The sequence below is a fragment of the Mustela nivalis genome (assembly GCF_964662115.1).
Source record: "Mustela nivalis genome assembly, chromosome: 7".
In the NCBI taxonomy this organism is placed as follows: Eukaryota; Metazoa; Chordata; class Mammalia; order Carnivora; family Mustelidae; genus Mustela; species Mustela nivalis.
This window is the reverse complement of record NC_139026.1, coordinates 52,821,135-52,893,223: the sequence shown is the minus strand read 5'-3', so window position 1 is coordinate 52,893,223 and position 72,089 is coordinate 52,821,135. Positions and strand designations below refer to the sequence as shown.

The 72,089-nt window shown below is 35.3% G+C and overlaps 2 protein-coding genes across 2 annotated transcripts; one reads left to right on the top strand and one right to left on the bottom strand.

The window, feature by feature from the left end:
- The first annotated feature begins 16,306 nt into the window (after positions 1–16,306).
- LOC309868466 (C-type lectin domain family 2 member B-like) lies at positions 16,307–38,043 on the top strand. Its single transcript, XM_082738368.1, has 5 exons — positions 16,307–16,548; positions 23,242–23,328; positions 32,766–32,929; positions 36,380–36,483; positions 37,561–38,043. The coding sequence occupies exons 1-5, from the start codon at positions 16,479–16,481 to the stop codon at positions 37,667–37,669; spliced, it is 534 nt and encodes a 177-aa protein (XP_082594494.1). The 5' UTR covers positions 16,307–16,478; the 3' UTR covers positions 37,670–38,043.
- Positions 38,044–38,505: 462 nt separating this feature from the next.
- On the bottom strand, positions 38,506–53,369 carry KLRF1 (killer cell lectin like receptor F1). Its single transcript, XM_082738359.1, has 6 exons — positions 53,147–53,369; positions 46,488–46,586; positions 45,218–45,364; positions 41,892–42,031; positions 40,776–40,888; positions 38,506–40,281 (listed from the first exon to the last, which is right to left on the bottom strand). The coding sequence occupies exons 1-6, from the start codon at positions 53,229–53,231 to the stop codon at positions 40,161–40,163; spliced, it is 705 nt and encodes a 234-aa protein (XP_082594485.1). The 5' UTR covers positions 53,232–53,369; the 3' UTR covers positions 38,506–40,160.
- Between the last annotated feature and the right edge of the window lie 18,720 nt (positions 53,370–72,089).

Genomic DNA, 72,089 nt, shown 5'->3' with positions numbered 1-72,089 from the left:
TAGTTATTTTTATGTATTGACTTGCCTGAGTTACAGGGTGCCCAAATATTTGGTCAAATATTTTGACCATTTTTGTGATGATGGTTTTGGATGAAGTTCATATTTAAACCAGTAGACTTTGAGGAAAACAAATCACTCCATGATATTAGTGGAACTCACGCAATCAGTCGAAGCACTGACTAGAACAAAGACTGGCCTCCTAAGAGACTCTTAACTCTAGGAAACAAACAGGGTTGCTGAAGAGGAAGGAGGATGGGGGATGGGGTAACTGGGTGATGGACATTAAGGAGGGCACATGACATAACGAGGCACATGACATAACGAGCACTGGGTGTTGTATGCAACTAACTGATGAAGCACTGAACTCTGTCTCTGAAATGAATAACACATTACATGTTAATTAATTGAATTTAAATTAAAAAAAAAAAACTGGCCTCCTCTGAGCAAGAAATTCTCCATTAGTCCATTGTGTTTTCCCTGCTTCATCTGCAATATTGGCTTTTCCTGGTTCTACAGCAGATGGCTTAAAAAACTGTTGGGGGCACCTGGGTGGCTCAGTCTGTTAAGCGTCTTCCTTCAGGTCAGTTCATGATCCCAGGGTCCTGCTCAGCAGGGACTCTGCTTCTCTCTCTCTCCACCCACTTGTGCTTTCTCTCTCTCGCTCACTCTTTCCCTCAAATAAATAAAATTAAAATAAAATAAACTCAAACTGAAATATCAGCTTTCCAGGGTATCAAAAGTGCCAGTCCATCCTGCAGATTTTTTGATTTGCTAGACTCTATAATCGCATAAGCCAATTCCTTATAATGAATCTATCATCTATCTACCTATTTATCATCATCTTACTAGTTCTGTTTTTCTAGAGAACTCTGACTTACATAGTCAGGTTTGGAGTATGGTCCAGTAATCTTCACTTTAAGAATCATTACCAAATGATAAATATACAAATACTTGCACCATACACTTAAAAAACAGAGTTTAGTGAATAGTTTTAAATATACTTGATGTATGCTCAATTAATATGTTTTAACAATGAATCCCACATTAAATTAAAATCTTTTATATAGTTGTGGCCAAAATTAATAGCCTATATTTCGACTTCCTCTAATCTTGCCTAAGATCATCTGATCTGCTGATTTACTCTCCTGTTTTTCCTCTGTACAAGTTTGACATGTAGTTACCCTTGTTTCAGGGGCCTTATAATAAAGCAAATTTCATCTTCCTCCAGTCTTAGCCTGCACTAATCTGCTAGGGTCATTTTGAAGAAAAATAACTCATTTAAATCATCCTTGACTTCCCAGATGTTAATTGCAGTACATATATTTCAGCCTGTAGCTTATAAGATACTCAGAATTATTAAACTTTTGAGAAAAAATTTCCCTTCTTTTTGAAAGTCTTCACCTCAATTTTGTAATACCACATTCCTCTGATATTTCTTTATCTTCTCTGATAGCTTTTTTAAAGCAGATTTATCTTCCTTTCACTACCTATTTAATGTTAGATTTCCTATAATCCTAAATAATTTCCTCTCTTCATTTCACTTTCTTCTCAGTAAAACTCTTATTCATAACCACGACCTAAATTAGTATCTATTTTTCAACTACCTCTAAAGCTCGTCACTGAAATGTCATTTGAGCTCCAAACAATACACCCAACTGATTTCATAGTATCACAATGGCTCAAACAAAGTATTCTAAAATTGAATGCATGATTTTCTTCCTATTCAGTGTTTCCTACTGCACTGTATTTCACCACTATCCAACCAATTGTGAAAACAGTTTTGTTCCTGTCCTTTGCCCCTTCTTCAAGTAAGCACCAAGTCCCATAGATTTTGCTCCTGAAATGTCTGTCCAATCCATTTACTTCTCTCCACCTCAGTAGCCTTATCCATTAATTATCAATTAACAAGGTACTCCCATCTCAAGCTTCTAATATTTCAATGACCTCCATATGAGTCTTCAGGGGTCCCCCTTATCTATTTTCCTTTCTTCATCCAGACAAATCTTTGGTAAACTTATTCAGCTTCTTATGGCCTTTTATCAGTTCTTTTAATGAATACAAACTGCGTAGCATAACTTATAAGCACTAGTCTTCATCTGTGTTTTCTTGTTAAGATCCTGCTCTCTCCTCCACTTTATAAGGACCATCCTCTATCCTATTCATGTGATTCACCTTCTAAGATTGGCTGCCCCGATCAGATCCAAGGACAGCCATTTCAAGACATTTAATACTAAACATGCAAGTAATTATGTCCATTGTTTTCAGATTTTTGACACCAAACTTTTCATTAAATTCATGAAGGTCTGAAAAATGCAGACAAACTTAATATTTATTCACTACTATATTTTTATTTTAATATTATTTTTTAAAAGGTTTATTTATTTTAGAAACCAAGAGCAAGGGAGCACAGGGTGTGGGGTGGGGGGCGGGCATGGGGGAGGCAGAGAGAGAGGGAGAATGAAACCTAAGCAAACTCTGCACTGAGTATGGAGCCAGATGTGGGGCTCGATCTCATAACACTGAAATCAAACTGGAGCTGAAACCAAGAGTTAGAGGCTTAACCAACTCTACCACCCAGGTTGACCCACACTACTATATTCTTAAAATGCTGTTAAACTATAACATAGTTTTACCTTCACTAGCAATTTTTCCAATTTTTTCCTCTAATGAAAACTTCACCTATTTTATATTACTTTTAACCATGATTTTTCCCAAATATTATTAAATTAGAAATGTTTGCCATCAGTCCCAATTACCTGTCTTTTCTTACTGTATCTTTTTTCCTTTATCTCTTCAAATCAGTAATTTTTGACAGTGCTATTAATTACTAGCAACAAAATCAAAAGTTGCCACTTATAGAAGTTATACAAATCTCCCTTGAGAAAACAGAACCAAGATCCAGACCCAAGTCTCTCTTGTTTCCATTAACACCACTCTGAGTTACAACAGATGTTAGCTATCTCAAGACTGCATCATTTATGGCCTGGACTTTTCTAGTGGTCACTTGGTGGAGTCAAAGTCTACCCAGATCCTTTGTGCTCATCCTCCATGAACACACCCACAAAAACAGAAAAATTAGCTTAAAATTAAATATATATATATATATATGAGGACGTTTGGCTAGTGAGTTATAGAATAAGTAGATCTTATTTCTTTGAGAAAATATAGTGTGTTAAGAAAAGATGCATAGTCCCAGGCTCAATAACTACTGGACCATGGGATGCCCAGATATTTGGTTAAACTTTATTTCTGGGTGTATCTGTGAGGGTGTTTCTGTAAGAAATTAGCATTTGAATTGAAATGAACCCCCAAAATAGATGAGCTTAATCAAATCTGTTGACAGATTAAAAAGTTTAAAAAGTCTGAGGATGTTGGAACTTACTCTCTCCACATTTGTTTTCGAGCTGTTGATGAAGTCTTAGAATATGGATAAGGTTTAATGATGTAGAGTTCCAAGCAGATGGACAAGAAATTCTTAAGATGTCTTTGGTGGAAAATCGTGGTTTATTAAAGCACAGGGACAGGGCCCGTGCTGCTGCCCTGGGGTTGTGAGAAGTGGTCCATTATATGCTTGTAAGTTGGGAGGGGGTCAGGGATGGCATAAGTCTCTAAAGAATTTTGGAAGCAAAGTTTCCAGGACCTTGAGGAGCTAGCTATTGTTGGGAAAAAGGTTATTCATTACCAGTAATAAAACCTTTTCTTGAGACCCTTTAAATGTATATCAGTGGGCCATATGCAAGGGAATGATTGTTGACACTATCTTGGAGGGTTTACAGATAAAGTTTCTGAAGGAATTGTTAAAGTAGACTTACAGGATCCTGGTTAGAGGTAGGGTGGTCAAACTAGGATTGCCCTTTGCCCTTAGTAAAGCTTAAGGTGGGGGTAGTTGAGTCCCTAGAGGAATGTCACTTTGCCTGTTTTCAGGACTTATCAGTGGGTAAGGAAATTTAATTTTCTTCTGCCTCTGTGTCCCACATCACTGTGATATCAGTTTTCTCCTTCTCTTGGGCCAGAACTTTTATCAACAGCTCTCCTGGTTCTTGGGCTGGAGCCACACCCTCACCTCCCTTGAGTCTTCAGGTTGCCAACTGCAGATTGTGGGACTTCTCAGCTTCCATAATTTCGTGAGCCAATGGAGTTTCTGGAATCCGTTCTTTTATATGATTAGAATGAGACACTAATGACTCTATTTTCTGTAGTGGTAAACAGAGCAGAGTACTGATAATCTAGGGAGTAATCTGTCAATAGACATATGCAAAATATCCCCATGGATACTCCTACTCAACTGTACACAAGAAAGAAGGAATTCAGTGTTTGTATATATGATACAAACATTGATGCTATGATATAAACATTTTCAGAAAAGTCACACATATAATGAGATTTCCTGGTTGCTACTAATGTTGCTAGACAAAGTGGTGAAAGAAAAAGATGAGCTCAGGGATTCAAGTTCTCAGCTCAAATTCCACATGAATGACCCACATCTTCTGGAGCCCCAGAGCTGAAATTGCTGAAAATCAAATGCAAAATCTACTGCTGTGACTGGCTGAGTTACAGCATTAGCTGATCTTCCAGACTTGCAGTGTCTACTGCTAAAATAAGGGCGTTGACAGGGAAAAAAATGAGATCCTATCAGCTGAAATGGGGACATGTGGGAAGACCTTGTCAAATCTAGGCACATAGAGCCCCCAAATTCTGTTGAGTCTTCCTTGCCAGTTGAGTTTTCCCTACCCCCCATTAAAGTGGCCTCTACGGCACAGAGGAAGTAGTTTCCTTACTCACCAGGGTATGAGCCTTACCACTAACAAAGATGTAGGCCTTTCTACCCCTATCTGAGGGGATTAAACTTGCATTACCTGAGGAAGTGGTAATATCCTTTTATGGGGAACCAGCATGCACAACAATGATGATGATTATCCTGAAGACCCACCCCCATCACCTTTTTTTGTTTCTAGACCTCTAACTAGACACAAGTCACAGCAGTGTCCTAAAGCTGATAGCCCATGAGGAAATGCATTTCACTCCAAAAGAATTACTTGAGTTTCCTAATTTACACAGCAGAAATCTTGGGAACATGTGTGGGAAAATAAGGATACAGGGTAATGGTAAAAGGAACACAAAATTAGATCAGGCCAAAGGGGTATTAAGCAGAGGTTATTTGTTAAATGCTTCAGCTTGAGTAGTTAGAAAAGACCCTTTAACAATTTGGTAGGTTGACTAAAACATGGACCAAAAGGTGGGCCTTGGTGTTGAGTGGAAATGATGAACCTGCCTTGGATTATGTAGAAAGAGGGATGCAAAGACTTAGGGAGACTGGAATGTCAACTTGGCTTTGTCTTTTTTTTTTTTTTTTTTTTTGAGTGGAGATGTATATTTTATTAGTATTAGCCGCTCACCTTTTCCAGAGTCTCTATTTCTTTTTTTTTTTAAATTAAATTAATTTATTTATTTTTAGAAAAACAGTATTCATTATTTTTTCACCACACCCAGTGCTCCATGCAATCCGTGCCCTCTATAATACCCACTACCTGGTACCCCAACCTCCCACCCCCCTTGCCACTTCAAACCCCTCAGATTGTTTTTCAGAGTTCATAGTCTCTCATGATTCACCTCCCCTTCCAATTCACCCCAACTCCCTTCTCCTCTCTAACACCCCTTGTCCTCCATATTTGTTATGCTCCACAAATAAGTGAAACCATATGATAATTGACTCTCTCTGCTTGACTTATTTCACTCAGCATAATCTCTTCCAGTACCATCCATGTTGCTACAAAAGTTGGGTATTCATCCTTTCTGATGGAGGCATAATACCCCATAGTGTATATGGACCACATCTTCCTTATCCATTCATCCATTGAAGGGCATCTTGGTTCTTTCCATAGTTTGGCAACCGTGGCCAATGTTGCTATAAACATTGGGGTACAGATGGCCCTTCTTTTCACGACATCTGTATCTTTGGGGTAAATACCCAGGAGTGCAATGGCAGGGTCATAGGGAAGCTCTATTTTTAATTTCTTGAGGAATATGCACACTGTTCTCCAAAGAGGCTGCACCAACTTGCATTCCCACCAACAGTGGAAGAGGGTTCCCCTTTCTCCACATCCTCTCCAACACATGTTGTTTCCTGTTTTGTTAATTTTGGCCATTGGCTTTGTCTTTTAAGATCTACTACCTTCTCTGTGAAGGTCCAGAAGAAATATCTTTCAGCAACACTGTAAAAAAGTTCACGAAATGAAATTGGTGAACAATCCTCATCAACCGTAAAGAGATCTGTAATTGACCTTTTCTGTAGGCAAGACAACTGATGTCTCTGAATTGAGAAACTTAAATGCAAAGAGAATACTCTGATCCCTGGGTGTCAAGGGCCAAGTAGCAGCAATCACAAAAGGCAAGGTGGGTGTGGTTACTGTAACAGACAGTGCAGTCAAAACAGCAACCAGAATAGTCTGACCCTCACAGACCCATGGTGATGACTAGTTGATTATTGTTTTCCTAGAAATGAAATAGATAGGAAGTTTATTAAATTCTTGTATGTTTGGTAAAATTATCCCTATGAGAACATAAATTTTAAGTTATGAGTAAGGCCCCCATATCATTATAAATTACATATCTCTTGTCAGTCTTATGTTCCATCTATCCTTACACCACATAACTCCATCGATGATATTCCAGTTACTGCTAAGCCCCATAGTTTTGTTTTGTTTTACCACGTAAGCTATTACCTCTCAAAACAAATGCTATTCTTCTCTATTTAGATTATGCTTTTGTCATGTGGAAGTCATCATCTGGACACAAAGACAGTAAGGGGAAGATTCGTTCTGTGAGGTACCTGCTGAAGGTAAGATCATTAAATGGTATTTAGTTGTAGGAAGATTATTATTCTCTGGCAAAGGATAAAGAACCATTATAGTTCTGAGGGCAGAGAGGAATTTTGGAATCCAAGATTTGCAGACTCATCTGAACAAATATTCCTATGTCAGGTCTCTGGAACATATTTATTTGTTTTTAGTAAAGGTTGATTTTTACTTACAGATGCACATGACTTTTATAATTGGATTTTGGGACAGATTCTTATCACAGTCTACCCTGAAGATCCAGAATATGCAAATTTTCACAAGCTGCCTTAGAAACATTCCAAATTTCATGTAATTCATTCAATTTTCAGCCAGTGAGCAAACTTTCATTTTCTTTTACTAAGTTTTTTTTTTTTAATGATTTTATTTATTTATCAGGGGGTGGGGAGAGAGCAAGCACAGGCAGACAGAATGTCAGGCAGAGGCAGAGGGAGAAGCAGGCTCCCTGCCAAGCAAGGAGCCCGATGTGGGACTCGATCCCAAGATGCTGGGATCATGACCTGAGCCGAAGGCAGCTGCTTAACCAACTGAGCCACCCAGGCGTCCCACCTAAGTTTGTTTTATTAGCCAGCCCTTACCACAATGCCTATTATTACCTCCATACCAACAAAGGACCACACCATCATATATTCTGTACCTTCCCTACACTCAGAGATATTGATCACAAGTAAGTATTCTAATATTTTGTTAATCCATGTACCAAGGGTCATTACTGTTTTATCTGCTTCTAGTGATGGAGTGCCCACTGTCCTCAGCTTAACTGACAAAATCCCATTCAGAAAATCTACTTCTTGAAGCCACTCAGTTACCAGTTTTTCTAGGAAGTGTGGTTCTTAGAAAATAAAGCCTGGGTGAAAGGCGTTGAATGCTTTTTGCAGAAGTGCAACACAGGGAAACAGGAATGAGTGAAAGAGGAATGAGATAGGAAAAAAGAAAGAGTAAATGTAAGTTGAGCATTACTCAATATCAAGGATGATTTTTTATCTCACAGAATCATCTTTAGAAAAGTCATTTAGATTACTTTGTCTCAGGAGCAAAGAGCAGAACAAGGGAGAAAAAACTTATCCATTGCTCTAGTCCTTACATTGGTAAAAAGCTTACTCTACATGGCACTACTTTCACATTTGTGCATTGTGCACAAGTGTATACACATGAAAATGACTCTTTCAGTGGCAACTGGTGATAGGCTGTAAGGTGAGAAGCACATAATAAAGTCATGAGAAAAGGTTATATCAGCCTTCCTTTGAATTGGTTGTCTTAACAATTAGCTTAAATAATTGTCCAAAATCCTTTAAAGAGGTATAGCCACAATGGTCTGAGGTGGTTCTCAAGGGATGATCATTAACAAAACAATGGTACAGTGAATGTACTATAATTCTTTGCATCTCTAGATGATGGCACTGCAGAAGCTGTGGGTACCAAGGCAAATTCATTGTATTGGAGTATGAGTCTACCTTATAAAACATAGTATTGCCTCATTCAGTATGATAAAGAGTCAATGTAATTAATCTCCCACCAGGCTAGTCAGCTGTCCCTCCCTGATTTGTTGTTTTTTCTGAGACTTATATTCAGCCTCTGTATTTGGCAGGCTAGGCATTCATTAATTCCATTTATCCTTGGGTAGTAGAACCAGCATATCAAGCAACTACTTAGTCTTCTCCACCCCATTTCTAGGAATCAAGTCCAAAATCAAGTACCCATTGTCACAGATTGCTGTGAATCAAAACTCTGATTACCAGTAAGTTCCTTTGACTTATCACAGAAATTGAATTCACTTGACCTTTAAAACCAGATAATTACCAGTGATATCAGAAATCTGATTCCACTGTAGCAACTTCCACTACATCTCTACAGAGAACAGTCCTCAAAATAAGCCATCACCAATTGATTTTGATGTTGCATTCTTAAGGTTTTATTGTAAAGCATGCCCTCTGGGCTCTCTGGGGAAATATGGTTCAAATGTGGTTGAGTAGTTCCCACAGATTAGATCATTTCAGCATAACCATTTCTCTGAGCCTTAAGAGTCTACCCATACCTTGTGCTATAGAATTTTCAATGTTTAGGTGAATCTGTGTGGCTCAGTGGGTTAAAGCCTCTGCGTTTGGCTCAGGTCATGATCCCAGGGTCCTGGGATTGAGACCCACATCGGGCTCTTTGCTCAGCAGGGAGCCTGCTTCCCTTCCTCTCTCTGCCTGTCTCTCTGCCTACTTGTGATCTCTGTCTGTCAAATAAATAAAATCTTAAAAAAAAAAAAAGAATTTTCAATGTTTAAGCATCATTAACTATATCCAGTGAATTAGATATCAACATAGCCTGGATAGAGAGGATAAAAGAATTATTTGTTTAAGAAATAGGATCACATGATTAGCTAATCTGTATTGGTAAGAACATGAGACCATATATTAGGGTGAGTTCCAAGAATGCCATTGCAATGGGATAAAATAGGTGAATTGAAAAAGATTAATTTTTTGACATTGAATTAGGACTAATGTCTGCTTCTTCATCTAGGAGGTGAGTTAATGATTATCTAGCTTGGCTACCAAAAACCTGGATATAGTTAATGATGCTTAAACATTGAAAATTTTTTTTAAAGATTTTATTTATTTATTTGACACTAACTATGAGTCTGATTGTAGTAGGAGTTGATGGATTTGAATGTTGAGATAGCTCAGAGATATCCAGTTGAGAGATTACTTGATTTGAACATGTCTACAACTTATACCTTAGTTTTTACCCCAAATTTAAGCTGTATCCAGTGTTTTCTACTCAATTAATCTTAACATCCTGTCAATTTAGCCCCTTGCACGTTTCCCTAGTCAATTCACAACTGCCCATCTTAAGAGCCCTCATTTTAGTGCAACCTCCATTTTGGTCAATGTATAATTTATTTCATCATGGCATTTGGTCTACTTTTGTCCTGTCCTCTAGCTGACCCATGCAAGACAAAAGACAGTAACTTTCTACTAAATGTTATGTGAAATCAATGTGATGACAAAGAAAAGAGAATAAAAAATAAATTATTAAAAATTTACACCTTTTACAAAATTCATATCATCACCTATAAATAAATTAATAGAAGAAAGCCTTTATTCTCTCAAGAAATGTTATAAATATACTCCCACGGAAATTGAAGTTTTACTCACATCCATGCCAAATTATCACTTTAATTTTACAGGCCCATTTTCAGTCTTATTGATAAGCTGTTTTATTATACACTTTACATTTCTTGGATTTCCTTTGACATCTTTGGATACATTTATTGACTATATTTCTTTCATTATTTGGGTAAACTATAGATTCCTTTATATTTTTCCCCAAAGTTTATTGAGTGATAGTAAAGTTTATTGAGCAATAGTAAAAGCCCCAAAGAGGGAGGGGACCTGAGAGGTTGCTCTATTTTTTGTTGTTGTTGTTGTTGTTGTTGTTGTTCATTTTTTACTAACTTCTTAATGATCATTTTGCTATATATGTTCATCATATATTAATTCACTCAATAAGACTTTTTGAATACACATACATGCAAACACACACAGATTGTTAGGCACTGAGGATAGAGTAGTAAATAAAACAGATACAAACTTTTGATTTCATGGTTTCATGGAACTTCCATTTTAGTGTAGGAGATGCACAATCAGCAAAATAAGTAAATATATATTCACACCATATATATGTGTATATGTTCTTGGAATTAAGGTTTTGTGAGTAGCAGGTGGGGGTGGTTTTCAACTTAAATAGATCTATCATGAACTTCACTGAGAAGATGACAGTAAGAAAACTTGAAAAAAATGATGTAATAAATCTTTTGGGTATTTGAGGAAAGACATTTCTAGGCAGAAGGAGCAGGAAGCTCAAAGTTCATGAGACCATGAAGCCACTGTGACTGGTGTAGAATGAGTAAAAGTAGAATAGTAGAATCAGTGAGCGCATAAATATAAAACTAAAATATGATTAAGTACTTTGAAGGAGAAGTGTTTGGTCACTAAGGAAGAAATTATTAAGCAAAAAGGATCTAGAACTTGAATATTTGAGTAGTTCTCAGGCTATAAATATAGAAGAAAAATGAGAATGTGTTTTCTGGAAAAAACATTAAATGTGTGACTGGACAATCAGTCCATAGAGAAATTACCCATAATTTTCATCAGCCATATCATCAGAAGCCGTAGAGATAGGAATGAACCAGAAAAGATGCAAATTTGAACTAAAGATGGATGAGGCAGGATGAAATAAAAGGTTTTCAGATTGTCCGGGTTATCCTTCAAGAAAAGGGAAAGAAAACCCTAAAGACTGTTAGGGATCATCTGGTCTGCCACTCCCACTACAAGCCCAGAACATAGGGCAAGAGGAGGAAGTAGGGAATGGGGAGGGATGAAGTTATTTTCTCCTCAATTTCAGAGTGTGGGACAACTTCCTCAGTTTCAGAGAGTCTTTACTTAGGGTCTCAAGGGCAAGGCTGCCACTCAGAGCTGAGAAACCTAGGGTCCTGTGGTAACATTCATCAGTCGGCCCACAGAGCAGAGCATTCTGCCAAAGGGGATTACTCTTGAGCCCTAAGAGTAGTGAAATTTTCTTAAGTTTTGGACCAGCTTGGAGGCTGTTACCCATCCCTTTATTCTTTCTGATTTCTCCCTTTTGGAATAAGAATGTCTACCTGAGCTGATCTCACCATTGTAACTTGTAAGGACATAACTTGTCTGATTCAGTTTCACAGCTAGAGAGGAATTTTGCCTCAAGGTGAATCATGCTTGAATCATACTTGAATCATACTTGTCTGGTTCATCAGACATAATTAAATAAGACTTTGGACTTGGAATTAATGCTGGTTAGGTAAGACTTAGGCTACTGGGTGGGGTGGGTTGAATATATTTAACATGCATGAAGGATATGCTATTTGAAGGGCCAGAGGATGGCATATTATGAACTAAATTTTGTCTCTCTAGATTCATATATTGAAGCTCTAACCCCCATTGTACTATATTTAGAGTTAGGATCTTTAAGGAGATAATGAGGACATAAGGGTTGAGGCTGAATCTGATACGACTGGTGTCCTCATACGAAAGGATGAGACGGCAATGTGCTGTCAGTCCATGCATGCCAACAAAAAAATAATATGAGGAAACAGTGAAAAGATAGCCATCAGCAAGCAAGGAAGAGTGATTTCATCAAATTATCAATTCTCTGGTGCTTTGATCTTAGACCTCCAGACTCTAAAACTGTAAGAAAATTGATTTCTCTTATTTAAATCACCCAGCCAGTGGTATTTTGAAACAGTACCCTGAGACAACTAATGGAAGTCTCTTTGGAATTGGATTGAGGGAATCATTTTGACTTATGCTAGCCATGTGATCTTCTTTCTGAAGACTTGCCTTTTCTTTTAATAATTGGGTCAAAAAACAGGCTCAAGCAGAAGTAGGATGAGGTAATAATTTATAACTTTGGGGAAGTGGTTTCCCATAGTCTGCTGATCATCCATTTTTGGTTTATTTTTATTGTAGGTGTTGAGCAGAACCCGGTGGCATGTTTGCAAGATTTGACTATTAAATTTTCAGGACTTTGTGAGCCAATCATTGAACATAGTTATTGTTTAAAATTACATTATCTAAACCTAAAATTAAATAAATTATATTAAAAACAAAGGTAATAAATACTTGGCATAATTCAGTTTCTGGTTATTTTTTACTATAATTTGCTATTATCTACACATGAAGTTTTTTACATCTACTATATCCATATGATAGAAATACTATATAATCATCCACTATTGCTCATCTCTTTTCAACTCTGGCATTTAGTGATGTCACATTGGTAACTTGAAATCATCTATGGTGAAAGTGATTACATCACAGGAATCAGCAATTATATAAACTAGGATTTTGGTGGTTGTTCTCTTTTTCTCTGTTGCACGAGGTTAAAGACTAGCACATAAGTAAAAATATCCTTTTCAGCTATCTATCTGTCTTACCTCAGAGACATTAACATCTCTGTAACCTTCTAATGGTCAGGAATCTAGATGCTACTCCAAATTCAACCCTCATTACAGGATTTATTAACCTGTTTCGGAGTTGAGTGGTGCTGCGGTTTAACCTCTGCTACTCCAAGATCCTATCAGCCTCAATGCTATCTGTAAATCCAATTCTGTGAAGGCATCTCCATTTGTAAACCTTGGTCTAGAGAGTAAATCTGCTGTAAGCTTCTCAGTGATGCTTATGTTCTCCTGTCACTGCATACTTTATTTCTTTCTTCATAGGGTGACCATCATACCATCCCACTACCATATCATGCTCCTGTCCGTAAGAGTATACCCACTACAGAATGCCAAGTGCTGTGAGTACTTTTGTATTTTTATCTTCTCTTTATCTTCCACAGCAATTCTGGTATTTTACTCTGCTTAGCATAGGCTATTACATTCTTCAATCTTCTGGGAGTTATTTTAACAGTTTATCAGCACCGCTCACAACATTTTCCCAAGTTATCAATTCTTAGGCCTTAAGAGAATACTCCAATGTTGATAAAATCTCTCTTATCCAGCTCTGTGTTTCTCTCTTGATCTAATGCCCCTGGAATCTGATCACACTGTATACTCTGTAGGTTGCCATTACATGTTGGTCAGATCAGAATTGCTCCTGAGTATTAAGATTAATAGCTAATCTTAGTTACTGGCTTTATGATCAGGAGGGGAAGGTAGGGATAATCATAAGGAGGGTGTGTAGTTTCTTTGATGGCAGAGGATTCAGCATCATCTTTAAGCAGGGGTAAATGTTAGACTTTAACAATGGAGAATATGCCACTTTCAAAAGTCTAGAGAGCTCAACATTTAGAGGATTCTAGATTTCTGAGAGTTTTGAGAAAGCTTTTAGGAAAGGACACTCTACAAATGGTGGAAAATATTTGTAATACATATATCTGACAAAGGAATTGTTTCCATATTGTTTATATATTAGTTTACAACTCATTATATATATTTTATAGAATGATTTTCCTTCTTTTCAATGAGTTATAAGACATATACATAAACATAACCACATATAACAAATATAAGATACATATCTTACAACCCATTAAAAAGAAAACCAATCATCCTATAAAAATTGGCAAAATATCTGAATAGAGAGTTCACCAAGAAGGATATATTGGGATGCCTGGGTGGCTCAGTCTGTTAAGCATATACCTTCACCTCAGGTCATGATCCCAGGATCCTGGGATCTAACCCCACATTGGGCTCTCTGCTCAGCAGGGAGCCTGCTTCTCCCTCTGCCTGCTGTTCCCACTGCTAATGTGCTCTCCCCTAACAAATAAATAGAATCTTTAGAGAAAAAGATATATTAATTGCCATCAGCATATGAGAAAAGGCTCAACAGATTCTCAGAGATTAAAATTACATTTAGATACCTCCACATACCTACTAGAATGGTGAAAATAAAAAAGATTGACCCTATCAGATGCTGTTATTGATATGAAGGAAATGCAACTTTTCTACTTGGAAGAACAACCTCCTTGGAAGATATATTATGTTTATAAAATTAAACATCTATTTTTTTAAAAAACAGCTTTATTGAGGTATAATTGATATACAAAAAAACTGCACATATTTAATGTGTACAATCTGATGTGTTTCGACATATGCAAACACCTACGATACCATTACCACAATTGAGATAATAGACATAGTCATCATCTCCCAGATCACATGTTGAGTTTCTTATCACAAAAAATACAAACATATTTTCTATTTGACCTAGAAATTCCCCTACTATGTATTTTCTCAAAAGATTAGAAAATAAATGTCCACAGAAAGACTAACAGAAATATTGATGCTGATTTTATGATAGTCAAAAAGTGGAAACAACCAAATGCCATAATGGATAAGCAAATTATTATATAGTTACACAAAGAGATTCTACTCAACAATGAAAAGGAATGAACTACTGGTCTATGTCACAATCTGGATGAAACTCCAAAACATTTTACTGTGCAAAAGATACCAGATCCACAAGGGTGCATGACTCCATTTAAATAAAATTATAAACCCAGCAAAACTCATCTCTATTGATATTAGATGAGTGGCTGCCTGGTTCCTGGGATTAACTGCAAAAGTTCATCAGAAAACACTTTGAGTTGATAGAAATGTTTTATATTTTGCATGAAATTTCATATCTTAATTGCTTCTCCTTAGAAACAAAATTAAATTTCATTCAACTATGATAGTGGAATCCCTAGAATATTTTGCTGATGACATAGAAGGAAAGGTTCATTTCTGCCCAAACTTTTAGTCTTCTTTATATTCCAAAATGGAACAATTTTGTTATCAGTATTTTATCTCACGTAATTTTGTTTTGCGTGATGATAGAAGTGACCAGAGCTGTATATTCAAGGCTGTCTGGAAGAGATTAATCCTGTATTAAGTGGGATTATTCTCTTTTATTTTTATAGTCTCTATTTTTTTTTTCTTTTCAATTCTTTGCCTTCTACTTTCCTCTCCATTCTCATTTCCTTTTCCCTTTACAGAATCCCAGTTAGAACAGATATTGTGTTAATCCTGAAGGAACTTGTAGGACATCAGCTGCATCTCTGTGGAATTTGAATATATTTACTGAAAGAGAATATGAAATCATTTGAAAATTCTGATGAGGAGAAATTTGAGAAGGAATTTTTTTTCCTGATAATCTAGTATCTTGAATATTGATAATATTTTGAGTATATTTTAACTTTAGTTTCCTTTTTCTCTTTGTTTTCTTTTTGTGTAGGACTGTGTGGGTGTGTGTGCCCCTGTGATAGCATTCCTTTTTCTCTTTCTGCTTTCTGTTTGTGTAGGAGTGTGAGGGTGTGCACATTGCTGTGATACATCTGAGAAAGAGAGAAAATTGTTTATATTCTTGTTTCAGTAGCCAGTTTGAAACATAGCTTTCTCATTATTGATTTCATCACTTTTAAGATTATCTTTCTAGGGGTGCCTGGGTGGCTCAGTGGGTTAAAGCCTCTGCCTTCAGCCCAGGTCATGATCCCAGGATCCTGGGATCGAGCCCCGCATAGGGCTCTCTGCTCAGCAGGGAGCCTGCTTCCTCCTCTCTCTCTCTCTCTCTCTCTCTCTCTGCCTGCCTCTCTGCCTACTTGTGATCTCTATCTGTCAAAATAAATAAATAAAATCTTAAAAAAAAAAAAGATTGTCTTTCTAAACATGATTGTTGTGTCTGAGCACATGTCTAAACTCACGTCTTAAATCATGACTTTTAATTAATTAATTTTCTTATCTCCTATGGCCCTGGAAGGACACTAGTTAGATACTACTCTTGAAACAATCGAAAAAACAGCCTCTTGAATATATATATATATATTTTTTTTTCTGACGGGGATCCCCCATAAAGAAAATAAGAATCTGCAGGCTTGTTATTTCTTATAATTTAGGGAACTTCCTCTTTCTGTACATTTTTTTGTTTTTTTCTATAAGAGGAAATTGTGTTTAGGCAATAGTTTCACTCAATCAGATGCAGTTACTTTCATTTTGAGAAAGACTGCTTAAAATTATTCTGTTTTTCTAAGGTAGAATAACTCTAGTTTGAAGCTGCTTCTAAAGAGACTAATAACATTTTTACATTTAATTTGCAAATTTGAAGAGAAGTTTTGGAAAAGATGACACAAAGCCCCTTGATACTTACCCAGACTGATCACAGGAATCAAGGAACCAATGAAAAAAAACAAGGTAAGGACATTTACATTGTTAAGAATGAAAGTTATTGTTGGAAATTATGACATTATGTTAAAAGCCTTCCAAGGTATGGGACAGGTTTTGTTGTTTGTTTGTTTGTTTCATCAAACAGAAAAATCCTTTTTTGAATTAACATCTCCATAAAATGAAAATTGTGGCAATAAAATTCAGATTTGGAATTGGCTATTTTGTCTTATGAATGGAGATTATCTTAACTGATAGTGGAGGGGGGTTAATCACAGCTTAAAACTGTTCAAGATTTAATTTCATTTTTACTAAGTATTTAATAAAACAAATACTGGAGAAGATGTTAAATTTGCTCCACATACTCATTCAAGGCCCAGAATGAAGACAAAGTATGAAAAATTTGGCCAATATTTCTAATGTCTTAAAAGGTTGTTTATGGACAGTGAGTGGAATCAAAATAAGCCAGAGTTTGGGGATACTTAATAGCAGAAAGATTATCTCCCTATCTTCGTCTTATCTAAAGAATCATTAGTACTCTGATGTCTTAAAGATGTTTCTGTCAACCTCAAGAAGGATAAGAAAAGAAAATGCACTTTAAAATTAAAACTAGAAACTAGACGAGGCGCCTGGGCGGCTCAGTGGGTTAAATCCTCTGCCTTCAGCTCCAGTCATGCAGGGTTCTGGGATGGAGATCCGCATCAGGCTCTCTGCTCAGCCTGGAGCCTGCTTCCCTTCCTCTCTCTCTGCCTGCCTCTCTGCCTGTGATCTCTGTCTGTCAAATAAATAAATAAAATCTTAAAAAAAACCCAAAAAACTAGAAAACAGCTTAGTAGCTTTAGACCTACCAACTAGCAAGTTCAGAATATGTAAGATCCAAATTCTAAATCAAGGAGAAAAATCTTTCAAAGTTATTTCAACAAGGGTCTTAAACAAAATATAGTGAAGAAGAGAGGTTAAAATGCATTAAATACAATGATTGATTTCGGGACTCTGGTGAATTCTAGACACTTGCCATTTAATTCTTTTCAATATATTAGCGCATGCAACAGTTAAAGGTTTTTGTTACTACAGTTCATATTAGAATGCATAGATACTTATTCCTCATTTTTTGACAATTTAATAATTCTGTTAAGGTTAGATCAAAAGGTTTTGGGACAGTGGGATCAAATATTAGATAATAACATGAAAATATCAGAACCAAAGTTTTAAGAATGTTTTCTAGCCACTCATAAAATCAATGTTAATTTCTACCCTAAAGATTGATCAACAATATGAATTTATGTATTTTATGTATAAATAAATGATATATATTACATAAATGTAGTCTTTAATTTACTAAGTAATATTATGTATATGTAAATATTATATGTTGCATATATGGATATATAATTTGAACTTATAAACACCATTGCAATAGTTAATTTAGTGCATGATAAAATTTATTTTTTAATATTTTATTTTATATTCTTTTTTCATATTAGTAATTTGTGATTTTTCCCCATAGCTGTCAGGTAGGGAAAAGTGTATTTTATTTAGTTTTAAATTCATTAGTCACCCTGGGTTTTTCCTCTTATCTCTCCTTGGAGATGATTGTCAATTTTAGTATATGTGCTGCAGAATCGAGCACGGAGATCAGAGCCAGAAACGGAGAGAAATTACTTGAGTCAGCTTTTCTACGGGGAAAGTAATTGGAATCCTTAGCTGTCTAGATTATCACAGGGATGACTTTAGAACCATTTTAGTTACATTATTAATTAAATAGACTTTTATTGAGCTACCCAGGGATGTTATCTGTTTTTACATTCCTTTGTTGAACACATTATGAGGGTTGAGCAACTTCTTTGAAATTCATCTCTCACTACTAAATTCACAGTGGGAAAACAACAGGTTCTGTTCTTTTTGGTTTTTGGATAATTTTGCAGTGTACAAGTGTTGACCGTTGAGTATAGGGGTAAAGAGAAGGAACTTATAAAGTGGAAGCTATTTATATTGAATGTAGAAAAGTAGATTTTAGGTTTAGATTAGATTTAGATTTTAGGTTTAGATTTAGATTAGAAAATGAACATGTCGCATGCTTAAATGTGTACCTGTATATGAGAAATGCAGCAAATGTCCAATTCATTAGTGTCCTGTATCACACTAAATGTCACTCCAAGTCTGCATCTCACTGAGCTGACAGGACACTTAATCTTTGCTGTTTGGTGATATTGTGGGGGAGACGGTTCTTCGGGGTTGTACGACATTTCCTAGCTTTATTGTGCCATCGAAACATTGAGAGAGTCTTAGTCATCTCTTTTCTCTGATTATTTGTGAAAACATACATCCCAACATCAGTTAGCCTTTTGGGTCTAGTCCCACTGTTTCTGTGCTACAGTTATAACAGCCCCACTGTTTCTTCACCCCATCAATGGTAGATGAATCTTTTTGAGTCTGGTGTTGTATATGTACAGGATCTAGCATTCTCAACTGCACCACGGAATTAAATGATCTAATATCTTGTCCACTTTGCTATGGAAAGGACTCTCTGTTTCTGTAATGCAAATGAGCATTTCTCACATTGTCAGGAGGTAGGCATCTTTCTTCTTGTTGATTTTGGAGGCATTTCCTCTTTTTAAAACACCTCCACGATTCTTAGAATCATCCCTTTAATAAGCTTTTTTTTTTTTTTTTTTTTTTTTTTTTTTTTTTTAAAGAAGGGTCATTGATTCTAAGCAGTTTTGGGTTTTCTTTCAACAATCATCCTGGAGGAAAGGATTACAAATAGGCTCACTACCTACTTAAAATAATAAATAGAAATATTACATTTAAAAAATTCCACTTAATATTGCAGTAAATGATCTTCATGTTCCCTCCCCCCCTCACACAATAATTAAAATATGGAAAGATGGGAGAGCTATAACACAAGAAAAAACAATAGCATAAGCTTTCTTTTATTTAATTACTATTATATGCCAGAACTTCTGAAAACATAGCACACATATATTCTCTAATTTAAAAAAAAAAAAGAGAGAGAGATAGGGGAGGGGGCCTGGGGATTCAGCCCTTTAAGTGTCTGACATCCTCCCGTCCTGATCTCAAGGTCCTGGGATGAGCCTTGAGTCAGGCTCCATGTTGAGCAATGAGTCTACCTGAGGTTCTCTCCCTGTCCCTCTTGTCACTTGCATGCTCCCTCTCTCTCAAAATAATTAAATTAAAAAAATATAAAAGAGAGAGAGAATGTTATTTAGTGGATGAAGAGATTAACAGGGTCAAAAGAGGTAAGAAAATAGTTATACACTATAAAATTTCTATCAAGATTTTGACCTGTAATATTTGTAACAATAACGTTCTTTTGTTCACACTGCCAATTCACAGACAAATAGAATGTCATAATGACACATTGACTTAAATGCTTGATGCTATAGAAAAAGGAGGAATGTGCTTGTTTTCTTGATACCTGATATTTGAAGAAAACTAGTAGGGAATTAGAGAAATTAATATGGTGACACTTGAAAAGTGATTAAAACCACACTAGAGGGGCGCCTTGGTGGCTCAGTGGATTAAAGCCTCTGCCTTCGGCTCAGGTCATGATCCCAGCGTCATGGGATTGAGCCCCCGCATCCGGCTCTCTGCTCAGCAGGGAGCCTGTTTCCCTTCCTCTCTCTCTGCCTGCCTCTCTGCCTACTTGAGATCTCTGTCTGTCAAATAAATAAATAAAATCTTTAAAACAACAACATCAACACTAGAAAGAGCATGAACTGAAGCTTGGAACCAAGGCATAAACAAAATCAAAAGGCTGAAAAGACAGGTGTATGTTTTGCTTCTCCTCTTTTTGACTTTTGCTGCGTTGGAGGAAGTGTCATTTCTCTTACATAGGAATACCCCTTCCTTTTGTATTTCAGACCACATCCCCCATAGCCAGTGCAAGAATTCTTCTTAATTTTTCTCTCCCTCTTTTGCCTGTATTGGCAGTCTATACCTTCCATATTAAATCACCTCCAAATGAAGAAAAGAAAAATTATGTGTTAAATGTTTAAAAAAGAACCTCGTGATAACCACTCCTCTCATTTTAACTACCTCTTTGCTTGCTTCAATACATACAGCACAAGTTTCTCTGAAATGCTGATTTTAGTTCCTTATTCCAACAGTGTACCCTTATTCTGTGTGACTGAAGGCACTCTATCAAGGATACCAGTGCCCTCCAAGTGCTCCACTTGATTTTTATATCTCCAGCCCTACCACCCTTGTTTATGAGATCCCCATAATTAGATATAATTAGGGTTATAGCTCCCTAAATGACCTCTTTACTCACTAGTCACAAGGAACTTTTAAAAGCATAAATTTGGCAGTGCCAAACACCCACCTAAAACAATTCAGTGGCTTCCCATTATACTTTGAAGAAAGTCAAGTTCTTTTCCAAAGTTTAATGTTTAGCATCATTTTGTTCCTAACTAGTCAGTATTCCCTGCTACTTTTGACCAAATCAAACTCCTACTTCGCCATGTTCTTTTCCATTCTTTCCTGATTTAAGGCACTTGAACTTGCTCTTCTCTTTGCTTAAAATTCTTTCTCTGGTTTATTTCACATAAATGGCCATTGGTCATGTTTTAGGTCTGGTTTTAATGTCAGTTCCACAGAATTCCACCTCCTGCCCACCATCTTTTCTGGTTATTTGCCTTTATCAATCACCCAGCTTATCGCCTTCCAACTCTTGTTGCAATCTGTAATTTTTAATTTTTTTTTTCAAGTGACTGTGTCTTCTCCACCAAATATAAATACCAGGAGAGCTTTTGTTTATTATTATATTTATGGAAACTAGCACATAGTAGGTGATTAGTAAATATTTGTCAAAGAATGAACAAATAAACATGATGCTGGCTCACAAGTGAAGCACTGTATTTCATGTTTATTATGTAGCTTTGAAATCCCAGATGGTTAGAAGAAACGTACAACTAATGACAGGACTTTTCAGAAATTTGGCAGAAACACGCAGGTTAGACATGACTTCTAATTATATTTATAACATAACTGAAATAACCGTCTGGTGGCTCAAAAACAATGCTAGTTTTCTCTAGCTGCATTCCCTCTCCCTCTTTATGGTACTTTTAAACAATTATTATGAATTTTTATAAGTACGAATGTTTTCATATGTTGTGCATGATAGTGTATATGCTACCATACTTTTGGAAGAATATCTATTCGATATATGCCAATTTATTTATTTTTGAGATTTTTGTCTTGAGAAGATAATTAGACAAATATGCAAGACATTTAAACTATAATTCTAATTATGGTTAACTCAAAAGGGTGGGACAGCCTAAATACCCATTAGAAGAGGACTTATTTTAAATCCATCGTTCAAATTCTTATGTCAAATTATTCTTCTACATGATGTGTAAATTTACCTGTTTCTCTGAATGAACAACCACCTCCAAATTTTAGTGGCTATTGCTTATGGTTCTAAGGTTTAGGGATAAATACAGATTCAATAGGAATGGCTTATGTCTCTTCTGTTACGTGGGGCTCAAAAACAGTGAAAGTAGGAATTACAAAGTCTCTTAAGGCTTGGGCTCTAAAGTTTCAGTGTCACATCTGCCCCAGTCTCCTGGCTAAAGCAAGGCATAAGGCAGTTCATATTCAAGTGTTGGGAATACAGTATATCTCTTGATGGGAGGAGGAACAGGATCATGTGTCAAAAGAGTGGTGGACACAGGGGGTGCCATGATTCACTGGGGGCCATTCTTAACCGTCAACCACATATGAGAAGAACAAATTGTTAACTGAAAACATTAGAATAGAAAATAATGGGTACTTAATGAATGTACTAATGTAAAATCATGTGTATTTGTAGGCAAGGTTATATGTGTGAAAAAAGGATTAGAGAGATATATGGATGGAAGGATGTTAACCCAAGTGATAATGCTGGTAATGTTGAATTAGTAGAAATTTAGATGTCTTTTAAATTTAATATCTTCTGTACATCCACAAAAGAAAAATGTTTATTCAACAAAAGGATAGCTCTTCACCAGGAAAAAGATAGGAATGATAAATGCCCTCAATAAGTTTACTGTCTATCTTAAAGTATCATAAAATTTTACAGTAAGGATGTTTATAATCACATAAAATGACAAAGTTGTTTTATTTCAAAAAAAACTTATGTCTATTTTTTCTCCAAATGGGCACTAATTTTTCTGTTCTGCTGACTTTGTAGACGATGAAATATCAGGCCAGGAAAAAAAGAAAGTAGTGTCTTGTTCAAGTTCCTTTGATCATTTGCAGCAAAAATTTCAATTCCAAATCTTCGGATTGATTATTTATGAACTTTCAAATATGTTATGCTACCTATCCTTTAAAATAAAGTTTTCATTAGTTAAAAAATAGATGATCTTAGAACGATTCAAGGAGTGTTAAGATATGCTGATATTGTACCATAGAAGAAGGATATTGAATGCCTGGGAGTGGCTCCAGATCTTAAGAAATTCTACCCTAAAGAATTATACATATTTGATTCCTTGGACTTTGACAGTAAGGTCAATTGATAACATTAGATTGAATGTAAGGATAAACTGAGACATTTCCCAAAAAAAAGCAAGTTTTTTTTCCCATATAACAAACAGAAATGGTAGGTTTGTGTTATCTGATGAAATAGTGGAATAAATTGCTAAAAGGAGTTTGTTAGTTATGGTTATGAATGAAAATTTAATATTTCTTTTACCTGTTTCTAAAATTAATTTTTTTCAGGTCTTAAGAACAGCTATAAGAAGATTCTCATATGTATTTTGCTTGTAATATCTTTCACTGTCATTAATATTGTAATTACTGGAATAGGTGAGTAAATTACATTTTTTAATTCTTTACTTACTATTTTTTACTTTTCTATGGCCTCTAGTAAATGATCTTTTCTTATTTTTCTCACTCTTTTCCCATTATCCATGATCTATTTAATGGGTATCAATGAATGGATTATTATGAATTACATGACCTATATAAAGCATTGGGAGATGTAAAAATGATTAAGACAAAATCATTCACCTTGATAATGTCATGTTCCACCATCATTCCCATACCAATGGCAATCTCTATTTTGATTTCTGTTGAACAGTTTAGTTTTGCCCATTTAAAAATTTTTCCATAAATAAGATCATACTTATTATCTTAAATAAGATCTTACTTATTCTTTGCATCTTGTTTTTGTTCCACATCATGTTTGTGTGATTCTTCCATGTCATAACAGGTAGCAAAATTTCATTGAGTCATTTTTGAAAGGGGTTGGAAAAATTTTTATGCAAAAAGCCAGATATTAAATAAATTTATCTTGGTTAGCCATACAATTTGTGTTTTAAGTACTCCATTCTGCATTTGTAGTGAAAAAGCAGCCACACATGATATGTAAACAATTGTGCTTCCTGTGTTTCACTGTAGTTGAACATGAAAATTTGAATATTTTCATATGTCACAAAATGTTACTCCTTTTTTAATTGTTTTGAGTTTCTATTATTTATTATTTTATTGATGATTTTAAATTGTAAAAACATTTTGCATTTTACTCTGATGTGGGCCTCCGGCTGTAGTTTACAGATCCTCGCTGTAGAATATCTCATGCTATATATTACTTTATTAATCATTCTACTCATGATGGACATTTGGATAGTGCCACATTTTTACTACTGCAAATTATACTGTTTTGAACATCCTTATGCTTTTAGACTTTTAGTGAATAGTGGGTATCATTTGGGATACACTTACAAGAAAGATTATTAAACCACGCAGTATATAAATGTCAACTTTAGTAAATAATTCCATAGATTGAGGACAACCCAGCCCAAAATTTATGACATATTGATTGTTTAACATACTGGTCAACACTTTGTTGTCAGTTTTACCCATTTCTGCCATTCTGATGAGTGTGTTCTACTACCTTTTGGGGAATTTAATTGACGTTTTCTTGATGACCAACACTGTTAAGCTCCTTGTCGTATTGAACTTAGCTCACTTAGTCACAGTATTTTGTGATGGGTATATTCAAATACTTGCGTTAGCTCTTTGTTTTTTGTTAGATTCATAGGTATTCTTTAATATAATCAATAAAAATGTTTTGCATTTCTATTGTAAATATCTTCTGCTATTTAAATATAAGTATACTAAAAATCTTTCTGAGGTTTACATTTATTTTCTGTAATGTTTTTCAATGAAGGGAAGTTCTTAATTTTTAGATAGTTTGAATTTTTTAAATTTTTTTCTCTATTTTTACTATGTTTTACATTCTTTTTAGGAAATTTGCTGTACTCCACATGCATGAAGATATTACTCTAGAGTTTCCATTGTAGCATTCATTATATTTCTATTAATCTCACATCCAGAACTATAATGCTTTTGAAATTGATTGTTATAAGTGTTTGGGTATAATGTCAAATGTGCTTTTCTCCATTAACAGTCTACTGATCTGAAGCAATTTATTGAAAAGTACATAGTTTACTTTACAGTTCATTCCTGGTTTTGTGCATTCTGAATTTGGAAAAATGTATAATGACATGTATCCTTCATTCTGGTATCCTACAGAGCATCTTCACTGCCCCCCAAATTTTCTATGCCCCACATATTCATCTCTTCTCAAACTCCAGCCACTGGCAATCACTAATCTTTTTACTCTCTCCATTGTTTTGACTTTTCCAGAATGTCATACAGTTAGAATCATATAGTATATAATCTTTTCAGATGGGCTTTTTTCACTTAGTAATATGTATCTAAGGATCTTCTGTGTCTTATGGTTTGAGAGGTTTTATTTTTGTTGTTTGTGCTGAATAATATTCCACTCTCAAATGTATCACAGCTTATTTATCTACGCACTTACTGAAGGCCATCTTGGTTGCTTAAAAACCATGTCTAGGTTTTTGTGTGGACAAAAGTTTTCATCTCCTTTGGGTAAATACCAAAAAGTGCAATTGCTGGATTGTATGGTAAGAGTGTTAAGTTTGGTGGGAAACCTCCAAACTACATTTCAAGGTGCCTTGCCATTTTGCATTCCAACCGGCAATGAATGGGAAGTTTCTGTTGCTCCACATCCTCACCAGCATTTGGTATTGTCAGTGTCCTGGATTTTGGTCTAACAGGTGTGTAGTATCCCGTTGTTGTTTACATTTGCATTTTTCTGATGACATACGATGTGGAGCATATTTTCTTATATTTATTTGCCATCTATATATCTTCTTTGCTGAGGTGTCTGTTCAGGCTTTAGGTTGTTTCTTTTCTCATTGTTGAATTTTAAGTGTTCTTTATATGTTTGGATAATAGTCCTTCATCAGATGAGTCTTTTGTAAGTATTTTCTCCCAGTCTGTGGTTTGTCTTGACATTGTTTTTCACAGAGCAAAAATGTTTAATTTTAATGAAGTGCAAGGAAATCCTGCTCTATGCCTCAGTATGGCTGACCCTGGAGGGGATTACACTAAGTGAAATAAGCCAATCACAAAAACTATAAATACTGTGTGATTCCACTTACATGGAATTACCATGTAATTCCATTTCCTTCCTGTAATTGCCAGGGGCTGAGGGGTGGGGGCTAGGTGCTGCTATTGAATGGATACAGAATTTCAGTTTAGAAAGTTAAAAAACTTCTGGAGATTGGTTGCACAACAATGTAAATAAACACTGCTCAACTGTACTTAGAACTGGGGTTAAGATGGTTAACTTAACATTATGTGCTTTTTGCCACAATTAAAAACTTTTTAATTAAAAAAAAAAAAAGCAGTGCTCACTTTGGCTACACATATACTAAAATTGGAACGATACAGAAAAGATTAGTATGGCCCCTGCACAAGGATGATATGCAAATTAGTGCAATGTTGCACATTTTTGGGCCCTGGGTGGCTCAGTGGGTTAAAGCCTCTGCCTTCAGCTCAGGTCATGATCCCAGGGTCCTGGGATTGAGCCCTGCATCAGGCTCTCTGCTCAGCAGGGATACTTCTTCCCTTCCTCTCTCTCTGCCTGCCTCTCTGCCTACTTGTGATCTCTGTCAAATAAATAAATAAAATATTTTTTAAAAATGTAATGAAGTACAGCCTATCAATTATTGCTTTCATAGGCTGTGACTTTGGCATTGTATCTAAAAAAATCATCACCATAGCCATGGTCATTAAGGTTTGCTCCTATGAAATCTTACAGAATTTTTTTTGGTTTGGGTTTACATTTAGGCCTTTGATATGTTTTGAGTTAATTTTTATGAAGGATGGAAAGTCTGTGTTTAGATTCATTTTTTTTGTATGTGAATGTCTAGTTGTTTTAGCACCATTAGTTGAAAAGACTATCTTAGCTCCATTATATTGTCTTTGCTCCTTTGTTCAAGTTCAGGTGACTACATTTATGTAAATCTATCTTTGATCTTCCTTCTCTATTACATTGGTTTATTTGTCTATTCTTTCATCGATACTACACTGTCTTAGAGATTACTGTAGTTTCATAATAAGTCTTGATGCTGGGTAGTGTTAGTCCCCCAATTTTGTTCTTCTTCCAAATTGAGTTGGTTATTCTTTTCTTTACATTTTGCTTCTCAATATAAATGTTAGAATTACTTTGCTGGTATTCGTAGATAACCTGACTAGATTTTGATTGGGATTTCAACAAATCTATAGCTCAAGTTGGGAAAGAGCTAACATGTCGATAATATCGTGTCTTCCTAATTATGAACATAGAATGTATCTCTAAAAAGTGTTTTCTTCTTTGATTTTGTTCATCAGAATTTTGTACTTTTCCTTGTATAGATAATATAGTATATATTTTATTAGATTTATTTTTTTTAAGATTTTATTTATTTATTTGACAGACAGAGATCCCAAGTAGGCAGAGAGGCAGGCAGAGAGAGGTGGGGGAAAGCAGGCTCCCTCCCGAGCAGAGAGCCCGATGCGGGACCCAATCCCAGGATCCTGAGATCATGACCTGAGCCAAAGGCAGAGGTTTAATCCACTGAGTCACCCAGGTACCCCAATATATTTTATTAGATTTATATGTAAGTATTCAATTTTGGAGGGTTCTAATGTAAGTCATTATTTTATTTTTAATTTCAAATTACACATCTTTATTTCTGATACAAGAGAAAACAATTGACTTTTGCATGTTAACCTGTATTCCCCAAACTTGCCATGATTATTTATTAGTTCAAGGAATTGTTTTTTGGGGTTATTTTTTGTTGTTGTTGTTGTTGTTGTTGTTTTACTTCTTTCAGATTTTCTACAGAAGTGATCATGTCATTTCTGAACAAAGGAATTAGGTTTTGTTTTGTTTTTTTTAGGTTTTTTTTTTTTTTTCAGATTTTCTATAGAATGATCATGTCATCTCTGAACATCTCTCCTTTCCAATACATAGGCCTGTCATTTTCTTATCTTGCATTTTTGCATTACATGGAACTTTCAGTATGATAATAAAATGTAGTGGTGAGAAGGGAAAGCTCATTTCAGTAGGGAAGACTCCAGTTTCTCACCATTAAGTATTATATTATCTGTAGGGTATTTTTGTAAATAGTCTTTTTAAAAATATTTTATTTATTTACTTGACAGAGATCACAAGTAGGCAGATAGGCAGGCAGAGGCGGGGTGGGGTAAGCAGGCTCCCTGCTGAGCAGAGAACCCGGTGTTGGGTTTGATCCCAGGACCCTGGGATCATGACCTGAGCCCAAAGCAGAGGCTTTAACCCACTGAGCCACCCAGGCGCCCCTGTAAATAGTCTTTATCAAGTTGAGGAAGTGCCCCTTCTCTTACTAGATTATTGGGAGTTTGTGTCGCAAGTGTTAGATTTTTGTCAAATGCTTTCATTCATATGATCGTGAATCATGTCACTTTCCTTTTTTAGCCTGTTGATATGATATATGACATTAATTGATTTTCAAATGCTGAACCAGCTTTACATATCTGAGATAAATTCCACTTTGTCAAGGCACATACCTCTTTTTATATATTGTTGGATTGAATTTGTTAATATTTTGTTGAGGATTTTTGTGTCTATGTTCATGAGATATATGTAAGAAAAGTTTCCTTTTCTTAACTTTGTCTGGTTTTGGTATTAGGGTAATGCTTGCCTCATAGATTCAGTTAGGAAGTATTCCATCTACTTCTATCCTCTGAAAAAGATTGTAGAGGACTGGTATAATTTCTTCCTTAAATGTTTGGTAGAATTCACCAGTGAATCCATCCGGGTCTGGTGAACAGAAGTTTTGAGATATTACTAGTTATTCATTCAATTTCTTTAATAGATATAGGCCTATGCATATTGTTTCTTCTCATTTGAGTTTTGCAAGATTGTGTTATTCAAGGAATTGGTCCATTTCATTTAAGTTAGCAAATATTGGGTCATTAAGTTATTCATAGTATTTCTTAACCTACTGAGCCACCCAGGTGCCCCTATTCATAGTATTTCTTTATTATATTTTGATTTCCATTGATCTGTAATGATGTCTTCTCTCTTATTTCTGATATTATTAATCTGCGTCCTTTCTCTCTCTCTCTCTCTCTCTCATTTTAATTTTTTTGGCATAGTTAACCTGGGTAGAAGTTAGCTGATTTTATTTTTCCTCAAAGAAAAACTTTTAATTTTTTTTAATTTTCTTTGTTAATTTCCTACTTTTATTTCATTGATTTTTGTTATATTTCTTATTATTTCTTCTCTGTTTACTTGGGTTTAGTTTTCTTTTATTAGTTTTTTTAAGATGAAAACTTGGATGATTGATTTTAGATCTTTTTCTTTTCTTTTTTTTTTTAATTTTATTTAATCATTTGACAGAGGGAGAGAGAGATCACAAGTAGGCAGAGAGGCAGGGGGGGGGGGGAAGCAGGCTCCCTGCTGATCAGAGAGCCCGGTGCGGGGCTCAATCCCAGGACCCTGATATCAGGACCTGAGCTGAAGGCAGAGGCTTAACCCACTGAGCCACCCAGGTGCCCCAGATCTTTTTCTTTTCTAAAGTATGTTTTCAATACCATATATTTTCCTGTAAGCATTGCTTTTGCTGCATCCCACAAGTTTTGATAAGTTGTGTCCATATTTTTCTTTAGTTCAAAACATTTTAAAATTTCTCTTGAGTTTTCTTCTTTGTTCCATGTGCTATTTAGATCTGTGCTGTTTTATCGACATGGTTTGGGAAATCTTTCAGCCATCTTTCTGTTATTGACTTCTGATTTAATTGCAGTGTGATCTGAAAGCAGAAATTCCATTGTGATTAATGTGATTAACTCCATTGTGTGATCTGAAAGGAAGATTTCCTTTCTTCTAAATTTGTTAATATGTGTTTTACGTTATTAATTTAAATAACTATCAGTCTTCATCTGGAAGTTTATGTAAGCATTCAGATTATCAGCAAATAGAAAAGTTTTTATTTATTCTTTTGAAATCTTTATACCTTTCAGTGTATTGCCTTCTTTTACTGGTTTGAACTTCCAGTACAGGGTTGAAGAAAAATAGTTAGGGTTGCATCACTACCTCATTCTTAAATCCATGAGAAAGTTTTTAAATATTTCTCCATTAAGCATGGTACTTTTAGGGGCACTTGGCTGGCTCAGTCAGTTGAGCAGCCAACTCTTGGTTTCAGCTCAGGTCGTGATCTTGAGTCGTGAGATTGAGCCCCACATCGGGGCTCCACACTCAGCAAGGAGTCTGCTTCTCTTTCTCCCTCCGCCTCTCCCCCTGTTTATGCTCTCTCTCTCTTTCTCTGTATCTCGCTGTCTCAAATAAATAACTAAAATCTTTAAAAAAAAAAAAAAAGAAAAAGGTGTTAAACTACATCAAAATAAAAAGCATCTGCACAGTGAAGAAAATAACAAAACTAAAAGGCAAACTATGGAATGAGACAAGATATTTTGCAAATGACATATTCCATTAAGAGTTAGTATCCAAAATACATAAAGAACTTATAAAACTAAACACCCAAAAGACAAATAATCCAATTTAAAAATGGGCAGAAGACATGAACAGACATTTCTCCAAAGAAGACATACATATAGCCAACACACACATAAATAGGTTCAGTATCACCTATTAAGGGAAGTGTAAATCAAAACTATAATGAGATATGCCCTCACACCTGTCAGAATGGCTAAAACCCACAACACAAGAAACAACAGGTATTGGTGAGGATGTGGAGAGAAAGGAATATTCATGCATTTTTGCTGGAAATGCAAACAATGCAGCCACCCTGGAAAACAGTATGGAGGTTCCTTAAAAATTTAAAAATCAAACTACCTTATGATTCAGCAGTCACACTCCTGGGTATTTACCCAAGGAATATGAAAACATTAATTCAAAGGGGTACATGCACCCTTATGTTTATAGCAGCGTTATTTATAATAACCAAGGTATGGAAGTCACCCACGAGTCCATCAGTAGATGACTGGGTAAAAGAGATGTGATGTATATTTACAGTGAAATATAATTTGGCATGACAAAGAATGAAATCTCACCGTTTGTAATGAGGTGGATGGAGCTAGAAAGTATAATGCTAAGTGAAATAAGTCAGACAGAGATAGACAAATACCATATGATTTCACTCACATGTGGAATTTAAGAAACAAAACAAGCAAAGGGGAAAAATGGTGAGACAAATCAGGAAACAAACGTAATTATAGAGAACAAACTGATGATTTTTTTTTTAAAGATTTTATTTATTTGACAGAGAAACAGCAAGAGAGAGAATACAAGCAATGGGAGAGGGAGAAGCAGGCTTCCCCATGAGCAGGGAGCCCAATGTGCAGCTCAATCCCAGGACCCTGGGATCATGACCTGAGCCGAAGGCAGATGCTTAACAGAGTGAGCCACCCAGGCTCCTCACTAACAAACTGATGATTATCAGAGGGGAGGGAGGTGGGAGATGGGTTAAATAGGTGATGAGGATGAAGGAGGGTACTTGTGATAAGCACAGAGGGGTGTATGGAAGTGGTGAATCACAATATTTATACCTGAAACTAGTATAACAATGTATGATAACTAACTGGAATTAAACTAAAAAAAAAAAAGAAAGAAAGAAAGAAAAAGAAAAGAAAAAGGTGGGGCTCCTGGGTGGCTCAGTCATTAAGCATCTGTTCAGGTCATGATCCCAGGGTTCTGGGTTTGAGCCCCTGACTCTGGCTGCCTGTTCAGTGGGAAGCCTGCTTATCCCTCTCCCACCTCCTTGCTGTGTTCCCTCTCTTGCTCTGTCAAATAAATAAATAAAATCTTTTTTCAGAAAGGAAAAAAAGAAAAAGAAAAGGGTGTTAAAAGCTTTACCTTCTATAGGTACTTGGCATCAGATTTACTATAGGTGATAATTTGTTTTATGGTCATATACCATATATCACCAGCATCCCGTTTATGACTGGTGTTTGAATCAATGCCTTTAAAGTGAATCATGTGGACAATCAATACCATAGCTCATCCTTAAGGTTTTGCTCCTTTAGACCCACTTTTGGTACTCAGAACTGATTCATTCTGGGTGCCTTCAGGAAAACAGACGCTGAAAATGTTACAAGCATAGGACTTTAATATGGTAATTAGGAATGACATGACTGTGGAAGGAGCTGAGGAGTGATGGTCTGAAAGCTGTGTAGCTGGAGGAGAAATAGTCACTAATGATTTTGGCTTAAAGCACTAATGAGTTTGAAGAACCTAAAGATTAAAGTCTAAAAAAGACCTCAAGCTGCCAAGTCTACCAAGAGCAAACTCATTAAAGGCCTGTGAATTCCCTATGCCCTAGGTCTCTAAGAATAAAATTTTCTGCTTTATTTCTACCTTCAAAATCTCATGTGGCTTCTTTTCAGTGACTAACTCAGAGTCATACAATGATGGTGGTACCTAGCTGACAATAAGCAATCAAACACACATATTGTTAATTATATATTCTGTTTTATTCTTTTCATTGTTTCCTTAGAAACTAAAACATGCATTCTAGATTATAACAGCCTAACATAAATTAGTACTTTTTTACCCCCAGATAATGCTAGGATTTTATTATATTTCACTTACGCAAAAGTGGTATAGGTGACTTAACTCAAATAAAAATCATACTGGTAGCCCTATGACGGATGATGGACCACTGGGGTTTGGGTTCAATGGAATATCAGTGTCCTATCAAATTCTGAACTGCTGTCTTTTAACACAACATGAAATTTGTCTTTCAATTTGTTGCATGACAGATATGCAATTCTGGTCATAATCAAAATCTTACATCACAATCTTGTCTTTCGCCATTGATCTCAAAATACAGTGGCATATTATTTCTACTGGCCTTTAATAAATGTGTTTGTCTCATTTCCAGGCTTAGTATGTAAGAATACTCAGGATTCTTGCCCAGATGATTGGATTGGTTTCCAAAAAAAATGTTATTATTTCTCTAAAGAAGAACAAGATTGGAATTCAAGTAGACACAACTGTATCACTCAACATGCTGACCTAACTATGATTGACACTGATGAGGAAATGGTAATTTGATACACAATTCTTATGCAATTTCTTCAGTAAAGGTGTTGGAAATATTCAAATGATATTATGATTTAAAAATTTTTTTCACACATGCCTGTCTATGCCAAAGATTTTTAGAGCTTGCCATGTGAGATACAGTTGCAAAATTTGGTAATGTTTGGTTTGAATAGTGTAAGGCTTATATCAAGGAGTAGACTTGACAGATATTTTTGTATTTTAAGTATAAAGCAAAGAACTTGATATTATTTGGAATCCTTTTAAAAGTCAGTACTGCAGGAAAACAACTGTTTTAGGAAGGATGGGATTCTCCAATCTACCCCCTTTGAGGAAACTTCCTCTGACTTCTCAGTCTTGCTTTGCTCTCTCTGAGGTCCCATCACAGCTTCCATCAGAGCACTCACAACCAGTAAAGAATAGGTATGTAACTGAAAGTCTTCTTAGACTGAATCATGAGCTTCCACTGAACACACACTATGTCTTATTTGAAATTATTGCATTTGCTATACCATAAAGGCAGGTACAAATTAAAAGCTTTTAAAATAAGTATTGATTTACATGGCAAAAATCCTATGAATAAAGGAAATCTCCTAGAACTTTAACAGAGGATTGTGCAACTACATACTTCTGCACTTATGAAATTTGTTCTTTCCCTCAATTATTTATGTGATAAGCGTATGTTTTTGCTTCTGTCTAGTCTCTTTAAAAGTTAAGGGTCAAGATATGGTTTACTCATGTATGGTCTCAAAAAAAAATGAATAAACAAACAAAAAGCAGAATCAGACGTGGAAATACAGAAAACAAACATGGTTGCCAGAGGGAAGGGGGTGGTGGGCAAAATGGGTGAAAGGGAATGAGAGGTACAGATTTCCAGTTATGGAATGAATAAGTCATGGGGGGAAAAAGGCACAGCATAGGGAACAATCAATGATATTGTAATAGCCTTGTATGGTGATAGATAGTGTCTACACTTGTGATGAGTATGCCGTAATGCATAAATTTGTTGAAACACTATGTTGTACACCCGAAACTAATGTAATATTGTACACCAACTATACTCAAATTTTAAAAATTAGGTAAAGGGTCAATATAAGAGGTAAGATAACTTGAATAATTTGCAGTTAAGAAGTATTAAAATGTTAGGCAGCACAACACAGCATTTAAAATGGTTAAAAGAGAATTCTCTTAATTCTGTGGTCAATAAAATATATTTAGGCAATCTGCATGAAGGTTGGTTCAAATTTAAGTGGATGTGAACAGGATGGGGGCATTTATAGACCAGTGCAAGAAAAGAACTATTTTAGTTGCAGCAAAATGTATAGAAATCCAAATAAATTTTTAAAAACTAGGTATGTTAAGAGTAAGACACAGCAAATCAACAAGTAAGATGCAAACTTGAGTTCATAGAAGATCTTCTGTATGTAGTCAGTGGTTTCACTGTTAACTTTTGCAAGACTTTTGCAATGAACATTCTGAGAAATTCTTAAATTGTCCTTTACAGTTTCTCTTGGGGGAAAATGTCTAAATTAGCAGCAAGATGGAAAAATATTGAATGCTAGTAAAATTTTTGAGAGGTAAAGAATTAACATATTTTTAAAATCTTCACTTATAAGACTGTTGTCAGCAAAAGCTGACAAAAATAGTGAATATCATAGAACACAAAGATCAGAGCATACCAAAATAATTAGTTTTGAACTTAAGAGACATTATTAAACATATCAGATAAAAATGATTGTACTCTTTGGATCAAGAAAAGAGACTTTGATCTTACAATCTCCTGATATATTTTGAAGGTAATAGATGCCTATATTTACTGTATAATCTGGGCAAAATTTAAGCAACAAAATGAAGTAAAGCTATCTGTGAAGGAGTGATAAAAATAAAGGACTGTTTATTTAAAATGGTTTAATTAAAATATCGTATTTGTTTACTTAAATTACAAAATGTTTTCCTTAGTTAAAATGAAAGACAGCTTGTTTCATGAAATATTTTTCATACCTATTTCCACCTATGTAAAGTTATCTTGCATCTTTAACAAGAAACCACATGGGTATTCTTTTAGTGAGCAAATAATAATTAACATGTTTCCTAGGAGAGGCTTTAGGAAATGCCCATCCCTGTTCCATGTCACTAAGACCACAACTACTGAAACTCATCCAATTTTCCCAATTATCCAATAACATACATACTGTGATTGTCAATACATTTATCCTTTCTCACCTTTTTTTTTTTTTTTTTTTTGCCTTCAAGCAAGCTCCTTCCTAAGGCTAGAATATGAATTGCCCTTTTCTTCCTTATCCTCTGTTTTCATTATGGAATATCCTATTCTTCCTTTCCAGATACACCTCTTAAAGAACACCTGCTATGCAATTGCCTTATAAAGATTCAGATACTTCTTGTAAACTAAAATTTCACTTTGTATTTATTACAGTGACATTCTTCTCCTTATCCAGGAAGATATTTTCTAACCCTATGTTTACATTAGTTTCTTCACTATAAATGAAACTCTGTGAATTCAGACACAGTGTTTGACTAATCTGTTCTTTTACAAACCCAAAGCTTAGCTCAATGAGTTAATTTTTTTCAAATAAATTTATTAAATTATGCAAAAAAATGGTATATTAAAATGCCGAAGGTTATTGTTAGTGTCACTGTTATAGACAGGAATGGACCATAGTGTTGTAAACTGTATCCTTTATATTTATCATAAAATTGAAACATGGAATGATACAATACTAATTTTGTGGTTTCCCAGCTATTAAGTGGCATAATAGACTCAATGACTTTCTGTATATAACTGTATGGTTAAAAAGGTTCCAAGGCAGCAAGAAATTTCAGCATTGAATGAATAAGGAGAAAAGGAGAAATATGAGGATAAAGTTATATTTTTCTCCTGAAAGATCTCTTTAGAAATAGAAATTTTGGGCTGAAAAATAAAATTTGAGAATTAAATTCTAAAAGAATTGGATATATGAAAGGTGTGTGTGTGTGTGTGTGTGTGTGTGTATGTGCTTGTGTCCATGCAATACTTTTGGGAGAGAATATGAAGTAAAATATAATATTAAAATTAATATACTAATATTTACTGTGAAGTGGAAAAACATTATAATAAATATCCGACGATTAGAAAAGCTATGTAGGAAGTCAGTTGCAACGTTTAGTTTTCCAGGCATTTACAATATTAAAATCCTGGACTTATAGATTTCCATATTGAGTATTTATCAATTTGGAATCAAAAAGTATTTTAAAGAAAACTTACCTCACATTTTTGTTTACAAGTAAGAAAACTAAGGGTCAGAGGGTGAAATGCTTTTTCAAAATCCCATAGCTATTTTTTGGTGAAGTGGGAGTTGAACGTTTGTTGCCTTGCCCTTCAAAACCTGCAAAGCAGGGGGGATGCAATAGGTTGTAGCAAAAACTAAAAAACATACGAAATTTATTTTGTCTCTAAAGGGATTTCTTAAGCGATACAAATGCGCTTCTGATCACTGGATTGGGCTGGAGATGACAGAAAATCAAACAGGACGATGGGTAAAAGGAACCATATTTAACAAACGGTGAGTTTCTTTCTTTGAGGGATTATTTAAATTTAGATAACACAGTCTTCTCCAGAAACTACATTAGCTGCCTTTCTCTAGAGCCCAAGGTTTGGGTGTGTGTTGGAAAAATGAGATAGGGAAAATTGTATCATGTATTACCTCTAAGTTCACCAAAATCTAATCTGAAATAATTCTTGATACTAATGAATTTGAAAGGATGAAAATCAATTAGTTCTAAGATGCGTTAGTTCTAAGAATCAACCAGGGAGGTTGGAAATCAAGATATAAGAAGGAAGATCTTTGCTGGTTATTTTGAAAATATAGACCAGTGATTCATAAACATAGACCAAAAAAAAAAAAATTCCAAGAAACATATGCCTGCTTTTAACCTATATTCTCCAATTTGTATTTATTCTTCAAGCTTCATGCTACCTGTTTGCTGACACCTTTTACAGTTCAAGTTAAACTTCCTGTTCATTTTAACTTGATTTATATCTTCATATCTTCCATTTTGCAAAATTTACTGCACATATGACCTCCACATAACCTCCATAAATGGTGACCGACAGCCATTTAGCCATTTAGTTTATATTAGAATTTCTCAACAGCAACACTACTAACATTTTAAACTGAATAATTCTTTGCTGTAGGGAGGGAGTTCTGTCTTGTGCATTTTAGAATGTTAGCAGAACTTCTTGCTTCTGCCTATTAGAGAGGTCCCCCCTCCACTTATGAAAATCCAGAATGTCTCCAGATGTTGCCAAGTGCCACTTGTGTATGTGTGTATTGGGGGGGTGGAGTAGGGAACACAAAGCAAAAATCACCTTGTGTTGAGAACTATTGGTTCATATAAACTGGTAATTCTGCTGATTACACATAACTCTCTTAATGTCAGTTTAACAGGTATAAATTCTTGGAAGAGAAACTTTTAGGGTCTAATTTTGTACAGGTTATCTTCGCCTTAACAAGAGAGCACTGTACCACAGCACACTTTTCAGGACACTGGAAAGATTTTTCTTTTTTTTAATGGGGTTATTGGGCAAGCGAGAAATCACAGGATTTTTTCATTCTTGGTGTTTAATCCCTTTATCATAGGTTTCCTGTGAGAGGAAGTGAAAAATGTGCTTACTTAGATGATAATGGTGCAGCAACGGCTAGATGCTACACAGAAAGAAAATGGATTTGTAGGCGGAAAATGCATTAAATGACATGGATACCTGATTTTTGTCACCCTTTTCTTCTTTCCCTCTGTATAATTTAATTTTCAACACTTCACTACTTTAATGTTCGAACCTGATAATTCATCTTGATAATTGTCAAAATAACTTACTTTGACTTATTTTTCTTCTTTTCAAGTTGCCTGGATCTTTTTTTTTTTCTATATCAATTTTAGAAAATGCCTGTAATTAATTTTACAGGATCTATAGATCCATTTGGAGAGTGCTATATTTAAAATATTATTTTTTATTAATTTATAATATATATGTTGTATTGTGTTTATCATCTTGTATGATTTACAGTTTTTCTAATAAGTCATGTTATTTATTATGTGTCCCCATTAAATGTATCTGAAATTTATGCTATTCCAACTATGTAATTTTATTATTTTTTAAAATAGTTACTTTTTTTTTAGTTACTTTTTTATATGGAAATGTAATTGTTTACATTATTCTAGAGAACTACAATCTGCTGAAACAGAGGACAGCAGTGTTTTGCAGAGCTAGGGTCGGGGGCGGCGATCATACACCATATGTGTCGGCCAGCTTTTGCGGGTCTTCATGATAGGAGAGAGTTTTACAACTCTTGTTTTTTTTAATTAGTTTCACATTTTAAAGAAAATGCTTCTAACAGTTGGTTCTTTCTCTTTTTTAAAGATTTCTTTTTTTTTAATATTTAAAATATTTTATTGACTTATTCAATTTTAAAAGTTACTTTTTTTTAAATTTTTTATTTTTTATAAACATATATTTTTATCCCCAGGGGTACAGGTCTGTGAATCACCAGGTTTACACACTTCACAGCACTCACCAAATGAATGGATAAAGATTTCTTTTATTTGAGAGATTTCATTTATTTATTGAGAGAGAGCACAGCAGGAGAGAGGGAGGAGCAGCAGGCTCCCAACCAAGCAAGGAGCCTGACAGAGAGCTTTGGCTCTGTACCTGTAATGTTTGCTTTACAACTTGGATCTAGGTGCCCACTGAAGTTAGCCTCCTACCTTCCCACAGAAGCTAAGAAATAGAGGTGCCACTTTTCTTGATGGTTAGTTACATTTCAAAGGAATGACTCTCTGGTCCTTAAGATAGGCACTTCTGGGTTGTAAAGCCTTTAAAAAGCTCTTGGAAAGATTTACATCTCAAAGAAGCAGACACAGAATTTCCAATCACAAATTTCCTAACTTAAATGGTCTAAAAATGAGGAGTCAGGGCCTCATAAGATAGGAAGAACAAAGCTTGTCTAAAATTTAACCAAGCTGAAGGGAATGTTAAAGCCATCTTTGTTATTGTCCACAAAATATTAATTAATTACAAAGAGAAAGAGAAACTTTATGTGAAGTCTGATAGATATCACATTAAGCATGTGAACAAAGTCAATGGCATCAACAATGGAACAAATAAATATGTGTGCCTCCTGACGGGATGCAAGAAGAACTTCTCACTGTTTTTGTCAAGGAGCAGCTGAATATGGCAATGAGAAATAATCAGGCAGATTGAGATTAAAGAGCATTTTGCAGAGAAACTGGGTTGTAGTATTCCGAAGTGTCAAGTTGTGAATAACAAGGAAGGATAAAGAACTCTTCCAAAGGGAAGAAGATTAAAGAGACATAATAACTAAACGCAGAAGATGATTCTGAGCTGGATCCTTTAGAAACAATTGGCAAACCTTAAAAAGAGTCTGAGAACTAGATGGTAGCACTGTGTTGATGCTAGTTTATTAATTTTGATCACTTAGTTGTGATTAAGTGGAGGAATTTTTGTAGAAAATATGCACAAAAGTATCCAATGATACTTGAAATTTTCATAATAAAATGTATCAATCTGGCAAGTAATTCTCAAGAGGTTCGGGAAGAAGGAAAGTGCTTTTGCTCTGTACCTGTAATGTTATACGTTTATGAGAGTTTCTAAATTTAGATGAAAATCGTATAAAATCTAAAGCAAACAAAATATTTAATGCTTTTGAGTTACAAATCCAGTTTTAAGGTTTGTATCAAAGAAAAAAAGGTACTACTTTTTAAAAAGATGTTCAGAGTGTTTATTGCAGCATAGTTTACAGCAGAAAAAACTTGAAAACAAAGTTAATGCTTATCAACAAACCAGTAAAAATATATATATAAATCCACACTATAATGCAACTCAGAATTGTATGTAATTTGCATAGGATATTGTTACAAATTAAACAAGCACAATACAGAAAAGCAGATGTAATTTGATCACATTTGTTGTAAAATGAAAGCGAATAAAAATCCTGAGTATGAATGCATGGACTCATACTTTATTATATTACCACATAAAACATTGAAAGGGCATATTTTAGATTGTTTACATGGTGTACTCTAAGGTTGGGATCCATGTAGATGATGGAGGGAAAGTAGAGAAGACATTTTGTTGTTTAATCACAGTTCTATTTTTTAATTGTGCTTTTAAATTCTTACTCCTTAATATTAATATTAAAACTTAATTGGCAAAAAACTTTGATCATTGATTATTGATTGATTGACAAATCCATCTGAAAACACTGCTGCAGGTTTCAGAATAAATTTTGCTTTCCTTGGTGGCAGCACAGCTATTTTCTTCAGTTGGCCCTTTTATGGAAAATCTGTAGAGGAAGGGATAAATATATTGTTAAACACTGTTGCTGAAGACATCCATTTGTGTTTGCAGCTAATACCCTCCTTTAGTTAAAAGGCCATTCAGATTTCAGGGCATTTTCAAATCCCTTGATTTACTAGAAGTTACAATATCTCTGTGACTTAGACTCACTTTGTGATTGGCACGGAGTTCGCAAAGAATCTGTTAGAAATGACAGACCTAAGAGTAAATCTGTGTCCATATCCCTGTTCTAGTCTTTTTTCCATTGTTCTATATTTAAACAATAAATGCAAAATAATTACTGTTTTCAAATCTTTTTGTTTTGAAAACAAACCAAAATATCCATCATTACTCCAGTGAACATTAAATTGATTTTCATCCTTTCAAATTCATTAGTATCAAGAATTATTTCAGATTAGATTTTGTTGAACTTAGAGGTACTTTATGAAGATAAGTTCTACAATAGACAGAAAGTCAGACAGTGTTTTTGGAAAGACTCACGTCTTTGAATCTAATGGAGAACCATCCACCCAGGTCCATGTCCTCTTTAGGGATGTAAAGTTAAGCCCAATCCACACATAATTTGCTTGTTTTAGGTTTTTCTGTATAAAAGCCTAAGAAGTGAGTAAAGAGTTAACTCAATGAACAGAATATTTTAACAACGTAGACATACTAAGTAAGATTTAGAATTTTATTGGACAGTTAGCATCCTACATGAACATTCTTATACTAGTGAATTCATAACTTATTTACATACAATATATATTACATACATACATACACATACATGTATATCACTTTTAAATCGAATATAAATATTCCGCCCAGGATTAGCATGAGCCAAGTGAGGCACTGGCATTGAGCACAAAATTTAGGAGGATGCAAAAACTCAGTAATCAAGATAAATGATACTTTAACGGAAGGAATGGGAAGAGATTTGAGAAAAGCCATTTTTTAAAAAGATTTATTTTAGAAGGACTGAGAGAGAGAGAGAGTGTGTGTGTGTGTGTGTGTGTGTGTGTGTGTGTGAGTGAGGGGATGGGCAGAGGGGAAAAGAAAGAGGGAATCCCATGCACCCTCTGTGCTGAGTGGGGAGCTAAAGGGGACCTTGATGTCAGGACCCTGAGATCATGACCTGAGCTGAAATCAAGTCAGATGCTTAACTGATTGAACCACTAAGGTACCCCTTGAGGAAAACCTTTCTTTCTTTTTTTTTTTTTTTTTCATTCATTTAGCATAATGTTTTCTTTTTTAATTCAAGTAATTAACATACAGTGTATTATTAGTTTCACAGGTAGAGTTTAGTGATTCATCAGTTGCATATAACACCCAGTGCTCATTACATCATGTGCCTCCTTAATACCCATCACCCAGTTACCACATCTTCCCTTCCACTTCCCCTCCAGCACCCTCAGTTTGTTTCCTATAGTCAAGAGTCTCTTATGGTGTGTCTCCTTCTCTGATTTCATCTTTTTTTTCCCCCTCTTTTCCCCTATGATCCTCTGTTTTGTTTCTTAAATTCCAGATATGAGTGAGATCATCTGATAATTGTCTTGAGGAAAACCACTTCTATCTGTACAGAGACTAATGCCATAACCCTGACACTAAACCACTTACCATTTCAAGTTGGTCCTGAATGATTGGTAGATGAGATTTCCTTCCCATACAATATCCATAACTGTCACTCCAACTTTTCATTTCATTAGAGAACCAATAACACTTTTTTTGATATTTGAGCCATTCCGATGGGCACAACCCTACAGGGAAATGGAGGAAATAAAGAAAATAAAGTTATATATGTATCTCTGAAAATTGAATACTTCTGTGTTGTATAAATAAGAGTGGAGCTGTATGATAAAATCACTCACAACAAAGTGTTCAGATTTACACGATGTCCAAATTGCAAATGATAATTCTTGGGAATTAAAAAATTAATTTAGTAAGATGAAGAAAAACTTAGACAAAAGGGGATTTCTTTTTCATTCCCGGATCTAATGTAATTACTAAAATAACATCAGCCATTTAAGTTGTAAATTGCATTAATGCTATATGTGAAATTAAATATTATTTATACCATTCACTTAGAATTTAATTATAGAAAGCTTTAAGATTTCTCTCTTTTTGTATGCATAAATCTTACTTAATAACTCCCTTTTGATATTAAATAATGTTGAGCATAATAGTTTTTTGGCCTCTATATAATTATAAGTTCAAGTTCTTTGATTTTCTTAAATTAAATTAAACCTAGGTCTTCAATTGAGAATATCTGAGACTTTGGCATAATAATGAGAGAAAGTGAATTGAATGAATAAATATGAGTTCAGGTCAGTATAACTATTCAAACTTCCAGCCATTAAATTCTCCTATCTTTGTTGAAGTTAAATTCATCTGACATAAAATCACCATTTTAATTACCTTAAATTTGAAATGCCATGGATTTTAGTACAGCTACAATGTGTAAGCATAACCACTATCTCATTTCAAACTATTTTCATCACCCCAAAATAAAATCCTGTAAATTGCAGTCACTATTCATTCTCCCCATCCTATTAAGTTTTAACATTGGAAAATATGAATCTTCCAAGCTAATTCTTCTTTTTCAAGATTGTTTTTGCTATCCAGGATTTCTTTCAATTTCACATGAATTTTAGGATCACCTTGTCCATTTTCATGAAAAAAGGCCATTGGAATTTTGATAAGAATTTCTTTGAATATGCAGATCTCTTTGATCAGTATTGCCATCTTAAGCAAATTGTGATATATATTCAGAGGAATGTTCTCTAGTCATAAAAGGGAATAAAATGCTGATATATGATACAACATGGGTGAATCTTGAAAACATTATGCTAAGTGAAAGAAGCAAAACACAAAAAGTGAAATATTCTGTGATTCCATTATATGAAAGTCTAAAATAGGTAAATCCACAGAGACAGAAAGCAGATTAGTGGTTGTTAAAGGCTGGGTGAGAGGAAATGGGCAATTGCTTACTGAGAATAGAATTTCTTTTTGGGTGATGAAAATGTTTTGGAACTAGATAGATATAGTTGTTGCACATTCAAATGTCCTACTGCTATTGAATTGTTTTATTTTATTTTTATAAAGATTTTACTTATTTATTTGACAGACAGAGATCACAAGTAGGCAGAGGCATGTTGGGAACTGCGTTGTTATGGCTCTGGAAGCCTGGATAAGAAGTGAACTTGAACACACCTGGGGACGCCCTTGTGTGCCAAGGGAACTTGGAGCAAGTCCAGCGGGGATGCTCACATGGCTTGACTCTGAAAGGCTATTCAGGGTGAAAATAACATCTGTGTAGTTTTATGTGATTCACTTATGACTTATCTTGAGAAAAAACACATTCTTGGAACCTTAAGATTATCACAAAAGTCTGGAGGCTAATAGCCTATTAACATCCTGCCTGACTCATTTTTCACTGACGGATATGATTGAGTATTGATACCAGCATTGTGCTGAAGCTGTATAAAAGTGGTTACATGAAGAAATAAAGTTGCTACTCGCCTGAGATGGAGTAGTCCTCCTGAGCCCGCTGTCTCTCTCTCTCTTTTCCTTAAATCTCCCAGCCCTACTTTCAGGTGTCTTTCTCCTGCTGGACCGGCAGAGGCAGGCAGAGAGAGAGGGGGAAGCAGGTTCTCTGCTGAACAGAGAGCCCAGTGCGGGGTTTAATCCCAGGACCCTGGGATCATGACCTGAGCCAAAGGCAGAGGCTTTAGCCAACTGAGCCACCCAGGCACCCTGAATTATTTTATTTTAAATAGCTAACTTCATGTTTGTGGATATTTCCTCATTTAAAAAAGAAGAAAAACCTAATGGAAATTAATACCTTACAGCTCGCTATACAGTAGTTAGACTAATTTTAAGGAAAGCTTAATGTTATCTATATGATTCCACATTTACCTATCAAAGTTTCCTTATCTCTGAAAATGTTCCATTATAATACCCAACATAATGATAAATTAAATAGTCATGGTCAAAAATACATGTTAAAATTATAGTATTTCAATTAGTTTGGGACTTGTACATGTAAAACAGATAGATAATCCAAAACAAAACAGTATCAATAAGTAAACAATAATATATATGACATTTTCATACGTGATCAAGAGAACAACATAAACTAATGGATTAGAGAAAATCCTTTTTTTAAAGATTTTATTTATTTATTTATTTAGAATGGAGGGAGGAGCAAAGAGAAAGGGAGAGAGAAACTCCAGCAGACCCCCCACTGAGTGTCAAGCCCTACTTGGGGCTCGATCCCAGGATCCCAAGATCGTGACCTGACCAGAAAGCAAGAGTCCAACGCCTAACTGACTGAGCCACCCAGGCACCCCTAGGGAAAATCCTTTGGTAAATAATCATAAAACAAATTAATCTACACACTTTGCACATTACTATAAATTGAAGATATTGAAGATATTGAAGATATTGAAGGCCCCAAAAGTTAAACACTTTAAAGTTAAACGAAAGCAAAATTGGAAGTAGAAGGCATGGTTTTTCCAAAATTTTGTATAATTGGAAGTTCTAAGCACAAAATCATAATGAATCATTTATTACATATAATTACTTTTATTCATTTTGTATTTCAAAACAGAATAAATAAGAGACAAAATATAGTTATTTACATACTGCCTTATAATCACAATTAACTTGCCATGTTTATGGGTTTCAATTTGATTTTAAACTCCTGCAAGGAAGAGCCTCTTTGTTATTTTTTCACTGATACTACCCTCCCACTACAAAAAAAGTAATAAATTATATATATATACATATGCATATGTAGATATAGATATATGAAATTTTGAATGAAAAATAGATTGATATCAAATCTTTATTAATTTAAATCTGCATAACTGTTAAATAAGATTTTTTAAACTTAGAAAGCCAAAACAATTAAAACAAATACAGGCCAAAATCTTGAGATATACCTGTAGCTTTTGAACCACAGTAACTTCTATCCTTATTACTTATATTTCCTCTTGTGCCACTGTTCATTATCGGGTTTCCAGTATCATCATGTTGGGTGATATTTGAATTCTTTGCTTCTTGGCATTTTAGCAATATTCCCTGAGAAACTTAAAAACAGAATTATTTTAACACTGGGTAAATATCTTTTCCCTGTGCGGTGCTCCAGACAGAAATATCTTTGGAGTGATTCTGATGATTAGAACAAGAAATAACTGAAGAGGTAACTAGAAAGTTTCTTTCTTATTCTCATGTTTATTTAATGAAAAATAATTTCAAATATTACATAATTAAATCATTTACAGAATACATATTTGTTGAGGAACTATTCTGTGCCAGGCATCATGCTAAGAACTGGTGATACAGGAATAAATAAAGCAAAATTCCCTCTCTAAAGAGTATACATGCTCTTTCCATGCTTTCTTGATGTCATGTTTTTCTGAAACCTATGACACTTTGCTTAGCCCATTCTACCATAATTACTTTTTAAAAATCTGTTTATTTCAGGACGCCTGGGTGGCTCAGTTGGTTAAGCAGCTGCCTTCGGCTCAGGTCATGATCCCAGCGTCCTGGGATTGAGTCCCACATCGGGCTCCTTGCTCCGCAGGGAGCCTGCTTCTCCCTCTGACTCTGCCTTCCACTCTGTCTGCCTGTGCTCACTTTCGCTCGCGCTCTCTCTCTGACAAATAAATAAAATCTTAAAAAAAAAAAAAACTTAAAAAAAATCTGTTTATTTCATTAGAGATTTCTCACCATGTTTATTCATTTTTTGTTTTTTTTTTTTTTGTTTTGAGAGGTTTTTTTTTTTTAAAATTCTGGAAATTTGCAGTAAACCTTGGGATATAGTAGTACATAGTATAAATTAAATACAATTTTACATACAACATATACAAATTTCTAAGAAAAATCATGGAATTCTATCTATTCACAGGTTTCTAAGAAATCAAAAAACATGGCTTCCTAATATACATCTCTCTCTCTCTCTCTCTCACACACACACACATACACACATTTTCTTCCTTTTAGATTGTATGCCATTTGAGAACAAGATACTTACCTGATTTGATTACATATTAAAAACATTACAATGGAGTACAATATACAGCTTTATACATAGTAGCTTCTTTTTAAGAGTTTGTTAACAAAAAATGAACAAATGGATGAATGAGTATGAAAAGTCATAAGAAAAGAGTAAACATTTTCCATATTTTTATTCAAGATCTTTTAACTTACCCAGTAAAGATAGGGAGATCAAAGTCAAAACCAGTATACTGTTTACTGTTCCTGATATTCCCAATAAGATTTTATACCAGTGTGACATCACAGAACCATCTGAGAGATTAATCACATAAATTAGCTCAGAAAAGTACATTTCCAAGTAGTGAAAGCAATTGTAGTAATAGGATTGCATATAATATGGGTTTTGAATTTTAAAGGATGTTAAGCAATCAAAAGCTTAAAACTTAAATAAATAGAAAAATGCCATCCTACTTTATTTAGTAATGGTAACACTGCATGGGGAGAGCTATGAGGCATGTTATTTTGCATCTTAAGAAATTGCTAATATTTGACATAATTGACTAGTGGGATAAAGAAATTTAACGTATACACCTAATAATTCCCCAAGTGTGCATGTGTATGCACATACACAAGTTCATGGGCACTTACAGATACACACATATATAGTCACACAAATATATACTTTCTAATTAATAATTTGCTTTAATATAATATTCCCAAGTATTCAGCCTATTTAATTTACAGAGGATGTAATACAAATAAGAACTAACCTAAAAAGAATCCTAAAATTTTTTTTAACCAATGTAATAATGATGTTTCAGCTTCTCGTTAAATGTTAAACATTTTAAGAGTGATAACTGTTTTGTTTTTCATATGCCTATGCTGCTACATTAGAAATGAGATGTGCATTCTGTGATGGCTATTAACGAACAAATTGATATGATAAAACAGAAAGGAAATAGTCACAATATGTTGTTATTTTTCTCAACCTCATTAAATAGGACATGGGTTGGTGGACATTAGCGTATGGAATTGGATTAGCAATTAGTATATACTGAATAAATGAATGTCTATATTTTGCATAATAGTTTTGTCATCCAAGATAATTTTTATAAATGCATCACAGTAAGGAGCCACTCCCCATAACTATTATTATCCTTAGAGTTCAGTCAATAAATTGAGTTACTAAATACTGAGCTTCATGTTCCAAATATCCCTTAAACCTGTGGGAAAAAAAAAAAAAAGCACATTTGAAGATGCTGAAATCTGTCAAGAAAAAGCATAATAAACCATATAAAACAGTATGTCAGAGAAATAGTACACCGTTTTTATCTTATGATAATGCCAAAGATCATAAAATAAGATTTATTATAATTCAATTAATTAATACCCTATGTTCCCAGATATTTTTTAATATTTTAATATAATAAAATTTATAATCAACAAATCCAAAGTATTCAACACATGTGAAAAATGTCATTTATTCATTTTAAAAAAATAAAACACATGACTATCAGAAAACATTAGGAGAAAAGGTGTGGAAGCCTTTTCAAATTCAATTCAAACTCAATTATTTCTTCTAAGTATCATGAGTTGAGCTTCACTGTATGAATTTGAGGCATATAAGGCTTACAGTTTTGCAGGAAATAACATTTTTGTTACTCTGTATTTTCTCCTTTAGAGAAGCTGTAGAGAATTCTCCTATACAGACTTTTAATAACAGAAAATGAAAATAAAAATAATTTAAAAATTAAAAAGCCCTATGATCAGTCACTCCTAAGTGTCCAAACAAATTTCTTAAATATGTTATTATATATTATAATTATTATATAATTATAATAGATAATATAATAATTATAATATATAAAATATATTATTATATATATTATACCTTCACCATAATGAGTTTATTCTAGGAAAACAAGTATTGTCCAATAGTAAGAAATTCATTTTATCTTACTAATAGAGCTAGAGAGAAATGTATCATCATCCTAATAGATGTAAAAAGTGCAATTGATAAAATCCAACAACTTTAAACTAGAAATGAAGCAAGGATCGATGGACATTAGTTCAATATGCAAAGTTTTTTTGTCTAATTAAGTTCATTGAGAAATGTCAGAAATTTTCCACAAAAGTTTGGAAAAAAATTAACTCTAGCATAAAGTTTAAAAGAAAATATTCTTGAAAGTAACTATAGCTACAGTAATTTGCTAATGAATACACAATATAAAAAGAGGTAAATTGAGATATCAAAAACATAAAAGATAGGCATTTAAAAAGTAGAGATTTGCATGCAATTGTAATTAGTTGTTATCAGTGTAGAATAGACTGTTATAAGATTTTTTTTTAAGATTTTATTTATTTATTTGACAGAGAGAAATTACAAGTAGACGGAGAGGCAGACAGAGAGAGAGAGAGGGAAGCAGGCCCCCCGCTGAGCAGAGAGCCCGATGTGGGACTTGATCCCAGGACTCTGAGATCATGACCTGAGCTGAAGGCAGCGGCTTAACACACTGAGCCACCCAGGCGCCCCTGTTATAAGATGTTTTATATAAACCTCATGGTAATCACAAAGCAAAACCTACAGCAGATGCACACATTAAAAGAAAAGGGAATCAGGGTCCTGGGTGGCTCAGCGGGTTGGGCCTCTGCCTTCGGCTCAGGTCATGATCTCAGGGTCCTGGCATCGAGCCCCACATTTGGGTTCTCTGCTCAGTGGGGACCCTGCTTCCTTCTCTCTCTCTGCCTGCCTCTCTGCCTACTTGTGCTCTCTCTCTGTCAAATAAATAAATAAAATCTTAAAAAAAAAAAAAAAGAAAGAAAGAAAAAAAAGGAAATCAAAGCATACCACTATGAAAAGTCAATTCACGAAGGAAGGCCACAAGAGAAGGAGAAAAGAATAAGGGAATTACTAATGCCATCTTATTACCTGATATTTGGCTGTTTTATGTCTTTTCATATGAAGAATTAGAATTATTCTAATTCTTAACAGATTCAATACTCTAATCAAAAGATATGGAGTGGCTAGATAGATTAAAACAAAACAAAACAAAACAAAAACGGGACACAACTACATGCTGCATACAAGAGACTCACTTCATCTTTAAGGATACACATAGACTTAAAGAGAAGGGATAGAAAAAGATATGCCATGCAGATAGAAACTAAAGAGAGCAGAGGTAGCTATACTTATATATGACAATGTAGCGGTTAAGTCAAAAACTGTAACAAGAGACAAAGAAGGTAATTATGTAATGATAAAGGGCTCAGCTTATCAAGAGAATATAACAATCATAAATATATATGCAGCCAACATCAGAGTAGCTAAATACATCAAACAAATATTAACAGATTTGAAAGGGAGGAATAGATAACAATGCCCTAATAACAGGGGATTTCAATACCTCACATTCAACAACAGATAGATCATCCAAACCAAAATCACTACAAAAATCTGGGATGTGAGCTATTACTTTAGACAAAATGGACCTAACAGACATACACAGAACATTCCATCCAACAACAGTGGGAAACACATTCTTCTCAAATGCACACAAAACATTCTCCAGGATAGATCATATGATAGGCTACAAAAGAAGTCATGGCAAATTTAGGAAGACTGAAATGATATCAAGGATTTTTTTCCAATGACAATAGTATAAAACTACACATTAAGGCAGCAGGATAACTGGAGAATTTACAGATACGTCAAATAAAGCAACACACTCCTGAACCACTAACAAGTCAAAGAAGAAATCAAAATGAAAATTAAAAAAAAAAAATCTTGAAACAAACGTGAAAATACATTGAACTTAAAGGATGCAACAAAAGCCCCCCTTCTTTTTAGATTTTCCAAGGACCCTGGCAAATCTTTTTTTTAATTTAATTTAATTTAATTTAATTTTTGTTCAGTGTTCCAAAATTCATTGTTTATACACCACACCCAATGCTCCAAAAGTACTTCTAAGAGAGAAACAACTACATTTTATATTAAAAGAAAAATCTCAAATAAACCATCTAACTTCTTTTTTTAAGATTTTATTTATTTATTTGACAGACAGAGATCACAAGTAGGCAGAGAGGCAGGCGGGGGGCTGGGCAGGCTCCCTACGCAGGGCTCAATCCAGGATCTTGGGATCATGACCTGAGCTGAAGGCAGAGGCTTTAACCCATTGAGCCATCCAGGCACCCCTCAAATAAACCATCTAACTTTAAACATTAAGGAACTAGGAATGAAAACAAAATAGAGGGAGAAAACACTGGAAAATTATGTAACTATCTGATAAATGGTCAACATTCAAAATATACAAGAATGCATAGAACTTATACAACTCAGGAAAAAAAACATTAAAAAATGGGCAGAGGATATGAATAGATAGTTTTCCAAAGAAGGCCTACAAATGGCCAAGTACATGAAAAGTTGTTCAATGTCACTAATCATCAGGGAAATGCAAACAAAACTATAATGAGATATCACTTCACGTCTGTCAGAATGGCTACTACCAAAAAGAGTTAACAAGTGTTGGTGAGGGTGTGGAGAACTTTGAACCCTTGCACACTGTTGGTGAAAATGTAATATGGTGCAGTCACTAGGAAACCAGAATGGCAATCCCTCAAAAAATTAAAAATAGTGCTATTATATAATCCAGCAATTGCATTCATGGGTATATCCTAGAGAATTGAAATCAGTATTTCAAAAAGATGCTTGCATTTAATGATCACTGTGGCATAGAATGGTACAATCTTGTGGAGGATATTTGGGGGAAAACTAGCAAAATTATATAAACATTTATGTTGACATCCAGCAGTCTGTCTTCTAGGAAAACATCCAAGTTACACATCAGCAATATATGGAAAGACATATGTGCAAGGCATTGCAATGCTATTTATAACAGGGGTAGAATAGGAAAAGAATGTAAACATCTTAAGTGCCCAGTAATGGAACTAGTTGAATGAAGTATGGTGTATATCCACTTAATAGAGAAATATTAGGCTGTATATAGGATTGAAATGTATGGAGGGAGAGAGCAGGGTGAAGGCAACAAGACAGAAGCTGGATCTTTGGGAGCTGAAGATCTCTGGAAGTACCTTGCTATACAGACTTTAGAAATAGATAAATGTTTTAAATAGTTATAAAATGATTCTAATTATATAATAGGCATTATGTATATTGTTATGATTGCATAATATGTATATTTATACAGAATTATAATTACATCAAAATGAAAAAAGTGATCCCCCCAAATAAAATGGAATATGAAATAAAGGGCTCTAACCTGTAGAGAGGAAGTATTTCAAGCAATTCTATTTTTCTTATTTTTAATTTTTTAAAAAATTTTATTTAGCTATTTGAGAGAGAGAGTGCGCATGTATGCACAAGCAAGTGGGGAGAGGCAAAAGGAGATGGAGAAGATCCCCTAGTGAGAAGGAAGCCCTGACTGTGGGGCATGGGGAAGCGTGATCCCAGGAACCTGAGACAGTGAACTGAGCTGAAGGCAGACCCTTAACTGAGAACCACCCAGGTTCCCCTCAAGCAATTTAACATAATTTGACTGTACTTGCCTAATAGAATATATTCTAAGGACAAAAAGCCCTGCAAAAACATTTCAATCTGCTTTAAGTAACTATATTATTAGTAATTCTATTTCTATAGTGATTCTGAAGCTTTAGATCGTAGCAAAAAAAGGTAATTTCTTATTTCCATTAGCACCAAGACATGAGAAAACATATACAAATATATCACAAAGTTAAATAAAATCTCTGTGTATAATGACAAGGCTTAAATTGTCAGCTAGATTTAAATGTATGTCATACCACAAGCTTTACTAAATATTAGCAAACTTTACTCTTAGCGAAGGATACATTGATAAAGGATAAGTATCAGTATATGCCACTTAAATAGCTAGGAGTTGCACATTTTATCATTGGCAGCCTCCTGAGCTCCTTTCCTCAACCAAAACACATTCTGGTTTCAAAGTGTCATCTTCAAACTGAGTGTGAAAAAAAAGTTTGCACAGAAGAGTCATTACATTTGTGGTCTTTCACGTTAACATCTCTATTTTCCAAAACAAAATTTTTCATCTGGTGAAAAACATATTTTAAAGTTTTTGACACATTGAATTAAAAACTGGTATTAAAGATGCCATTTTTATGAATGATAAAGCAGTTGATAAGTGGCACTAAATATTCATTTTAATTTTATTAATTTTAACTTATTTGTATTTTTCCTGAGAATCCTTAGGAAATTATATGATTTAAGGTGTTAACTTTATTTTTTAAAGATTTTTATTTATTTGACAGAGAGAGAAACAGTAGAGAGAGGGAACACAAGCAGGGGAACCAGGAAAGGGAGAAGCAGGTTTCCCACTAAGCAGGGAACCTGATGTGAGTTTGGATCCCAGGACCCTTCAAGGTGCTACTTTAAAAGGAAAATAACTTGGAGCACCTGGGTGGTTCAGTTGGTTAAGCGTCTGCCTTCGGCCCAGGTCACAATCAGGGTCCTGGAATCAAGCCCCACTTTGGGCTTTCTGCTTTGAGGAGACCTTGCTTCTCCCTCTCCCTCTGCCTTTCCCCCTGCTTGTGCTCCTTCTGCATCAAATAAGTAAATAAACCTTTTAAAAATGTAAATTGAATAATAAAATAAAATAAGTAAATAATTGTTAGTCCTCGCCTTGATAAATGAGACAGAGAGACAGAAAGTCAAGACAGAGACAGAAAGAGAAAAACACCAAAAATTAAAATAGTACAAGAACAGTAAAAAGTAGAATACTGGAAATTATGGTCTACATTCATATTCATATTCATATTAACCCATATTAAATCTATACTCGTATTAACCCACACCAATTAAAAAAAAAAAATGAACTCCATACCTTTAAATTTAACTTGGGATGTTTGGCTGGAACTCCTTTTTTTCAATTGTAAATTCAATGTCATATATCTGTCTTTGTCTTCCATCTTCGATGCGGGTGAATATATGTGTATATATATGTGTGTTTTATTTTTAAGTATGATATGTAATAAAAAAATAAAATCTTCTGTTAATCAGAGCTAGTCCTCAAATTGTCCACTCAGAGTACAAACAAGGGCGCAGAGTTTTTCATCTATTGGTGAAAACCACAAAGGAAGTGTTTTCTTTTTTTTTCAATTTATTTCTCTTGACTTAGATAACATGTGATTTTTTCAACTGTCCACCACATATTGAATTTAACATCATATGTGGTTCTTTATTTTTTAAAGATTTTATTTATTTATTTGACAGAGACAGAGAGAGAGAGAGGGAACACAAGCAGGGAAAGTGGGAGAGAGAGAAGCAGACTTCCCGCTGAGTAGGGAATCTGATGGCCTGGATCCCAGGACCCTGGGATCATGACCTGAGGTGAAGGCAGTTGCTTAAAGACTGAGCCACCCAGGAACTCAGTATGTGGTTCTTTAAAAAATGTTCCCTGATTAACACATAAAGTCAGGCAAATGGAAATTGTACACCTTTTAGAGTTATAGGATACATAGGTGTCTCCTGGTTGAGCCAAAATATGTGAATTTTCAATTATACTTCCTAATATAGTGATATCTGATTCAATATAATAGCTTGCAATTACCTAAAAGTTAAATTTCCTGATCCAAAAACAACATTGCTTACAAATCATGCTAATAATTTAATAATATAATTTGAAGAAAATAAACACTGGCAATTTTTAGCATTCTAAAGACATTTTAAATACAAAAAAAAAAAATTAAGGGGTGGGGAGAACTTGGGAAATAAACCATATTTTTCAGTTACCTTTTCTGGTATTTGAAAAAAAAGCCCACTATTCACAAGACAGGCCGGAAATTTCAGATTTTTTTCCTCAGCTGTAGTGAGGTATACTTTATATACCATAAAATGCCCTCATTGTAAGCACATGATTAGCTGATTTTTAGCAAACATACAGATTTGTGCAACCACCACTCAAATCCAGTTTGGGAACTTTCTTATTACTAAAAAATTCCCTCGAGGCCCATCTCAAAGGAGTAATATAATTCTGGAAATATTAATTTTATAAGTTGAGATGAAATTTAAAGTTTGACACATAAATCCCAGCTCTTTGATCATTGTAGCAAATCGAGAACAGAAAGTGAAAGCTTTGCACCAAAAGACTTGACTGGTGAGGCAGAAGACTGAGGAAATATTGCTGAGTAAATCAGGCACCCCTGCCTGGAGCACAGCCAGTTTTGCTCTCACAGAGGGGGCCCGGGCCCATTAGCCCAACTCTCATCTCATTCCTCTGCTTTCCTGTCCCTAAATCAGTAAGCAGGAGGCCCAGGGCAAGTTTGTCTCCCTGGGTCCATCTTCCGGGGCAAAGAATGAACTGTAGAAGGTGCACAACAGAGCTCGAGGGACAAAAATCAGCCTTTTAAATTTAGGAATGACTTAATGATAATTACATTTGATATTTTCACAGATATAGTAGCACAATTTTGGCTAAAAATTCCAGTTACGTTCCTGCTGTGCATTTTTCACCAAGAGTCTTCAAATTTTGTTGTTTTTTACCAATAATTGGGTGGACAAAGTGACCTCTCCTGTGGATATTAGTCAGCCTCTTTCCTCAGATATCCTGGAACTTATGAAATGAGCACCTGTAAAATGATTCAGGACAGTAAGGATGGAAGTTACAAATGCTCATACAATAAGGCCCTCTGCCATCACGGCTGATTTTGCTAAAACCTTTGCCAAATGCCCAGCCTGTTAGACTCAAAGACCAAAGATTTCCGAGGGAAGCCAGCCAACCTCGATGGCCGACCTATTATATAAGGATCTTCCATCATGCCCCGGATAGTGCTCTGTGTTCATGGGAATAATCACATATTTTAGGAGTCGATTCCACTTCTCTACCTGCAATGCTTCTGCTGGCACCACCATTCACAACGTCATAGAACATCTTCTTTGCCATCATGATTTTCCACACACTCTTGCATTTGACATTTTATGGAATAGAAAGTTTGGGAGTCAGATCCCACCTGAAGAATTTACTCCTCCATAAGCAACCTGCTGGGCAGGATGCCAAAATGACTTTCTGAAGGCACACTAGTGACCCCAGCTGGTGCCATAGACAGAATGTACAGGTCTGTGAATCCACACATGGAGTTAGGATTCAACTACAAAGTGCTCCCCTCCCATCATTACACCTAATAATCCACATGAAGAAAATTGCTTCCTTTACCCAAGATATGGTGGGGGTGTTTTACATTGTTTAAAGTTTTTACTTAAATTCCAGCTAGTTAATATACAAGTATACAATGTAGTGACTCAGCACTTCCAACATCGCCCCGTGCTCATCACAAGTGCACGCCTTAATCCCCATCACTTGTTTCACCCAAGATCTGTCTTTGTCAGGGTTAGAGCTTCCAATTCCCAAAAGAAGACTGTTCTAAGAAGGAACATGATCAAGTTCCTCATGAACGGGAAGCCAGTAATTATAATAAATATGCAAATCATTGTGGAAGTAAAGAACGTGGTCACTGAACTTCCCCTCGTGCTTTTTTGAGCCTCTATAAATTAAGGTAATTCTCCCCACCCCATTACTTTTTCAGTTTAGGTTTTAATACAAACTTAAAAGATTCATCTTGTCAGATTCCTCATTTTCTCTGAATTTCAGAGTGTCTGGAATGTATGACTCTGTCACTCAGTGCATTAGCTATCCAAGTTGTGTGCCATCTGCATATTCATTATGTTAATTGAAGCATCCTTAAAATGTTGGACAAGATGGCAGCAAAGACAATACATCTGGCATATAGCTAATGATCTCTCTCCAACTAATGACACCTTATCTGAGTAAAACTTCTTCCATGGAGGCTGGTATTATGGAAGATTTTATCAAATATCTCAATGAACACCACCACATTTTATCATGAGTCTTTTTCAGACACATTAGTGTAACACTACCAAGAATATGAGGTCTTTCTGGCATGACTTGTCTACTTATTCATATTATACCCATGACTATTTACTAAGACTTAGCAAACCATGTTTTTAATAATTTGCACTGCCCATTGTTGCCCAAGGCTCTCAGCCCCAGAAATATCTGATCCATTTTGTCTTATCTCTTGTACAGAGCTTGTTTAATGTCTATATATTTGTGAATTTTCCTGTTTCCTTTCTGTTGCTGGCTTGTAATTCCATGCCCCTATAGTCAGAAAAGACTCTTAGTGTGATTTCAGTCTTCAATATTGTAAGATTTGTGTTGGGACCTAACATGTAATCTATGCTGGAGAATGTTTCTGTGTGTTGGAGAAGATGTGTGTTCTGCTATTTGAGCCTCTATAAATTAAGGTAATTCTCCCCACCCCATTACTTTTTCAGTTTAGGTTTTAATACAAACTTAAAAGATTCATCTTGTCAGATTCCTCATTTTCTCTGAATTTCAGAGTGTCTGGAATGTATGACTCTGTCACTCAGTGCATTAGCTATCCAAGTTGAGTAGAGTACTTTCTATATGTCTGTTAGGTTCGTTTGGTCTAAAATACGCTCAAGTCTGTTGTTGTCCTTATTGATATCTATCTGGATGTTCCATCTGTTGTTGGGAGTGGGGTAGTCAAGTCTCCTACTATTGTTGTGTTGCTCTTCTATTTCTCCTTTCTGTTTGTCAATGTTTGTTTTATATATTTGGGTGCTCTGATGTTGAGTGCATATATATTTGTAACTGTTATATGTTCTCAATTGATCCTTTTATCACTATGTAATGTCCTTCCTTGTCTCTTGTGACAGTTTTTGATTTAAAGTCTGTTTTTTTATGATATAAATATAGCCACCTCTGCTCTCTTTATCATTTGCATGAAATATCTTTTTCTGACTTTTCAGTTTCAGCTCGTGTGTATCCTTTGTAGCTAAAGTGAGTTTATTCTAGAAAGCATGCAGTTAGGTCTTGTGCTTTGTCCATTTGCTTGCCCATTCAAGCACTCAATGTCTTTCTTATGGGGGAGTTGAATTATTTACTTTTTAAGTAATTATTGATAGAGAAGAATTTACTATTGCCATCTTGTTCTTTTCCCTTAGTCTTATTTTTTTATATGTATCTTTATCTCTTGATATCTGCCTATGTGTTTTGCTGATCTTTTGCATCAGTATGCTTTGACTTCTTTCTCTTCTGTGTGCGTATATGACTTCTATACGTACTTTTTGTTGTAGATTAAGATTTACATAAAATATGTTAGAGTTCTAACAATCTATTTTTTATACCAGATATCAAAGTTTACTGGATAGTTTATATATATATATATAATATATATATATATATCATTTATCACATATGTCATATATATCATATATATCATGATATATATCATATATATCATTTATATATATCATTTATTAAATATATATATCACTTTATATATAAATGATATACATATCATTTATATATAAAGTCATAAATATATATATATATTAAAGCAGCACAGTATCTGTGTAAGGATGATAGACAAATAAAAGAGAAAATAGATCCCAGAAACAGGTGCGCAGATATACAGACAGTTATAGCAAAAGTGGCTTTGCAGATCAGGAGAGGAAGGGCTGACTTTTCAACAAATGATGCTAGCACATCTGGTTATCCATATGTGATAAAATGAGGTGAGGTAGGTGAGGCAATAGGGGGAATATGAGTGCATTTATTTTGAGGAGCCTAGAAAAGAGTATAAAATTGCTGAATCATTATATTGTATACCCAAACTAATATATACTATATGTTACTTATACTTGAATTAAAAACATCTATACAAATGCATATTGAACTAGTTTAAATTGAACTATTTTATTACTAAATATTCAAAAGAATCTATAATAAAATAACATTTTGATTCATAAAATTTCTTAAATAATTTATAACTATATTTCACAGCTAAAATATGCAGCTAAGAAGCTACTTCCTGATTTCCTGTAGCTTTTATTTATTTACTTTTGAAACCTTGATGGAGGTTTCACTTATGGAAGTGATTCATGCAAAGAATCATATTATGTCATGAAGTTTTCCCATTGACCTTTTCATATACAGGAATTATTTTGGGGAGTTTGTTGTTATTGAACTCAAATACACTCATTAACCATACTGTAAATGTCCATGTACCTACTGATGGCTAGATCAATATATATTCTGTCTGCCTATTTGACTTATATTATGTCTTATAATACTTATTATATACTTAATACTTATGTCTTATGACTTATATTAACAATAGAAGTGATATGTCTCAAGATGTCAATTCAAGCATCATTTCCTCAAGATCTTCCTTGGTAATGCAACCTAGAGTCACTCTTTACTAGCTTACTACTGTCCTCATAGCATGCATATAAGTATATTTACACCAAAAGTGTCTTAAAGTACAAGACCATAAACTATCACAGAATTATCTTTTTAAAAAATTATAGGACCCTTTGCTGCAGATTTTATCATCTGTTTTTGCTGATACATCCCCAATGAATATATGCCCTATATTTATTCATTCATGGTCCAAATATTCCAAACTATGGAAAGAACCTAGATGTCCATCAACAGATGAATGGATAAAGAAGATGTGGTATATATATACACAATGGAATACTATGCAGCCATCAAATATTTAAAAGAATTCTAAGCACAGATTCTTTGTTAGGTAGTGTGCTAGGTATTGCTAGGTACTGGGGAGTGAAGATATTGATAAAAGCTAGAACTGTCTCAAAGTATTCCCTGTTTACAATACAGGCCAAGTTCAAGATCAGAAGAAAGGCATAGGACTGAAAGTCTTAGAAGGCTATAGATGTACATCTGATTGGACATAAGGGTAACAAAAAGACTGAATCAGGCGGGGGAGTAGGATAGTTTCCCTGAGTATTGCTCATGGTAATAGTAATTCAAATATGAAGTGATTTTTAAATGTGTTCCATATTCGTTATATCATTAGAACTTATGATCACACTTCTGTGTCAACAGATTGACACAGTGGATTATTATCTGATTTTGAAAATGAAGAAAAGGAACATAAGAGAGACTATGTTCTTTTCCCAAGATAACCCAGGGATGGAGAAAATTCGAGGTTAGAACTTAGAAGACCTCAGATTTGGTCTCTCCCCCTACACCAGCTTTTCCTATAGTAACAAGTAATGCGGCTGATATTATATTCTCTTAGACCCTTCATCTTAGTCCTCCAAGGCCACAAACACACTGGTCTACAAGTCAAATACCTGCCTAAATTGGATTTTGTTTTTTCTGTCTATGTAAACAATGACCTCCAAAATGAAGAAAGACCCTCTAGTATTTGTACGTGTCTGGAAACAGTAAATACTATATAACAAAATGCAATGGATGGTTTAATCTTTGAAAAACTTTACATCATACAAAACTGAAAATCATATATGAAAATATTAAAACCATATGATTGAGCACTCATATGAAGTAGGGAAAAAGTGTGTTTCAGAAAAGGAATCGTGAAGTTCTCTCTTCCCTGTTTTGCTTGCATATCCAAGATTTTCCTCTTTTTCAATAAGCTCTGCAAAGGCTGTTTTTTTCTGAAACAGCTTCTACCACAGATTCATTCATTCATTCATTCATTCATCCACTCAGTGTTAATTTAATAGCTACCATGTTGCAGATCTTGACAGTACAAAAACTTAAGAATAATGACTAACAAGAAAGGAAGTACCAAACATCAGTGATTAGAGTTTCCAATGAGCTAATCTCTACTTTTTTAGCAGACTATAATTTATAAAGCATGTGATGTAGGGAAAAGGCTGTAACTTTTAGGTTTGTATGTCCAGCATCCATCAGCCACTGTCCTATTAGCTCGTGTCTGACGCATGTCTGGATAATGCCTGGAGGGGAAGCTAGGATTTGGTGACGGTCGGTATCCAGCCTGGGGAAGGAAGCTGCTTTCAAGAGGATGATCACAAAGTAGCAGGTCTTGTTTAAAGCCTCACGCAACCACTAGAGAGCACCAGCTCTCTGGTTAGCAGAGCTGAAGGTCTGTGAGTGAGAATCCTGGTTGGAATAAGGAAAAAGAAAAAAAAAAAAGTGAGCACCAGGTGGCTCAGTTGGTTAGGCGACTGCTTTCGGCTCAGGTCATGATCCCGGAGTCCCTGGATCAACTCCTCCATCCAGCTCCCTGCTCAGTGAGGAGCCTGTTACTCCATCTGGCCCTCACTGCTTCTCATGCTCTCCTCTCCCTCCCTCTCTCTCTCTCAAATAAATAAATAGAATCTTACAGATTTAAAAAAAAAAAAGAATTTTTTTAAAGGGATACAGAAAAAGAAAGCCTGAAGGCAGCCTGTTGTCAGCAGTCTGCAGATCTCAAACCTAAGCAGTCTTTTGGAAGACAAACTCATTATGTAATGTGTTCTCATGCACTGACTTGTGCCTTCTTTTAATTAATCTAACTCCTTTTAAAGCATACAACAGCAATCAAGTTACATTTGCTGAATATTTATTAATTATCTGTGCTGATCTGGTTGGTCATTGTGCTCAGTACCGTCACCGGCTACATACTAATATCTGCCTTCATTCAGCAAGGCTGTTATGCTGGTGTAATGAATTATTCTTTTTTAAAATTTAGTTTTTAGGATTAACTTCTCTACCCAAAAATTAAAATTATCAAAATAAAATGTAGCAATTTAGATTTAGGATTTTCTATATTATTGAATACGGCATGAGATACCTGAATATGCATTTCAAGTTTGTGACAACAGCAACTTCTAAAAACAGTAAACATCCATGCTATTGATTCATAATTCCATTAAAGTCAATGGCCCTGAAACTGTGATGAAATTATAGGTTTTTTTTTAACTTTATTATACAAAAAAATATGTTTGCTACAAATTAACAGACTTTACTGCCTTATAAACATATTTCCTTTTTAAGAATGCTAAGTAAAAATGACTTACAAAAGATTAAGCTGAAAAACTCCCAGTGGCAACCTCTTTTGGACACCCTATGTCAAGTACCCTTCAACAGGCCTCAAGACTCTAACAATCCTATAAAATTAATTAATTTTCTTTCTTTCTTTAAGGATTAAAAAATGGAATTAATGAATTATTTGTTAGGTATTTTGCCGAAGTCACACTAAGACCTGTGTAAAGCATTTTTTAAAAAGTCACATTTCACAGGGTCTTGGGTGGCTCAGCCAGTTAAAAGGATGATCCTTGGGGTGCTTGGGTGGCTCAATGGGTTACAGCCTCTGCCTTCGGCTCAGGTCATGATCCCAGGGTCCTGGGATTGAGTGCCACATAGGGCTCTCTGCTCAGCAGGGAGCCTGCTGTCTCCTCTCTCTCTCTCTGCCTGCTTCTCTGCCTACTTGTAATCACTGTCTCTCAAATAAATAAATAAATAATCTTTAAAAAAAAAAAAAAAAAAAAAAAAAAAGGATGATCCTTGGTTTCAGCTCAGGTCATGATCTCAGTGTCCTGAGATGGAGCTCCCACTCCAGCTCTGTGATTAGTGCAGAGTCTGCTTGACAGAGTCTTTTTTTTTCCCTCTCCTTCCCCCTTTCCCCCTCCCCCCATTCATACTCTCTCTTGATCCCTCTCTTTCTAAAAAGTAATTAAATCTTGTTTAAAAAATTACATTTCAAAAATTGCAGTGAGGGGCACCTGGATGGCTCAGCCCATTAAGTATCTACCTTCAGCTCAGGTCATTATTCCAGGGTCCTGGGATCAAGCCCTGCCTGGGTCTCCCTGCTCCACAGGAAGCCTGTTTCTCCCTCTCTCTCTGCCTGCTGCTCCCCTGCTTGTGCTCTCTCTGTGTCAAATAAGTAAATAAAATCTTTTTTAAAAATTGCAATGAATAAAAACATGATTTTTAAAAAATTTTCTGAGAAGGCATTGTCCCAAATGATGTTGACTTCCTGTTTCATATTCTACCAAGAAAACAAAGTGGAACGTGCACTTTTAACACAGCTCAAGTTAAATAACGGAGTTAGCATTAGAACTCATCCCATGATAGCCAATTATTTTAATTTATGATATAATAGTCAAAAGACTGATTACCTGTCCTCCCCCCACCTCCATCCCCTGCTTTTTGAAACAGTAGGCTAATTGTAAACCAAAGCATTTAGGTCCACTAACCCAAAAAAGTGTGGTGGGAAATTTTGCAAAAGAAAGAAGAAAGTTTATTAGCAGAGGTTTGAAGCCGGCCAATCCAGATTATATTTAAATGTTTTATATTTTGTTGAACTTAGATAAAATGAGGAGTGAAAAAAATAAACCTATCTTATTCAGTATCCTGGAATTAGTCTACTTTCAGTAGGAAAAAATTAAGACTATCCCAGTGAACAGAGACAGATTTTGGCAATGGACTAATTATATATATGGAAACACTTATTGGAGGAAATTAACAAAAGAAATCTCGACAGTAAGTATGAAATTTCAATGCAGGCTTATGAAAATAACAGTCTATATATATATATATATATATATATATATCTTACACTGCCAAATCAGATCACTGAGGAAACTACTTATTATAGCTACAAATATGACTAATTAAAAAAAACCAAGAAAGTCAATATGAAACAAAGAACTTTTATACAAATTTCACATGGGAAGATTAACAGTGGTGGAGTCAGGGGAAGTGCTAGATGTAGTGAAGATGGTGGTTTTGATAGTAATGGTATTGCTAATACTAGTTCTCCAGCAGACAAAGGAAGGAAGAAAACTGAGTATTGAATACAGAATACAATGATAAATTAATAATGACCTTGATAATATCAGAAAAATAATTTGAAGATTTATCCAGGAGAAAACAGAAGAAGAGCTCAGATTTCTTTCCCCTAAAGAAAGAATATTGTGGTGTCTTCAATGATCAGAATCAAATAAAGAAAATAATAGCAACCATTTATAAATGATAATAAAAACAACCACCGTCTAAGTTTCAGCTGAATTTTAAATTTTGGAACAGTCAGACTAGATGTGGAGACAACATTGTCAGTCCGGTGCATCTACCTAAAACCCACATAAAAGCCAACGTAGTCATCCTCACTGTATCTCTGTGGTCTACATACCACTGCTGCTTGAATTTTGGAAACTTAAGTCATGATGAATGTTTGGTCGTTAACTGACACAAGATAAATCAATTTAATACAAACCATATGAAAAATTCTGATTCTTCAATCTAGGGACTCCCTCCCAAGCTACTGCCAATTTCATCTACCCAGGGGAGGGGGGGATGGGGAAGAGCTAAAGCTTGGTATACAATGAATCATTTGGAAAGGAGGGTTTTGAGAGCTATAAAATCATGGTACCTTTCATATCAAGGTACAGCTGAAAAGAATGTTTGGTGCCTCCGAGTTATAAGGCTTCTGTGTCTTATTTCTTGGAGTTGGTACCTGCACACCACCTCTGTCTTCTCAGTTCTTTCCTGGGCACTACTGTTGGTACAAAAACAAAGCCTAGAATAAACCTCCAGAATTACTCAGGGAAGTCCTTTCTGAGCACTTTTTCTAGTAGGACCACCTTCAATCTACTCCCTTTGTTGCTCAATATCATACACATACATTGATTTATCTATTAATTAACAGATAATGATGGAACACCAACTATCTGTCTGTCAGTGTTCTCAGCATTGGAGATACAGCAGTGAATACAAAAAAAAAAAAAAAACCCGATGCTGTCATGCTGCTTACATTCAAATAGTGAGAGAGAGCAGTAAACACAACAAAACAAGACAGTTATATAGATTCAGATAGTGGCAAGTACGTTGAATAGAAACAGAGCAAGATCCAGAGCACTCGGTGGTACAGTTAGTTAAGCATCCAACTTTTGGTTTCAGCTCCGGTCATGATACCCAGGTCATGAGCTTGAGCCCTGCATCAGGCTCCATGATCAATGGAGAGTTTCTTTCTCTTCCCCTCCCTTTGTCGGTCCCCTGACTCCTTGATCTCTCTCTACCTTTTTCTCAAATAAATAAATACATCTTTAAAAAGAAGAAGAAGAAGGAAAAAATAGAGCAAGATCCAGTTATAAAAATAAGGATTGCTTTGCAATTTCTGCAAGGTCGAAAGATCCCAATTAAAACCTTTTTGGCAGACAAGAGTTTGCGTTAGCTTGAAATGCAGTGATAGCAGGGGAGGTGGATTTTGGATGTATGAAAGAAGAACCCAAAGACTCATAGGAAAGTTCAATGTAGTGTTTAAGGAAAAGAAAAAAGAGACAGGGATGACTCTGTATTTTTAGGTTCAGGTACTGGGATGAAAATACCATTAATTGAGATGAAAAACTGGAGAATCGTTTGGTATGAAGATTAGTTTTGAACATTTTAAGTTCAAGGTGTCTATTAGTTATTGAAATAGGGTGAATAAACAGTTGATAGACAAGTATGGAATGTGGCAAAGAGATCATAGGTTATGAGAACTGGATAGCATTAACGCCAAGGGGCTAGATGGGGTCACCTAAGAAGCTGATGTATATAGAGTATTGTAAGAAAATAAAAGAGGATAGAAAAGGTTCTGCAGAAGAGACAAAAGGGATGTTCAGTAAGTTGGAGAGAGTCTCATGCAGGCCAAATAGATAAAATGAAGGAGAGGAGGAGAGGGGTTTGGGGGGTGAGTAGGGAGAGATAGCCAGAGAGGGAAGGGCAAGGGAGGAAGGGAAAAAAGAGAAATCTACAGGGTCATAAGCTGCTGGAGCGTTAAATGGATGAAAACAGAGAGAATCGGTCATTGGTTTTGCAAAATGAGGGTCATTGTTGATCCTGACAGAAAGTTTAAGGTGAAATACTAACAACAAAAACCTTTGTAGAGTTGTATATTCTTTTCTAATGAGACATTTCAACCTGGTTTTATGTTATTCCCCCGCTGGATAGATCTATTCAAGGACTATTCAGGTATAAGACAACAGAAAAGTAGATTTAAATACGTAGGAATAGCCAAATGATATTAGTCAAGTCACAGAGCTGTGACAGGAGACACCGATTTCACTATAGTCATGACATACAGGTGATCTTGCTGTCACTATAGGAATTTTACAATCCCAGGCCACTCAAGACTCTTATAGACACAACCATTTTAAGAAAAATATTTTTTGCTTCACAGGCACCTTGAATTCTATATTTATACTCTTTGCTAATGTTCTTTTTTTTTTAAGATTTTATTTCTTTATTTGACACAGAGGGAGATCACAAGTAGGCAGAGAGGCAGGCGGGGGGTGGTGGCGGGGAAGCAGGCCCCCCACTGAGCAGAGAGCCCAACGTGGGGCTCCATCCCGGGACCCTGAGATCATGACCTGAGCCAAAGGTAGAGGCTTAACCCACTGAGCCACCCAGGCGCCCATGTTCTTATTTTATCTTCTTTAGAATTAATTCAGTTATTTGCTACTTTGACCTATATTTTATGTTAGGATTTTCTTACACTAATAAGAGTTACAAATGTTAACCTTATTTAAGCAATTCTTTTTCTTAAACCTGAAGTAAAATTATGAACTTCCGGTACCCCTAAAAAATACCCCTGAAATTTGTAACTTCTTGTTTCTATGTAAGGAAACCAAATTGACTTCCTATAAATTACACAGCTTTGATAGTAAAATAAAAGAAACATGCAAAGGAAACAGATGCATAGGCGTTGCTCCCTTACCGAGTTGCAAATGAATTCTGTGACTTTAATGAAAAGTGAAAGGTGATTTTTCCCAAAACCTGGCCAGTTGAAAAACTGTTTCAACACTGAAAGCAAGATTGTTAAGTATATTATCTACAACTGGTTTTCCATATAAGCCCTTAGCAAGGCTTTTTGTTAAATCTTTTCCTTTTACCATTTTGGGTAGTTGTATCATTTTGTAATTATATTTTTCTTTTTCTGTTCGCTATTGAGAAATGTGGGACACTAGACCTTTGCAGTTGAAAAGTTGGATAATAAAGATATTTCCTATTTTATTCATCAATTTAATATTGACTAGCTCTGTTGTTCTTCCAGACACTAGGTGCTCATTGACCTTACCATTCAATCTCATTCAATTCAGGACCCCTACCACTTAAGCCTATCAGTCATTTGGTTAATGAAGAAAAAAAATACATTTAAATAGATATACAGCCTCAGCTATGATAGTCATGATTATAAATTTTGTCTTTACAACCTCTTCCTTCCTATTTCCTTGAAAATAATCATTTGCTTACATCATATGGTCTTAGGAGGCTGTCGGTTAGAGTATACCACTCCTCTGGTTAAAATCATTACTTTAAAATGGACAAATGAAGATGTTGTGAGATAAAATATGAATCTATATACTCTGATCTCAGTAAATAGAACCATTTTTGTTGTTCTTTTGTATCAATCATTTTTATGGTTTTTACAAATATGATAGGTTTCTTGCAAAATATTCAAATCCAGGTGTTATTACAGAGTCAAAATATTCATTATCACCATTTTTCAAGAATGTCAGATTCAAGGAGGAGTTGGGAAAGCAGCTATCATCAAGATATAGGCTGCAGGACATCTGGGTGGGTCAGGTGGTTGTGTCTGCCTTCGGCTCACATCATGATCCCAGGGTCCTGGGATCCAGTCCTGAATCAGGCTCCTTGTTTAGAAGTGTGCTTCTCCTCTGTCTGCCACTCCCCCTGCTTGTGCACTCTCTCTCTCTCGCTCTCTAGCTTGGGGGGAAAAAAAAGATATAGACTGCAGAGAAATTCTACATTTGTTTATTCCTTTGTAGTACTGCTCCTAGGGAGCAAAAATTGCATGTATCATTCAAAAAATAAATAGATCAAGGATGGAACTCAACTTTTTTTGCTAGGATATATTACCAATATTTCTTCAGATTTTATTGTAGGTCAGGTTCCTCAAGAAACAGACTCTAAGGCACCGGTGCCTGGGTGGCTCAGTCATTAGGCGTTTGATTTTGGCTCAGTTTATGGTCCCAGGGTCCTGGGATAGAGCCCCACATCGGGCTCCCTGCCCAACAGGAAGCCTGCTCCTCCCTCTCCTACTCCCCCTGCTTGTGTTCCCTCTCTCGCTGTGTCTCTCTCTGTCAAATAGATAAATAAAATCTTTAAAAAAAAAAAAAAAGAAACACTCTCAGATGGGGGTCTGCATACAGAATGCTAATTAAGGAGCTATTTAAAAATCAAAACCTGGGAGATACTTCTGTCTGGGCAAAGGAAAACTTTGAACAGTGATTCCATCCCAACAAAAGCTATAGCGGACACTATAGGGAACTCAAGCTGAGTGGACCCTTAATATTTGCTCCAATACAAGCAAGGAAGTCCAGGCTTCCAAAGTCTAACATGAACCAGTCATTTGAGTCAGTCAGTCCCAACAGAGTGTGTGACCTTGAGAAGGTGGTACTGTTGACTAAAAGCCATGCCATAGCGTTTCAGCTAAAGCTTTCAGATTCCAACTCCCAGGCAGCTGAAGGATTGGGTACCTAGTCCAGAGTGCGGATACATCACTGCATCCACTGCAGATGGAAAGAGACTTTCTCAACCAAAAGATATGGGTGACTGGGTGGTTCAGTTGGTTAAGTGACCAATTCTTGATTTTTGCTCAGGTCATGATCTCAGGGTCCTGGGATCGAGCCCCACATCAGGCTCTGCACTCGGCATGAAGTCTGCTTGTCCTTCTTCCTCTGCTCATCCCTAACTCTCTTTCTCTGTTTCTGCCTTTCTTAAATTAATTAATTAATTAATTATAAATAAAATATTTTTTTAAAATAAGAAATAAATAAACCAAAGGATAGGGAAGACAGGTTCTTTTCTTGATCAGACTCCTCTGTGTCAGGCTAAAACCATATATCCAACTTCCTCTTAAAATACCTAGTTGAATGGGGGGTTAAGGGGGTAGGAGAAGTATAAATGAAACAAGATGGGATTGGGAGGGAGAAAAACCATAAGTGACTCTTAATCTCACAAAACAAACTGAGGGTTGCTGGGGGGCAGGGGGTGGTGAGAAGGGGGATGGGGTTATGGACATTGGGGAGGGTATGTGCTATGGTGAGTACTGTGAAGTGTGTAAACTTGGAGATTCACAGACCTGTACCCCTGGGGATAAAAATATATGTTCACAAAAAATAAAAAATTATAAAAAAATAAATAAAAATACCTAGTTGAATCTTTATTCTTCATCTTATTTAAGGAATACTGTCCAATGTTGTGTGAATCAAAACGTAAGGACCACCTCTGACTCTCTCTCTCATTACCTCTTTTCCTTAAATTCCCTCATCCAATCAGCCAAATGATTTTTTTTTACCTAATCATGTCTTTAATTACACGACTTTCTTTTATCTCTATTGCACCCAACCTAGTCTTGAATACAATTATCTCTCACTCCTAATGGTTACTAGACCTGCCCTGTACTATTCAGCCTGAGCAGTACTTCTAAACATAAGTATCTAATCTCAGTCAGTCCCCAATTTATAACACTTTAGGGACTTTGCACTGTGGTTGGAATAATTCTAGATTATTTAACTGCATTTATTTGGTTTTTTATTTCTTGCGTCTCTCCTGAGTCCCACTTTACTGAATTTCTGTCAGTTTCTCTATTAGACCATCCTTCCTCTCACCTCTGAGGCTTGTACTATTTGTTCCTATCTAAAAGGCTTTTCCCTTGCCCTATTCACCTGGAAAATTTCTGCTCATTTTTCACTTCTCATATTAAATGTTAATTTTTATATAAAGCTACGTTGATACTAAGCACATTCCCCAATATATGCCTCTTTAGTTATCTTTTTTTTTTCTATCAAAAAGCTAAGTATATTTCATCATAATTACATATTTAATTCTCTGCCCAGACATCAGCAGAGATGGTAGAGTTAAGACCTACATAAAGCTATCCCTTCACAAAATCAACAAGAACATTAGCAAAAATTGTCAATACCAACTTTCCCAAGATGTTGCAAATTAACCAAAGAGTTGCAAAAATCTAAAAGAATTTCTTCAAGAAAATAGGCGAATCTCATAAAGAACAGTGCTATTTGTGGTGTTTTGATTTGCTCTTTTTTCAACCCCTTCTCAGTTTCACAGTTATCTTTGAAAATCAACAGTCTCACAACTGCAGTAGTTGTGGAAAACAGCACCTTAACAGAAACCAGAAGGGGCAGAAAGAATTTGGAAGTTTTCAAAAGAAAACTCTCAGAGTAGTCATTCAGTGAACTATCTGGCATCTTTCTGAAAATTCCAGTCTGTAGGTCATGTTTTTATTTGACCTGAAATCATCTTACAGAGCTAGCTCAGTGCAAACAGATATCCTCCAAGGGCATTTGTCAAAAACCATTGACCCCCATTGCTGAACCTTGTTGCTGCCTGAGGTGGCGGTAACAGTTAGGGCAAAGAAAGATTGACAAATAAATTATGAGGGAAATTTGGGGGATGAAGGGGCTTTGAAAAGATCTAACATATTGCTAGAAATACAGAATTCTATACCCATGTGTAGGGCTGTGTAGATACCCAAGAAAGACCTGAGAAGGTCCTAAATTCTCATCTGACTGAACTTAAGGCTCTGCAAAAGCAGGGAAAGGCAAACATTTTAATCAGCTGTTTTAAATATTTTTAAAGGACTAGTCCAAGCAAACTTAAAGAACTAAAAGAACATGTGAGAATAATGATTAGCTTTTTCTCATTAGAAAACATGTATATGATGAAAGAGACAAAATATTTAAAATCCAAAGTGATAAAAGAAATGTCAACCAAGAATTCTATATCTATAAAAACTCTCTTTCAAAAATAAGGGAGAAAGACATTCCCAGATAAATAGAAACTTAGAGAATTAGATTTTCAATCAGACCTGCCCTACAAGAATGAAGAGAGTCCTTCAGGTTGAAATGAAAAACACTAGATCATAACTTGGATTTACATGAAAAAATTAAGATCATTGGTAAAGGTATGGGTAAATATAAAAGGCAGCATAAATGTGTTTTTATTATAATTCTTTTTCTTTGATCTTATTTAATAAAAAAATTTCATAAAGCATAATATCAGTTGGTAAAGATGTATAATTTTTAAATTTGTGCAGATCTTTAAAGCATACAGATGTAACTTGTATGATAACAATTGCACAAAGGGAGAGGGCACTGAGCCATACAAGAGCAAAATTTTTTGATACTATTGAAAGTAAGTTTGTATTAATTGGAACTGGATTGCTATAAATTAAGATGTTAATCATAATCCCCAGGGCAACCACTAAGAAAATAACTGAAAAAAATATATAGTAATGTGAAACAAAATAATTAAATTGCACATTAGAAAATAACTATTTGACACAAAAAAAGACAGTAATGGAACAATAGAGGCACAATAAGACATGAGACCTATAGAAAACAAATCGCAAAATGGCACACTTAAACCCTAATAAACCAATTATTACATTAAATGTAACTAGGTTAATTAATAATACTGTGTTGGATATTTGAAAGTTTCTAAGAGAGTGGATCTTAAAATTTCTCATCATGAGAAAACAAAATTTTAACTGTGTGGTGGTGGAGGTTAACTAGATTTATAGTAGTGACCATTTTGCAGTATATACAAGTATGGAATTATGTTATACACCTGGAATTAACAAAGTATTGTATGTCAATTATATTTCAGTAAAAATATCAATCTGGTAACAATGATTGGAGACTTCAGAACTTCAATTTCTGTAATAAATAAAACTAAACAGAAAAGCAATCAGACAATGGAAGATTTAAGCAACACTATATGTCAACAAGGCTTGATAAACATCCATAGAACACTTCACTTAGCAACAAGAATTCTTTCAAGTGGATGCTGTCCCTATTGACCATATGTTAGGTCAAAACACATTTAAACAAGTCTTAATCAATTTAAAATGACTAGAATCATATGAGGTATGTTCTCTTACCACAATGGGATGAAATTAACAAATAATAACAAGGATATATAGGAAATTCATAATTAAGTATAAACTAAACAACACAGTCCTAAATAACAATGGGTTAAAGAAGAAATCACATGGAGAATTAGAAAATACTGCAATATGGATGGGAGTCAAGATGGCGGAGAAGTAGCAGGCTGAGACTACTTCAGCTAGCCAGAGATCAGCTAGATGGCTTATCTAAAGATTGCAAACACCTGAAAATCCATCGGCAGATCGAAGAGAAGAAGAACAGCAATTCTGGAAACAGAAAAACAACCACTTTCTGAAAGGTAGGACCGGCGGAGAAGTGAATCCAAAGGGATGGGAAGATAGACCACGGGGGGAGGGGCCGGCTCCCGGCAAGCGGCGGAGCAACGGCGCACAAAATCAGGACTTTTAAAAGTCTGTTCCACTGAGGGACATCGCTCCAGAGGCTACCCGGCGCAAAGCCCACCGGGGTCAGCGTGGCCTCAGGACCCGCAGGGTCACAGAAGGATCAGGGGTGTCTGAGTGTTGCACAGCTTGCGGGTATTGGAACGGGAAAGCCGGCTACAGAGACAGGGCCAACAGTAAGCTCGCAGTTCGGGGTGACCTTGAACCGGTCGCAGGCTCAGTGAGCTCAGAGCGCGGCCGGAGGTCAGGCAGACGGGAGTAACTGGGCGCTGTTCTCTGAGGACCCACTGAAAAGTGCAGCCCTGGGCTCTCGGCTCCTCCAGGCCGGAGACCAGGAGGCCGCCATTTTGTATTCCCGTCCTCCGGAACTCTACGGAAAGCGCTCAGGGAACAAAAGCTCCTGAAAGCAAACCCGAGCGGATTACTCACCCCGGCCCTGGGTAAAGGTGGTGTAATTCCACCTGGGGCAGACACTTGAGAATCACTACAACAGGCCCCTCCCCCAGAAGATCAACAAGAAATCCAGCCGAGACCAAGTTCACCTACCAAGGAGTGCGGTTTCAATACTAAGGAGAGCAGCAGAATTCCAGAGGAGGAGAAAGCCAAGCATGGAACACATGGCTTTTTCCCTGT

Bases quoted from the DNA above. Each gene is read 5' to 3' on its own strand.
- LOC309868466 (XM_082738368.1), top strand. From the start codon at position 16,479: ATGACACAAAGCCCCTTGATACTTACCCAGACTGATCACAGGAATCAA. The intron at 23,329-32,765 runs GTGAGTAAATTA...TCTCATTTCCAG, and splicing joins TATTGTAATTACTGGAATAG to GCTTAGTATGTAAGAATACT. The intron at 32,930-36,379 runs GTAATTTGATAC...TTGTCTCTAAAG, and splicing joins TTGACACTGATGAGGAAATG to GGATTTCTTAAGCGATACAA.
- KLRF1 (XM_082738359.1), bottom strand. From the start codon at position 53,231: ATGGAAGACAAAGACAGATATATGACATTGAATTTACAATTGAAAAAA. The intron at 45,365-46,487 runs GTAAGTTAAAAG...TCTGTTTTTAAG, and splicing joins GATCTCCCTATCTTTACTGG to TTTCTCAGGGAATATTGCTA. The intron at 42,032-45,217 runs GTATATCTCAAG...ATTTCCCTGTAG, and splicing joins CTGTGGTTCAAAAGCTACAG to GGTTGTGCCCATCGGAATGG.